Source organism: Musca vetustissima, unplaced genomic scaffold (assembly GCF_032173495.1).
Source record: "Musca vetustissima isolate MV318-11 ecotype Yass unplaced genomic scaffold, APGP_CSIRO_Mvet_v1 utg876, whole genome shotgun sequence".
Classification (NCBI taxonomy): Eukaryota; Metazoa; Arthropoda; class Insecta; order Diptera; family Muscidae; genus Musca; species Musca vetustissima.
This window is the reverse complement of record NW_026876954.1, coordinates 53588-125676: the sequence shown is the minus strand read 5'-3', so window position 1 is coordinate 125676 and position 72089 is coordinate 53588. Positions and strand designations below refer to the sequence as shown.

Sequence of the window (72089 nt, the reverse complement as noted above, 5' to 3'; positions counted from 1 at the left end):
CCTATTTTATTTTTCAGTTCTTTAGAAATAAAGGACGCTTGGGAAGCAGGATCTATTAAGGCTCTGACTGGATACGTAATACCCTTGTGCACGATGTGGACCATAGCCGTGCCTAACAAAATATCCTTACCCTGGGAGGTATGAAATACCTGTCTATTCGAAGTCCCAGTAAGCCCTGATATAGGAGGTCTATTAGCCTGATCTAAAATCCTATTAGAAGCCGTCGGAGACGTAACCGTAGGTGATACCAGCCTGTGTAACAGGGTGTGATGCCGTTTGTTGCATATGTTGCAGTTATAGACGCTATTGCAATTGGAAACTTCATGTCCGTGGGACAAACAATTAAGACAGCAAAATCCTTTTCTAACTATCCTAATTCTTTCAGATACTGAAAGTCGAAGAAATTTGTAGCAAACCCTTAGATGATGTCCTTGTCGTAAACAAAAAGCACATGATTTAGGCAAAGGTGCGTTAGAATACCTTGAAGAACGAGGCGTACTTTGGGGCGTGATAAAAGTCTTTGGAGTGCTAGCATTCGAAGAATGAGCATTTTTATAATTTAGAGGTTCGACGTAATCTACGCCCCTGATATCACGCAAGCAGGTCAGAGTTTGGATTCTTTCCGTAAGAAACATATCCAAATCCGACCACGAAGACAAAGCAGTTTTGTTTTTTATACTTTGTTCCCAAAGCACAACGGATTTTTTTGGTAATCTCTGAATACATAAGAAAACTAGTATAGGATCCCAATTTTCAGCCGACACGTCGTAATTAGATATAGACGAAATACACCCGTTTATGCCTCTTTGTAATTTCTTTAACCCTGCACTAGTTTCCTTATCTAAAACTGGAAGGTCAAAGAGAAGTTTGAGCTGGTGGTTCACCAAAATACGTGGATTATCGTAGGTATGCATTAGAGCATTCCACGCAAGACTAAAGTTTTTGTGGGTAAGAGAAAACCTAGCCACAATCTCATGAGCATCACCACTGGTCTTTTTATTTAAGTGACACAAACGTTCAATATCACTTATGCCGGTGTTGTTAATATAAACGGCAGAGAATAGGTCTCTAAAAGTTGGCCAGGAGAGAAAATCGCCATTGAATACCTCTATGTCACATGGTGGCAAATTAATCCTATGGCCGGAATTGTCATCTTCACAGATTGTGAAGGTTGAATTATTGGGTCGATGCGAAACATTCGAGCCCACGTTCGCATCCTTGGAACGAAGTATTGATTGATTATCTATATGAGATTCAACGGAAGTTGTGACAGATGATTTAGAAGGAGACCGAAGTTCACCTAGTTTTCTGTTGATGGACGCTAAAACATTTAAATAACAATTGTATGCAACATCAAATTTGATCTCGGCTGCAGAAATATCGTCCCCATTAGAATATTTATCATCATATAGATAATGGATGTAATTGTCAAATTGGACTTGGGCTTTTTCCCATAATGTTATTACCTCAGCTCTGTGCAATTCTAAAATATAAACATCGAGCTCTTCGTCCCGTGGGGAACCGAATTTGGCCTCAAATTTCACCAATGCATCAGTAGCTCGGATGAATAAATCTAGAGGAGTGACTGGCATTTTGAATAAAAATCAGAAAAAACGACTTTTAGACACGTAATGTCTTGTTTTTAAAACAAAAAGAGTTGTAGTCGGAGACTAATGGCACGAAAATTATTTAAATGGCACGTAAGGTTAATGAATGCAATCGGAAATATTGATAAAGCACGTGATGCTTGAAAATAAAAGGGTTGAAATACACTGAATGTATTAAAAAGTCGTGAACTTTTTCGATTCGTATCGTGGATACAATAAAAAATTGATTTAACGTAATTAAACCACTAAAAAATTAGAAGTTTCAACAAAAAATTCGCTAAAATTTATCTCACTGTATTTTATTATTCACAAAGTATTTGCAGTGTATCGTATATATCTATTAAACGTAATTTAATAAATATATAAAATGTATATGTTTTTATTATTTACTAAATATATACCAAATGTAGGGCGTATTATGTCAATGACACAAGCACAATTTATTATCAGTTGATTTCCGAAGGAATCATCATTAATTTTACCCAAGAACTGCACTTCAGTATTTTAATAAATAAAATTACTATAAATGATCCGGAACACACCTTATGTATATGATCGGATATCAATTATCAGTGAGTGTCAAATATAGCAATGTGCCAGTATAGGCAAACAATTATTATCAGCTGTTCGTAGGAAGGATAGATTATCTTCTATATCATATGTTTGAGTGTTTTAACCAAATAAGAAGAAGAATCTTATAAGAAAATAGCACAAAACAAAAAAGGAATGATAAATGATTGAGAAATGTGGCAAAATGAAATAAATAATGAGTATCACTGTGAAAGTGTTTGTGATTTTTTTTTTTTTTTTTGTTGTAAACAAAGAGAAGAAAAAATGCAGTATGACACTTTTTTATTTTGTTTTTGTAAATAATTAATAACCGACGGCAAACTCGTAGGAGACTGACGGACATGCAATATTTTTTGTAAAATGACCGACGGTACTAGTGTTTATTAAAAAAAGACAACATTAACAAATCGCGGTATGTCACTTTTGGAAGTATTCACTGAGTGTACATACCTTTGTTGTAATGGTTTAAATGTAAAATATTGTTGAATCGATTTGATGGTGGGTGATCGTATATCTTTGTGTGTTGCTGCGACGCAGGCGTTGTAGGTTTTCCTTGTAAAGGTTAGGAAGTTGATTGTAAAATCCGGCTCGAAGGACCAATGTTTGCGTTGATGCAATGAAATTAGAGGAGAGTTGGAGAAAAATAAAAACACAATATTATTAATATTTTTTCCAAAACAAATTAGTGGACTGTATTTATTTGTTCGAAGAACATTTACCTTTGTACAAAGGGTGTGTGTGTAGGATGTAATCCTTAGCTAGCGTCGAAAAACGAACTAGTAACTTTTAGTAATGTTTGGATGCTGAAAGGCCGCAATTCTCAAACGTCATTCATTACAATATGTCATTACCATTGACATTATGTACGAAATACATAGTAGTTTCAAAAGGTAGTAGACACAATGTAATGAGAAGCCAATCATCAAATGACAAAAACTCAATTGAAATTAAACACACTTTAATAAGTCTCTCTAAGTCACTAGACCTGATGTTTTCTTTTAGTATAGGGTATTTAATATTATGGTAACGTGTGTAAAAAAATTTATGAAAATAGTTTCTCAATGTTGGTTTTGGTCCTTCGACTTGAAATATCAGTACAAATAATGTTTTGCTTGGCTAAGGTCATGGTATAATTATGGAAGGTAGTTTCATTTATGAAATTGATGATGGCAAACCTTTTTTAATTTCTAACTCTTTTATCAATTTCAAATAAAATTAAAGATCCATAATATTCATTTATGCAAAAAATTTTAAATTTATATGTTCACTGTTCTATAAGCTGCATTCTATAAGCTGCATATTGTTCTCACGATTTACCTATTATGGAAGTTGCAATTTACATTTATAGGTTTTAGAGGCAGGGAATTTAAAAATATCAACAAATATAAAAATATCAACAAATATTTGTTCATATTTAAAAATTTTTTAGTTAAATATGAACAAATTGGAAACAAATAGAACATATGAAGAAATTGGAAACATTTCTATTTAAAATATGTTTACTACTACTACACATCCTAAAACTATGCACCACACTTTGGAGTTTTAATTTTGTTTTATATCGGCCTTTTTGCAGTAAATCGATAATATGGTCTAAAAATTTTAATTTTCTTTATTGGAATGTGTTTTTCATAATGGGTACAGTGTTTGGTGATTAACCTCTTCAAAAACAATCCGATTTTTTATTTCGTTCTACATATTTGAATTTTTATAGTTTGACCATAAGGTATCCTAAAACTATGCACCACACCACACATTTTACATTTCAAAGACTATAAAGTAGTCAAATTTAATAAACATGTTATAACCTATTTATTTCTATTTCACATTCCTCAAATACCACTGTTCCAAACTGTTCGGTTCGTTTTGCTCCGTTGAATGCCCCTGTACGCTTGAAAGCTTACAACAACAAAACAGAAAATATGATTTGGTATTTGTGTTGTGTCGAGCTGTGCTGTGTGTACTCCACTCACCCATAATGATGGCCTGAAAATGGTTACGCTTTGGCGCACACCCTTCGTTGCGATTTTTGAATTGGAAAAGGTTTACTTCTGTATTTTGTTTTTTCTTTCTTTCTTCCTTTTTGACATTGTTTGTGTAAGTGTTATTAGTTGTAAAACTAAATAACGGTAACATGTTACCATAAAACATTTTTATATTACACGTTTATTTTTTATGCAGCTATGTTTGTTTGACCGGCTTTTTTATTTAAAATGTCGCATGACATGGAGTTGTGAGTTTGAAGGTGAGAGGGTGGATTTTATGGTAACAAAATCTCAATTAAAATAACAGTTATTTTCTTCATTGGCCGGGGGGTATGTTTTGGGGAACCACCATATGTTCAGACCACCAACATTTGTTCGGTACTGCCTATTAAAAGTGTTTTTGGGCGATTTGATTTCGATGATATATTTATTTTTTGTTTGTTTGCCCAAATTGGACGCTGTGATAAATATCACTACATACATTTATTTTTTTAATTGGGAGAGAGATAGTAGAGGGTTGTTTAAGAAAAATTGTGTGTATCAGTAATTACATCCTACGTTCGTATAAAATGCTCCTGCGTTCGCATAAAGTCCCTTTATAAAATCGTGAATTTTTAAAAATTATTTTTTAATGTCGCACCTTAGGTCCCACATATATTCGTGGATTTAGAAACAAAAAAAGTAAAAAAGGCGTTACTTGGATCCTTCCTGGATGCCCTCCACCATAGATATACTGACAGACACTTGAAATGAAAATATAGGGAAAATACAAAAAGTGAACCTACCAATATTGATTACATAGTGTAGGAATTAGCGACCGATATATGCCAATTTCGAACCCAATATTTTAGTTATGTATCTCAATTCTTCCCTTCAGGAATTATCATTATATGGAGGAGATGACTGAATCCTGCCGATATATATGAAATACATATATCAGAAATGTTTATGGAGATTTTTCAAAAGGTGACCGATATTGACGAAGCATGGTAGGATGGAACATCCCCAAAATACTACACTTTATATGTTACATAAGGACATCACAACAGTTTTTATATAGTTCATTTTCGAACCTCACGTTCTAATTTTTTATCTCGATATCCTCCGCAGGTAGAATGATTACAACAAAGTCTTAGAACCCAACCCAAAACGCGGAACAAGCCAGATAACTATTTTAATATAAAAAAGGGGGTTATATGGGGAATATCTCTAAAAGGTGGCGAATATTAATAATTTTTGGGAGGGAAATTTGTTACCACAAACGACTACAAAAAAAAGCCAAATTACAAAGAATTTGGTTGAAAACACGTTCAAGAACCCCAAAATACCGAAAATAGAGGAGTACCCTTATATGGGGGCTCCCCGAAAAAATTTATCTATATTTGTAATTTTTAGTAGGGAGATTTGCTACCCAATAAGAACTAGAAGTACTAAATTTCAGCCAATTCGGTCGAAAAATACAATGAGAACCCCCAAAATACCGAAAATTAGGGGGTACCGTTATATGGGGACTACCAGAAAAAGTGGACCTATATTTATAATTTTTAGTAGACTAATTTAGTACCCACTAAAAACCCAATGTACCAAATTTCAGTGAATTCAGTTATAACACGCACCCAAGAACCCCAAAATACCGAAAATTGAGGAGTACCCTTATATGGGTGCTATCCCAAAAAATTGACCTATATTTATAATTTTTAGTAGGGAGATTTGCTACCCAATATGAACTCAATTTCAGCGAATTCGGTCGAAAAATGCGATCAAAACCTTAAAAATACCGCAAACTTGGGGGTACCCTTAAACGGTATTTACATTATAACTTTTTATCGGGTTAACCGACTTAATGGGGATTTATTTGACATATGTACAATGGAATTGACAATTTATATCCACTGGGTTAACGAAATCCGGTACAATGTAAACGTACTACTATATGGGGGTATCCGAAAAAATGGACCCATATTTATAATTTTTAGTGTAGGGATTTGCTACCCAATAAGAACTTAAAGTACCAAATTTTAGCGAATTCAGTCGAAAAACGCGCTCAACAATCTTCAAAATACCGAAATTGGCGTGTACCCATATATGGGAGCTATGCCTAAACGTGGGCCGATGTAGGCCATCTTCGAACTTGACCTGCCTGCAGACAAAATATGACTCTATTCAAAATGTTGGCGGTCTATCTCAATTCATTTAGACGCTAGAGTGATTACAACAGACAGACGGACATGCTTAAATCGTCATAGATTTTTACGCTGATCAAGAATATATATTCTTTATAGGGTCGGAAATGATTATTTCGATACGTTACAAACAGAAAAAAACTAATATACCCTCCATACTATGGTGGAGGGTATAACAATGTTTCAAGGTCCCTCATATAAGTGTGGATTTTTTAAAATATATTTTATACTCCCACATAAAAGCATGGATTTTTTAAATATGTTAAAGGGTGGATTTTTTTTAAAAATTACTTTTAAATGACGTACATATAGGTGAGGATTCATAATTATTTATTTTACTTTTACCCACTGTTCTGCCTTATGTATATGTTTAAAACATCCTTGAAAGTGTAAATATATAATTTCATAGAATAGCAAACACAAAACACAAGCATCATTATGTGTTAAGCATAAACAAATGGAGAAAAGAAAAAAAAATAAACTCTTGCTCTACTCTCCAACTCCAACTTCATCTCTTGAAACATAAAACAAACTCTATTTTTTTGCAACATCACTTGAGACATGCATTATTATTTGATTCAAGTAGATGTCTGTCGTCCTGGCTTATACCACCTCCACCATGCACCACCTATACATGTTTATATTTTGCGACTGTCAACCAAAACATTGCTGTGTGACCAAGCTACGGCCATTTATCTATTTGTCATGTAACATGTTTGTCATCTATTGGTATGACGCGAAATGGGGAGGGGGTGGCATGGAGGTATGTGTTTCTGCCTGACTAGCTGTTTGGCCTGTCAAGTCAGCAGCCAGCCAGCCAGTCAGTGAATTTTGAAACAAACTTATACATAATTTTTTGCAAAGATAACAAAATAACCGACTATGGTGGGAGGAGAGAGAGAGAGAGAGAGAGGGGACAAACAGCAAAGAACCAAAAAGCAAAGGATGCTGTTGTATATGGCAAAATTTTTTTTCTGCCACATATTTTTTTAACAGGAATTTACAAATTCACATCACATTCTGTCTCTATGCTGCTGGTTTTTGATCACGGTAAAGACTCTCTCCCTCTCCTCGCTTCGGCCGCCAACCGTTAAAATCGTTGGAAAAATTTATGCAACACCGTTCCCAAACCATTTGTTTGTTATTTTTTTTTACTTCTCACTTTTTTTTATAATTTTTTGTTTTTAACTTTTATTTTTTTGATGTCTGCGCTTTGTGATTTCTGTACATGTGTGTGAGTGTGTGTGTATGTTTGTTCAGCACACTTTCCACAACTCATTCGTTTTGTGAAATTTAATTGCTTTTGCCATACTCCACCAGCACCACCACTACGTTGTTGTGTTTTGTTTATTCGCCGTTGATGGTTTTTATTTATCTTTTTTTCATATATTTTGTGCAACCATAATTTTTACATCACTCTGCTCCTCATATTTTTTGTATACAACTCCCATTTTCTAGCTGAATTTTTAGTAAATATTAAAAAAGTAGAAGAGGAATTTCAGTGTTAAAAAAATATTAGGATGATTTGAATAAAAAATATATATTTTTCTAAGGTCCCTCATATAGGCGTGGGATTTAAAAAAATTATTTTTGTAAGGTCCCTCATATAGGCGTGGAATTAAAAAAAAAATTCTAAGGTCCCTCATATAGGGATGGATTTTTATACCCTACACAACTATGTTGTCAGGGTATTATAGCTTTGTGAAGCCCCAAGTGTTTGTAACACCGCGAAATTTTGGTCCTAGACCCACTATTAAATATACCGATCGTCATATCTCGCCAGCTGAGTGGATCTAGACATGTGTGTCCGTCCGTCCGTCTCTCCATTATAATTTGTAAACACGATACACGACACAGTTATGGACCAATCTTCACAAAGTTGTGCATGTAGAATGGGTTCTGGCCAATGAAGACCCCTATTGTTTTTGATAAAGATCGGTTATTATTTAGGGGATGAAATGGACCAAATACTTAATTTTTGTCTGCTTTTCTGGTCGCTCCAGAGGCCGCAATTATGACCCCAAACACCGGGATCGGGCCAATGAAAAAGCATGCCTGTTTTGATAAAGACCGATCAATATTTAGCGGGCATTAGAAGGACTGTTTTTGATAAAGATCGGTTAATATTTAGGGGATGAAATGGACCAAATACTTATTTTTTGTCTGATTTTCTGGTCGCTCCAGAGCCCGCAATTATGGCCCAAACACCGGGATCGGGCCAATGAAAAAGCATGCCTGTTTTGATAAAGATCGGTCAATATTTAGCGGGCATTAGAAGGACTGTTTTTGATAAAGATCGGTTAATATTTAGGGGATGAAATGGACCAAATACTTAATTTTTGTCTGCTTTTCTGGTCGCTCCAGAGGTCGCAATTATGGCCCAAACAACAGGATCGGACCAAAGAATAAGCATGCCTGTTTTTGATAAAGATCGATCAATATTTAGTGGGTCAAATGGACCCATACTTTTGTGTGAAAAATGACAAAATGTGTATACTATAGCGTATATATTTACCCCTGAAGGACATAGATCCAAGAAGTTGATAGTATATCCAAGAGCAGTGGTTGCTTTTTAAACAGATACCAATTATATTGTCGTATTTACTCGGATGTTGAAGTTATACTTAAATATTTACAGGTGCTTACGTATTCAGATATTATTTAGTTTATCCATTACCATACTAGAGGGCCGATATATAGCCCTAATCGCTTTGAAATTTTACATGAGGATCCAGGTGTGCTCAAGGACAACGCCTATCATTTTCGGTGATGATCAGATAATATTCTTGGGATAAAGTGGACCGAAATCTTTTTTTTTTTTTTTTTTTTCGAGTCGATTTGTAGACCACAATTATAAGCCGAACATCACCATACCACCCACAGTGAAGGGAATCTGGACAAGTAATTAGAAGGAATGTACTGAATATTAGTTATATTCGGAAGATATGTCAGTGCAAGGAAGAGCTGCTGTTGACTTCTTATCGGTCAAGAGGGTGCAATTATCACGGAATAAACATACGCAGAATGTTAGAACTCCGTGGTAGTTGTGTAGGTTATCGTATGGTCGGCCCCGTCCGACTATACTGCTCTGCTCACTGGTTTAAAAATATTTTTCTAAGGTCCCTCATATAGGCGTGGATTTTTAAACATAATTTTCAAAGGTCCCTCATATAGACGTGGATTTTTTAACATATTTTTCTAAGGTCCTTTATATAGGGGTGGATTTTTTAACATATTTTTCTAAGGTCCTTTATATAGGCGTGGATTTTTTAAAAATATTTTTCTAAGTTCCCTCATATAGACGTGGATTTTTAAACATATTTTTTAAGGTCCCTCATATAGGCGTGGATTTTTTAAAAAAATATTTCAAAGGTTTTAAAAAATGTTTAAAGGCCCCTCCTATAAAAATTATAGAAAAAACATGCGATTTTCCGCCTTTGAAATATTTTTTAAGTTTTAAAAATTATAGAAAGAACATGCGATTTTCTGCCTTTGAAAATTCCTCATCTTTTAATCAAAAAGATTGCCTCTTCTTTGTAAATTTCGTTGTTTTGTTTTTCGACTCTCTTGCAATTTTAGCAAGTGTTTAGTTTCCCTCCGACCAAAATAGCAATTTAATTAATTTTCATGTCAAAATCAAATAGTGAAAAACCCCAGCCAGAAGTAATCTATAGACAGGCAGGCAGTGGTAGTTCGTTTTTTTTCCTAAAGGTTTTGTCTTTGTTAATTTGGATTTCATTTCATTTCGTTTGCCTATCCGTTGTCGTCGTAAATGCCTCTAGGATTTCAATACTTCAATTTCATTTGAAAAATCTACGTATACCTCTATGTCTTCGTCTCTACATCAGTAGAAGAAGAAACAGACACAAAACCATTAGAAATAATGAAACTTTCCAAAAGGAGTACCTACTACCAACAACAGACTTCAAATAAATAAACAAAAAAACATTCGTGTGTGTATGTGCTGAAATTGTATTGAAGTTGAAGCCAGCCACCAGCAAAATAGGATTACATACTACACAAAACAAAAACAAGTGAAGAAAAACTACTGCATCCATTCAAATGTTACTAATGGATGTAAATTTAAGTAACTATTCTGTGAAGAGGATTTTAATGTAATTTACATGATGAATGCTGGCTGCTAACATTATTATCTTTTGTTCGAAAAAAGTAATTAAATATTTAGTCCATTATCTTATTTTTAATTCAATTTTTTTAAATGCAAATGTTTATAAAGTAATAATTTTTATTTTTTTTCTCTTCCCCTCTCTTTGCAGGTAAGATGGTGTTCCGGAAATAATGTTTTTTTTTTTTAAATTTTTATTTGTAAAACCCAGTTGTGAGTAAATATTTATTTTTTTTTTTCAATTAAAATTTAATCAACATCCTTAGGCGTGATTTTTTTAAAAATATTTTTTTTTTTTTGTATATTTTGAAGTCCCTTATAAAGGCGTGGGTTAAAAAAAAATTAAGGTCCTTCATATAGCCGTGAATTTTTTTTAAATATATATTTTTATATATTTAATCAAAATGTTCCTTCCAGATCCTCAACACGCTGTCTGTATCTGTCGCCAGGTTTCCTTCTTCATCTCTACATGAGGATGTGCCTGCACCAAAGCTTTTGGTTTGGTGTTTTAACCAGTTGGTAAAATTTTCGGACTTCATTCTGACTCCTGTACATCTCGATTTGCTCACGCTTAAGTTTTTCTTGTTCTTTCTTCTTCTTTTTTCTGAAAACACGTTTCTCCCGATAATTCTCCATCACATTACGTGTTGCTACTGTCTGCAGGGTTGCCCTATACTCTGCGTTTTTCACATCGGTAGCATTACGACACTCCTGATCGTACCATGGGTTTCTTGGTGGTGGTTTTTGGTATTGCTTTTGCTGCAGTTTGTAGGGAGCGGGCAATTCTTTGTCATTGTGTTTCTATACTATTATCGGGACAAGAAGTGATTTCGTCAAGCAGGTGGGTAAGTTGAGCGGAGTAGGGCTCGGCTACCTGTTGTGTTTGCAGCTTTTCGACGTCGAGTTTCCGTGTTGCGTTAGATCGCACCCTTAACATTAAGACGAGTGCGAACCTTGACTGCTACAAGGTAGTGGTCCGAATCGATATTTGCTCCTCGGATCGATCGAACGTCTAATACACTGGACGAATGCCTTCCGCCTATCACAACATGATCAATTTGATTTCTCGTTGCTTGATCAGGAGAAATCCAGGTGGCTTTTGAGATGCTTGAATCTGGTGCTGCTAACTACCATGTTTTTTTTGCTGCCGCGAAGTCAATCAAACTCATGCCGTTGTCGGATGTTTCTTCATGAAGGCTGAATTTTCCGATGGAGGAAGGGAAATGATATTTTTCCTTCCGATTTTTGCATTAAAATCTCCTAGCAGAATCTTAATTTCATGGCCAAGGCAACGATCATATGTTGTTTCTAGGTGCTCGTAAAATATGTCTTTGGTCTGCTCATCTTCATCTTCGGTCAGAGCACATGGGCGCAAAGATGTCTTATGTAGAAGAACTTCGCTTTTATGGATTTTATGGATTATAGAAATTCGCTCATCTACTGGAGTGAATCTGGAGACAAGGTCTTTTATTCTCCTGTTGACCATAAAACCACAGCCAAATTCATGTCTCCTTTCATGACAGCTATAATACAGTGCGTAATCGTCTGATTTACTTACGCCTGTCCCTTTCCATCGCATTTCCTGTAAGGCAATAATATCGGCTTTTTACTTCTTAAGTATATCCGCCAAAGCGAGAACTGCGCCTGTTCTGAACAACGTGCGCACATTCCAAGTGCAGATTCGCAGATCGCAGTAGGGGGGTTTGGTTTTCTTTTTCTTTGTTTTTTTATAGTAGAAGGGGTTTTCCGAGTGTGGGCAACTAACCCGACGCATGAACCGATTTTGTACAGTTGGGATGATGAAAATAGCTACCCCTGGTAACTCCGCGGGGAGGTCAGTGTCCACAATTAAGATTAAAGAGGGACCAAGATAAGCCTGGACTTCGCCATGTTAAAGAAAATCAGAGCCGTTGCTTGTGTCTATCATCCCCTACGCGCCACCCATATTGAATTTAATAGTTCATACCTCCCTCCCTCAAAATCCTCCCCAACTCTAACAAAACAAATATCCTTTGTTTTATGTCTTTCATTTGATGATGCTACGAAATTCATCCTAGCAGAAAAAACGAGACAATATAAAACTACAAAAGAATCGACACATCTGTACCCTGATGGGTAATGCGGAACACAATTGAAAGAGTTTTGTGTTTTTTTTTTGCATAGTTTTGAACACGCCGTTGCCACAATTGATGTTGTTGCAGTTGTTGGCGTTGTTGTTGTTGCTGTTGTTATTCCATCTTGTTACGAGCATTTGTGTGGAAGGCTTACTCACATTGACGATGACTACGACGAGTTTAGAATGCTATTAAGCAATGATTTTTCCTCCTTTTGTTGCTGTTATTGTTTTTGGTAGATGGTTGTAGTCTTCTTCTTCGCTAGAGATTTGCAAAAAGCATCCATGATGCGCATATGTGATGTTTAGTTGTTTGCTTCCTTTTTTCTTCTTCGTTTGTCTACACAAAGGACCTAACATCGTTGTCTAGCTGTGGCAGCAGATCCTAGCTTCAGCGAAAATAAGCAACATTCTGTGTGACTAGTTTTATTTATTTATTGTTGTTGTTGTTTATTGTCAAGTTTTATTTCGTTTATTTCAGAAGTAGTTGGTACTGTGGCAGCCAGCAGAACAAGAAGCTAAATTTATGTCTATATACGCTTCATATTGTTATGAAGTTCGCTGGTGTTGGCAGGAACGAAAGAGGTTGTTTGGGAAGATGAAGGGCCTTTAGTATTGAATAGTGTGGAAGTTATTTCCACAAATTTCCGGATTTTTTTTTCTAACAATGAAATTTATAAACACTATTTTAAAGGGGGAGTTTTTTAGGGAACCGGATCCAAATCCAACCCCAAGTAAAGAAAATTCCGAATCTCTTTTTATTTTAAAGGCCCTCCAACAGGAAGTATTCGTTCTTTTGTTTGCAGAATATGAACTTGGGTATTCCACATGTCATTTGCAACTTGACAACTAGAAATAAAGTAAAAGAAAATGTGTCAGACATAACGAGGAAAAACTTTCCATGGAGACATTGAGGGTATAGGCTTAAGAAGCAGTAGAATGAGGAAGAGATAGCAAAAAAAGTCACACACATAAGGTCTCACATATAGACCTGGACTTAAAAAAATATTTTTAAAGGTTACGCATTTAGACGTGGAGTTTTTAAAAATTACTTTTTAAGGTCCCTTATATAGGCGTGGTTTTTTAAAAATGATGTTTTATTGTCCCTTATATAGGCGTGGTTTTTTAAAAATTATGTTTTATTGTTTTATAGAGGCGTGGTTTTTTAAATATTATTGTTTTATATAGGCGTGGTTTTTTAAATATTATTTTTTTATATAGGCGTGGTTTTTTAAATATTATTTTTTTATATAGGCGTGGTTTTTTAAAAATTATTTTTTAAGGTCCCTTGTATAGGTGTGGTTTTTTAAAAATTATGTTTCAAGGCCCCTTATATAGGCGTGGTTTTTTAAAAATTATGTTTCAAGGCCCCTTATATAGGCGTGATTGTTTAAAAATTATGTTTTAAGGTCTCTTATATAGTCGTGGTTTTTTAATAATTTTGTTTTAAGGTCCCTTATATAGGCGTGGTTTTTTAAAAATTATGTTTTAACTTCCCTTATATAGGCGTGGTTTTTTAAAAATTATGTTTTAAGGGCCCTTATATAGGCGTGGTTTTTTAAAAATTTTGTTTTAAAGGCCCTTGTATATAGGCGTGGTTTTTTAAAAATTGTGTTTCAAGGTCCCTTATATAGGCGTGATTGTTGAAAAATTATGTTTTAAGGCCCCCTATATAGGCGTGGTTTTTTAAAAATTATGTTTTAAGGTCCCTTATATAGGCGTGGTTTTTTTAATATTATTTTTTTTATATATGCGTGGTTTTTTTTAAAAATTATGTTTTAAGGTCCCTTATATAGGCGTGATTGTTTAAAAATTGTGTTTTAAGGCCCCCTATATAGGCGTGGTTTTTTAAAAATTATGTTTTAACTTCCCTTATATAGGCGTGGTTTTTTAAAAATTATGTTTTAAGGGCCCTTATATAGGCGTGGTTTTTTAAAAATTATGTTTTAAGGGCCCTTATATAGGCGTGGTTTTTTAAAAATTATGTTTCAAGGTCCCTTATATAGGCGTGGTTTTTTAAAAATTATGTTTTAAGGTCCCTTATATAGGGTTGGTTTTTTAAATATTATGTTTTAAGGCCGCTTATATAGTCGTGTATTTTTAAATGTCCCAAATTTTTTAAAAATATTTTAAGATGTGGATTTTTTTAAATTATTTAAAATTATTATTTTTTATTTTTAGTATCGAATTAATTGCTGGGTTTCTCCGGCAATAGAGATATCCTATTATTTTCAGTCCCTCTATTTTTTAGCGGTTTCTCTTAACTATATCTACTACAACAACATCAACAAAAACCACATATTTGCAACGCAAATTGAAGTACAGAAAAAATGAGATTTATGGGACAACGACAACAAACAAAGAATCAACGACAATACTATGAACAAGATGACAAAAAACAAAAACGAAGCTGTCAGGACAAAAGAAAAAATGTGTATAACCCGTACCACAACAACAATAGGGAGTGAAGCAGGAATTTATAAAAAAATAACACAAGGCTTATCAATGCCAATCGAATACATTTTTTTATGTTGCCAACATTAAACCGAGTCGTCAGCATTTATTGTTTGAAAATAGAAAACCTAGGAGATTTATTTGTTTAGAACTGTCAAGGATATTCAGCACAAGCACACGCACACAAAAGGACTCGAATGTTAGTGAACAAGATTTATTTTAAATTTAAGCCCAAAAATATTTTTAAATAAATATAAATATATATTTTAAATAAAAAAAAATATTAGTTGGACTTAAATTGATTTCATACACCTTGTACTCCTTTGTAAGGGAATGTTGCTCCTTCCTTTTTTGTTTTTTTGAAGATAATTGTACACATTTCTTCAAAATTCTAGACATATCCACGCATATGTTTTATAACTTTTATATCATAAAATTTACACTTCGTTAACACAAACGTCATTATTCAAATGCAGAAAATAAAAAAATTGAAATGAAAATGCGAACATCAACTTGAAGAAAATATAATTTGCCATATGTCGTATGCCAATGTTGTTGTTGTTGCAGGCCATTATTTCGTTTTATGTGATGTTGGTTGAAAGTACAGACAATCGACCAAGGCATAACCTAACCATTTCACACAACACCCCCACCTCTACAACCATCACCCCATTGCAATGCCTAGCAGCAGACACCATGACTTGATGATGCTGTTCTCTGTCGTCGTTCTTCAAAACCTCCTCACCAACAAATTTTGTAGGTTTTCTCTCCTCGTCATCCTTTAACGAACATTAACAATTCTCAGAATCGCTCAGAATATTTTTTTCCAACTACTTCTTATCCGTGTGCATTCATATTCATTCCGCTCTGTTTAAGCTATAACAACGGCAACAACAACAACAACCACAGCAATAATAATGGCTAGGAGGAGAAGGACGAAAACGACAACGACATTTTCCTTTGACTGGATAAACAATAAAACATCATTCTTTTTGTAAATTAAGCAAACGAGTAATACATACACACAAACACATGCACACTCACACCGAGATAACTTTGTAGCAAGTAGCATTACCAAACAACAACATCAATTGTATATTAAGAGGCAGCAACAACAACAGTCATAGCAAAAAACCATGGCAATCGATGTGGCAGCATTAACAACCAGGCAACGTGATTCGACAAAAGGAGGAGATGCTGGTTGGTTGAGGATGCTCGTGTTCGGTCTTAACTTAAAAAAAAATCAAATGACAAACAGAAATGTACAACCTTCTCCTTTGTTCTCTGTTTGATACATTTGTGGCTGAAGTAGTTGTGAGAAAGGATTTTCTTTTTTTGACAATTATCAACAATCCCATTGTTATGTGTGCAGTTTTCCATTGATTCTACCTGTTTTTCCTGATTTGTCACCACATCTTCCTTTAAGAAATTGCAAGTGTTTCGGCATCCCTAATCTATATAATCTCCTTCTTTTGTTTCCTATCTTTGGTATTTCTTAGAATGTTCTTTTTAGTGTATCCTGGGAAAGAGTTTAGTTACACATAGATCCTTCAAATATGTTGAACATTTATGGACAGGTGGCTTATATCCCTCATTTTTTCATTTAAATATATTGTTCAGAAATCTACACAGCATTCTCTAATTTCGAAGAGAGGAGAGAGAAAACAAATGGCTTCTAAGGACGATTGATGATCACTATGATCCTAAAATTCAAAGGTATGACAGTATAACAGATTGACGTAAGGATAGATAATTTTGTGTCATTTAAAGGTATCAGAAAATAGGAATGGATTTTTTTTTATATTTATAAGTCCCAAATATAGGCGTAGATAAAAAAATAAAAGGTTCTTATGGGTAACCTTTTAATTGTGGATTTTTAATAATATTTTGGAAGGTGTGAATTTGTTAAAAATAATTTTAATATAAGATTCCATATATTGGCGTGGGTTTTTAAAAATATATTTCTATGCTCCTTCATATAGGCGTGGATTTTCTAAAAAATATTTTTCTAAGGTCCCTTATATAGGCGTGGATTTTTAAACAATATTTTTCTAAGGTCCCTTATATAGCCGTGGATTTATTAAACAATATTTTTCTAAGGTCCCTTATATAGGCGTGGATTTACAAATATTTTTTTCTGAGGTTCCTTATATAGGCGTGGATTTTTTACAAATATTTTTTCTAAAGTTCCTTTTATAGGCGTGAATTTTTTACAAATATTTTTCTAAGGTTCCTTATATAGGCGTGGATTTTTTTAAACATATTTTTCGAAGGTCCATTCATAGGCGTGGATTTTTTACAAATATTTTTTGTAAGGTTCCTTATATAGGCGTGGATTTTTTTAAACATATTTTTCTAAAGTCCTTTTATAGGCGTGGATTTTTTACAAATATTTTTCTAAGGTCCTTTTATAGGCGTGGATTTTTCAAAAATATTTTTCTAACGTTCCTTATATAGGCGTAGATTTTTTACAAATATTTTTCTAAGGTCCTTTTATAGGCGTGGATTTTTCAAAAATATTTTTATAACGTTCCTTATATAGGCGTAGATTTTTTACAAATTTTTTTCTAAGGTCCTTTTATAGGCGTGGATTTTTCAAAAATATTTTTCTAAGGTCCCTGATATAAGCGTGGATTTTTATACACTACACAACTATGTTATCAGGATATTATAGTATTGTGCAGCCCCAAAAGTTTGTTACGCCGCGAAATATTGGTCCTACACCCACCTCTAAGTATACCGATCGTCATATCTCGACTAGCTGAGTCGATCTAGACATGTGTGTCCATCCATCCGTTTGTCCATTATAATTTGTAAACACGATACAAGCCACAGTTATGGACCAATCTTCACGAAATTTTGCATGTAGAATGGGTTCTGCCCAATGAAGTTCCCTATTGTTTTTGGTAAAGATCGGTTAATTTTTAGGGGATGAAATTGACCAAATTCTTATTTTTGGTCGCTCCAGAGGCCGCAATTATGGCCCAAACATCGAGAATTTTTACAAGGAGTAGAGGATCGGGCATAAGAATAAGCATGCCAGATTTGATAAAGATCAGTCAATATTTAGCTGGTCAAATGGACCCTGACTTTTGTGTGAAAAATTACAAAATTTGTATGTCGGAGTTACACTTAAATATTTACATGTGCTTACTTATTTAGATATTATTTAGTAACCCATTACCACACTAGATTGCGGAAAAAAAGCGCTGATCGCTTTGAAATTTTCCATGTGGTTCCAGTAATGGTCAAGGACAACGCCTATAATTTTCGGTGATGATGAGATAACAATATTGGAATGAAGTGGACCGAAAACTTAATATTTTTTTTTTCAAGTCGATCTACAGGCCACAATTGAAAGCCGAACATCACAACACAACCCACGTGAAGAGAATCTGGACAAGTAATTAGAAGGGCTGTACTGAATATTTGTTGACATGTAGTTGGTCAAAGGCTTCCAACATCGAATTTTTAAAATAGTTTTTTTTTAAGATCCCTAATATAGTGAATTTAAATTATAATTGTTTTTAAGGATTCCTAATATAGGCATGGATTTTTTAACAAATTTTTTTAAAGGTCCAACACGTAGGGCGGACATCAACATAAGCACGATTTTTTAAATAGTTACAAGGTCCGGTTTCTTTAATTTTCCGATCCGGACTCTAAGAGGATTAAAGCATCTTCGCAGAAAATATTGTGTTTCTAATAGATTGGACAATATTTGCCGATCCGACATCTAAATTGGTTAAATATATTTTCGCACAAAATTTTCAATATAAGACAATTTTTTGACATGATTCCCATATAAAAATCTTACAAAAGTTCCATCCCAATTTTCCAAACAATGTAGACCATTTGATCCTCTAAAAAATATTATTTGGCCGTCTATGTAAACAAAATGTGATTTTCTATAAAATGAGAAGGCATTCTTTCTTTTTTAAAGAAAGTTATATTTTCTTCAATAAGGAGATAAGATGGGTTCTATATACAAATTTCATTGTGTCCCTACAGGAAGAAGACGTTTTCATTCTCGCAATGAATACATTTTCATCTTCTTACAACCTTCTTATAGTCTAAAAAAATACATTTTAGGTGTTTAGAAAAAAAACTATTATTTGATAAAGACGATTTGGTCCTTTGCCATAATATGACCCTGAAGTTTCCAAAATTAGACCTTATGGTCTTAAATAAACCGATTTTTAATACTCTATTAGGCGATCTTTTATTTTCCGTAAAATGATTTTTTGGTCTATGGATCTTCTATAAAAATACTTCTTCTTCTTTTACAAGGACTTCGTATACCAGGGATCCTGTTCAACTTGTTTGAATCCTATAACAAAATTCCCTTTATTCAATTCCTCATGAATACAATTTCCACTATATCTGCAGAACATATTTACACCACAATTTCTCTCTATTTTTTTATTTCAATATAAATACTCCCAACACTTGAAATTTGTATATATTTCGTACGAAAAGAAAAAGTAGAAGAAATTCATAGAAAATAAAACGAGCGCACTTATATTACACACATCGATTAACACATAACATCAGCAGCAGCAGCATCCGTAACAATCCGCAAAATACACTCATGCACGTCGTTGTCGTCGTCACCGTGGTTTCCTCCCCCATCATGCCTACACACAAACAAAACGATCCAACGATTTTATTACAGCAATTGTGATGTACTCAGCTTGGCGTAACACAATTTCCAGGTCGTTGAGTATTCCTTTTTCGTTCGTAACGTCGGACAAGCCAGCAACAGAAAATGGAAAAAGTGGAGAAGACAAACAAAAAATAAAAAAAAAAAGAAAACTAAACGACATAACGAAAAAATTGCAGTCGCACATTTTAAAAAGGGTTGTTGCAATTGTACGTTCTTCGTCTCGTCGTAGTTATGAAAGGATAACGAGGAGGAGGAGGCTGACGATGACTTTGCCTGTTGTGCGAAAAGCAAACATTTTAATATAGTTATGGTGGATATTTGCATTTGCTCGCTCTATACTTTCTTTTTTGTATTTTCTTTTTAAAGATTTTCTCTTGATTTTTTGGGTGGAGAAAGTGATGCTAATAGAAGTATATCTGATACACCATAAAAATAAAAAAATGAAATAGTATATTTGAAACTATAATTTCCGATTATGGAAATATCATAAAAGTTTTAAAACATGTATGATATTGAATTTACTATTTAAAATTTTTCAATATTAAAAACTCCATATTTAAAACTAAATTCTATGTAATTTTCCTATTTATTGGCGAAATTTTCCTACATATCGTAGAACTTAGTCCTACCCCAACATTGTTGCACCTGAATTTCTTTGAGAGTATTTCCGTATGTTGCAGTGGAAAGCTTCAAATTTTCCACCCTTTGTTAGATACATTACAAAACTTCCCACGACAAGAGGCATAGAGTACGAACTCTTCTTTTTTTCTTTTTTTCCTGGATCTTCATGAAAAATTTCAATGCGATCAGCGCTATATTTCCGCATGGATTACTAAATAATATCTGAATACGTAAGCACTTGTAAATATTTCAGTGTAACTCCCACATCCGAGTACATACGACAATATAATTGGTATCAATTTAAAGGTCAAGCACTCCTCTTGGATATATTACGAACTTCTCGGGTCTATGTCCTTCATGGGTAAATATATACGCTATAGAACACAAATTTTTATAATTTTCACACAAAAACCAGGGTCCATTTGAGCCGCTAAATATTAAACGATCTTTATCAAAACCGGCATATTTATTCTTTGGCCTTACCCCCTTCTCCATTTAAAATTTCGCGATGTTCGGATCATAATTGAAGTCTTTGGAGCCACCAGAAAAAACGACAAAAATTAAATATTTGGTCCATTTCATCCTCTAAATATTACCTAAATATTTACAAAAAACAATAGGGACTTCATTGGCCAGAACCCATCCTACATGCAAAATTTCGTGAAGATTGGTGTTTACATATAATAATGGACAGACGGACGGACAGAAACACATGTCTAGATCAACTCAGCTAGTCGAGATATGACGATCGGTATGACTTAAAGGTGGGTCTAGGAACAATATTTCCCGACGTTACACACTCTTGGGGCTGCATAGAGCTATAATAGCCTGACAACATATTTGTGTAGGGTATAAAAAGCAACCCTCGTTTTGGGCATTAATTTGATTTTTTTTCTTGATTTTTTTTTTTTCAAATCCACGCCTTGTTTTGGGCTTTAAAAAATCTACGCATTTTATTGGTCCCTTAAATGTTTTTATATAAAAATTCACGCTTAGTTTTGGGCCTGAAAATTGATCCTTTAAAATTTTTGTATTGTCTTGGTTCTTTAAACATTTTTATTTAAAAAATCCACGCCTTGTATTGGTCCTTGAAGAAGTATTCTTTAAAAAAATTGGTCCTTAAAAACTATTCTGTAAAGAAATCACTCCTTGTATTGATCCTTGAAAAATATTCTTTTAAAAAATTGCTCCTTGTATTGATCCTAAAAATATATTCTTTAAAAAATTCACTCTTAAGTAGGTTCTTTAAAAAATATTCTTTAAATAAAAAATGACTCCTTGTATTGATACTAGAAAAAAATGGAAATGGAAAATGGAATGGAATGGAATGGAATAGAAAACATGGCTCCTTGAAATGGTCATAGAAAAATATTTTTTAAGAATTCACTCCTTGTATTGGTCCTATAAAAAATGTTCCTATTTCCTATTAAATATCAAAAGGTCCTATAGTTGACCAAATAACCATCTTATAGAAGGCCAAAAGGTATGGCTATAGAAAATCAAAAATTATTATTTTAGATGACCAAAAAGACCGACACGGTCTTCTTATATAAAGGCTCTTCTTATAGAGGACTAAGTACTACAAATGTTGGTATTATGGAAGTCTATGGAAACATCTGATAGGAAACAAAAATACATTCTGAAAGTAGAACAAAATCCGTCATCAAAGAATGGCCAATAGATCTGCCGGAAAATTGAAAATTAAAATCTTCACATCCTGTACAAATTCATTTCACCGGATATACCCATCAGCAAACTAACCTCATGTTGATATTCTGAATTTATCATGCGTTTTGAAAATGAAATTTGCTTTCGAATTACACATTTCTTTTGCCATAAGCCTTATTTCGACTTTACATAAGAATGAAAAACAGAACGTACAGCATCATAGTGAACTGCAAAAAATATTATTTTAATGCAATTTGAAAGAAGAGCTGTGACATGGCCACAAAAGTAGAAAATTATAAAACACACATCCACAGTCAACATACATACATATATTCCATGCTCACAAAAGGCTATATGCCTTTTGGGCAATAGACAAAAACAACAGAAACAACTCTTCATGCGGCAGACTAACAATAGTCAAAATACAAGAAGACAGAGGCCAGAGCCCAACAGAATCACAAAAAAAGAAAAGCGAGTGAAAATTACCATCAACGAGAATACAAACGAGTAGTAGTAGTAGTTGATGCCTCAGATGTTTGTTCCGTTGAATGGAAATGGAAAATTGTGCAACAGAATTGAAAAAAAATACAACTCTCTTCAAAGTCGACTCTGCTGTTGCTATTTTCCTTCCCTATAGGGAAGAAAATGTTCATAACTCTAAAAGAATAGCAAAGGCGACCATCGGAAAAAATTAACAAAATACACAGCTGGTTGGACGTTCGACTTCTTCCGACCACCTTCATTCTGCATAAAATTGAAATAAACAAAACTATGAATTTTGTTTTCCATTTTCTTCCTCTTAGTTTCACCCAATGATGATAATGATAACTGTGGCTTGGTGTTGTGCTAAAATGTTCCGGGATTTTTTTGCACTTCTTGTGTTTTTGTTTGCACACTCCTGTGACCATTCACTTGAAAAAGAGTTTGCAAGAGTCGTTTCTTTTTCATTCCCTTACGGCACAAGAGGATACACTTCATTCAAATACAGAAAAATGTTACAAATCTACTGCCGCGTGGTCCAAGAAAAGTCATTATGTCGGTTTGAATTAAGGAAAAGATCTATGTGAAATGATTCGATTTCGAAATGAAAGAACATTGAATGGGTGAACGAATGAATGCATTTGAAAGTGATGTAATGAGTCGTCTATGGCAAATTACTTTTGTGGGGACTTTAAAAATTAATTAAAATTAAAGATTTAGGAGTTATTGTGGGATCTTCAATTTCGGAAGGAATTTTAAAGTTTGAAGACTTTTTATAGGGGTATTCTATAGATAAGCTTGGAATATATTTTATGCTGAGAAATAACTTCTCGTTGATGAACAGATTTTGAAAGGATATATTTTAAGAGAAATCACTCAAGGGGGAAACACTCCAAAGGGTTTCTCTATACAAAAAAATTTCTTATAGAAGGCCAAAAGGACTTCCAAAGGATATTCTTAAAGAAGGTATTCTTTTAGAAGAACAAAATTCTTTCTGTGAGAAGACTGAAGGGACTCCTTATAGATGACTAAAAGTTCTTTTGGAAGACCAAACTGACTTCCAAAGGATCTTCTTATGGAGCACTAAAATGTCTTATTTTAGAAGGCCAAAAATACTTTCTAAGGATCTCATAAAAGGTATTCTTTTAGAAGACCAAAAGTCCTCCAAATTTTCTGTTAGAAGACCAAAGGTCTTTCAAAGGATCTTCTTATAGAAGACCAAAAGGCCTTCATTTAGAATACCAAGAGTTATTCTTATAGAACACCAAAATGTCTTTTTATAGAAGGCCAAACGGTATTTTTAAAGAATACCAAAAGGTCTTCTTATAGAAGAACAAATGGTATTCTTATAGAAGAACAAAAGTTTTCTTATAGAAGACTAAAAGGGCTTCTTATAGAAAACGCCTTGTATTGGTCTTTGAAAAAAATTGAAAAAAAAAATCTTTTAAAAATGCACGACTTGTATTGGTCCTGCAAAACATTCTTTTAAATATGGACGCGTTGTATTGGTCCTGCAAAATATTATTTTAAATATGGACGCGTTGTATTGGTCCTGCAAAACATTCTTTTAAATATGGACGCCTTGTATTGGTCCTGCAAAACATTCTTTTAAATATGGACGCCTTGTATTGGCGCTGAAAAAATATTATTTAAAAAATCCACGCCTTGTATTGGCCCCGAAAAATATTATTTAAAAAATCCACGCCTTGTATTGTAAATATTCTCTATAAAATCCATGCCTTTTATTGGTTTTGAAAAAAACATTCTATAAAAAATCCACGCCTTGTATTGTAAATATTCTTTAAAAAATCCACGCCTTGTATTGTAAATATTCTTTAAAAAAGCCACGACTTGTATTGGTCCTGAGAATAATATTCTCTAAAAAATCCACGCCTTGTATTGGTCCTTGAAAAAAATATTCTTTAAAAATCCATGCCTTTTATTGGTCCTGAAAAAACATTCTATAAAAAAGCCACGACTTGTATTGGTCCTGAAAGAAACATTCTATAAAAAAGCCACGTCTTGTGTTGGTCCTGAAAATGTTTTCTTTAAAAAATCCACGCCTTGTATTGGTCCTGAAAAAAATTTCTTTAAAATATCCACGCCTTTTATTGGTCCAGAAAAAAAATTTCTATAAAAAACTACGCCTTGTATTGGTCCTGAAAATTTTTTCCTTAAAATATCCACGCCTTGTATAGCCCCTGAAAAAATATTCTTTAAAATATCCACGCCTTGTATTGATCTTGAAAAAATATTCTTTAAAAAAATCCAAGCCTTGGGTGGTCTTAAAAAATATTTATTAGAATATCCACACCTTCTATTGGTCGTTGGAAATTTCAAATAATATTAAACCGAACCACATCAATTATAGGTCCTTGAAAAGCTATTCTTAAAAAACCCTCATTTAAAGATCACGAAGAAAAATATTCCTAGATTTTAAGGCAATTTAGAAGAGCCTCTGAATCTTCTACAGATAGTATGCCCTTTAATTGTGATCTACAGAATTAATACCTTCATAAAATTATAAATGAAATATTATCACACCAAAAACAAAACCTCCTTTTTGATTACCCCCAATAAACTCATTACCTGGCTCATTTGTAAAATTAGTATCTGTTTAAGGTAAATTAAATGTTATTTCACAATTATAACATCTCCTCCTTGTCTAAACAGATAATAGTGCTTTGGTCCTTTTGGCATAAAGTCTCTTATAGCCTTTGCCAACGTTCTAAAAGGATTCACTTGAATCTCTACGCTCTTTATAATGCACACATCAAAAGATCATAAAAGCTTGCATATACAAACACCAGCATCGTGCAAATGCTGACATGCATCAAGAGCTTTTATTCATATCATCAGTCTAGTTGTATACAACAGCAGCAGCACGGTAACTATTCTTTATGTATTCATTTAGCCAACTAGTCAGCCAGCCAGCCATCCAGTCAGTCACTCATTCATTTAGAAGTCCCATCATCAGCATCATGCTGGATTTGAAGAGACTCCTTTTTTGTTTTTATTTTTTGAAAACAGTACCTTTGCACTTTTCTTGTCTATCCACCCACCCTCTACAAAACACAAAAATCCTCAATCCTCCCTCTATAAAAAAAATCCTCAACTTTTGGTACCTCTCTACCACATTGGCTTTCACAGAGTTGTTTTTTTTTATATTTTTGGTCAGACAAACTTTGTGTTTTTTGTTTTGTTCTCATGGTGTGGGGCTTCGTCGTCCTTTGTTATGTGCGTTTTATTTGAAGAAGTCCGTTAAGGCCAGGGGAAGCATATGATTTTTGCACCTCACCTGTTTTCCCCTCTCAGTTTTGTTTTAAGTGCAATAACATCCTTTCTCCTTACTTTAGTTGAATGGGGCGCATAATACTTTGTTTGTGCTGAAAAAAGTTTTTTGCATGTTTCACAAAAATGTTGCGTTTTTTGCCAAGAATAACTTTAAACATTAGATCTAAATACATTATATTTTACACTTTATGTTGTTGTTTTCCTTTTTTGTTTGTAAAAAGTTGTTGAAAGTGTAATTTAGAAGATAATGCAGGTATTTTAGATGGGAATACAGTCAGTTAACGACATCGTTTTAAATGGCATATCCAAAAATTCCACAAAATTTTCCATCCTTTATTTGATATCGCTTATAATAACTAAGCGACAATTATTTTCGCTGGTTCCTTGACCATCATTATAAGTGATTTCGACTGTATATAATTTTAATTCAGTTTTCAAAATACTTTCAGTGCCCAAAATAATGTTGACTTTTTAAAAAATTTTATATTATAAAAGAAACAGATTAAAACGAATTTGGAAATTTCCCATTATGTACTTGTATTATAAAAGATTCCACCATCTTGTGCTCACTATTTTTATAGAACACAAAAGGTGGTGACTTTTGAAAATTTTTTATATTTTCCCCCATTACATAAAACGCATATGGATAGCCAATATTGCGAAAAAAATACATTTGCATAATCCATTCTTTGCTCTACTACATATATGATAAATTAATAATAAAAGCCAAACATATCCTTGGCATTGTTGATATTTCCTGTCAGCATGGGAATTCATGTTTCCATTCTTCCTCTTTTTTTGTTTAGGGTTGGAAAAAAATAGAAAAATGGGAAAAGAGAGGCGATATAGAGGCATAACTTCTTAAGAAAAGTTAAGTATATAGATTGGTTTTTGCTTTTGTTCCTTCTTTTGGAAGATTACTTACGTTCCATAAGCCGACCTTAAAAAAATTTCCAGGCGGGTCGTTCTTGTACGCATCTCATCTAATTTACCATTTTCCGAGATGTTGTCTTCTACTTGATCTTTTCATCGGATTCATGGCCTTCCCCTTCTGCGTGAACTATCACTTGGCTCGCTTTTATATGCTTTTTGAGCAGGAGCGTCTTCATCCATTCTCACAAGATGGCCTAGCCAACGTAGTCGCTGCAGCTCCATCCGTCTTTCGGAAAATTTTTCTCTCAAACCCCTTAAGGTTTGCCTTGCTTTTGAGTTGCTTGGTCAGACCATTGTAGCATCTGTTGGCCAACACTATCCTTCCCCGAATTTTCAACTGATGCCATTAGTGTTATTTATGTTGGTACCAAGGTATATAAAATCGTTGACTACCTCGAAGCTGCAGTTTCAAGTTCTACAGTTGGTCCGAGCCTACTGGACGTTTTGCGCGTTGACCTTTTCCAGAAGGATGTTAAAAAAGTCACACGACAAACTGTCGCCTTGTCTAAATCCTCGTTCGGTATTAAAGGGCTCCGAGAGGTCCTTTCGAACTTTTACTGCTGATCTTGTGTCAGTACCTCGAAGCTGCAGTTTCAAGTTCTACAGTTGGTCCGAGCCTACTGGACGTTTTGCGCGTTGACCTTTTCCAGAAGGATGTTAAAAAAGTCACACGACAAACTGTCGCCTTGTCTAAATCCTCGTTCGGTATTAAAGGGCTCCGAGAGGTCCTTTCGAACTTTTACTGCTGATCTTGTGTCAGTTAAAGTTATCCTGCAGACATGGCTTTACATGGGGTGTCGAATTCGGCTTTATAGTCGACGAATAGGTGGGTTATGTCGATGTGTTTTTCGTGGGTTTTTCCAGGATTTGGCGCAGAGTGAAGTTCAGGCCTGAAGCCGAATTGTTCACACAGCACACTTGATTAGTACAATTAAAACATATTTTTACATTTCCTTATCGGGGTTTCTATCGATTCTAATACTTTCCATTATAAATTTTCACAAAAATATGTTTTTTTTTTTCTTAGACACAAGTACTGATATACAGGCCTGGACGATGTGTTTTCTTTGGTATTATTCCCCCAACAGAAAATTTTTCTTCTTTGACATAGATACACCTATACTGGTATTTATCACAATACCGTGAACATTTTGTCAAGTATCATTACCATCCAGCCGCCACCATTCCAACACTATATCACATTTAAAACGGCTTAGCCCCACCAAACAAACCACCCAACGATTTTGTGTCAGACTGCCTGTCTATCTCTCTAGAAATGTTGATATGCTTATGTCTCTATCGTTGTGTGTATGTGTTTGGTGTACAAAAACACTTTATACAATATACATAATTAATGTTTCTGCAAGGCAAAACATCGTTATCATCAACATCATCTAGTAGCAACACCAACGACTACGACAACAACAACAGCAGCAGCAGCAAACCAACAAACAGTTACCAAAGCAAAAGCCTTTTTATTATAAAATAAATTACATATTCCAAGAATTCGTTTGCTCTTTGAGTTATTAGTATAGGATGTCATAGCAACAAAAACCGAAATGAATACATAATTATATTTTCAAAAGGATATGTGTATGTACACATCTACTAACATATGCATGTGTGCACCCACACATATACATTACATAACCTTACTTTTACTTTATTTTATCAAATGGAGAATTTCTTAATTGGAATTTGTGTTATGTTTTAATTCTTAAAAGTATATTTGGACTATTTGTAAATGTGTTTTTCTTTGTCTTTTTTCAGGAATATTGTCACCTCCGGGTCCGTTTCTAACGCCCAGTCCATCACCATCGATTTCAGCTAGTCCACGTTTACAACCGTCACCATCGTTATCACCATTTCCTCAAGATGTACTTCTAGTAACGGGTAATCCGTTAACAAATGCCAATGCACATGAACAGGTAAGATGCACATAACAGGACTTTGGGAATCACATTGGTCCCTTTTAACTATATAAACTTGTTTCGAAAAATTCAATTTGAATTTAGAAACATTTTAGATTTTTGATTATCATACCAAACTATTTTTATTTTTTTCTTCTCTCAGGAACGTAAAGCTGTTACACCCGGTCGGCGACAATCCATACATCAATTTACGAATGGTAGTCCAAATGCTGGCACCGTGGTCTTCCAACCCAGTCCATCACAATCGCCTGCCGCCGCAACCAGTGTCATTGGCATAACGGCCAATGCCGCTGGTGGTCTCAATTTAGTGGGTAATTTTCAAAATGTGGCCACAACAACAGCAACAACGACGGGAAACGATTTGAATGCCACGCTGGTCGGTTCCAATAACATACAATTAAATAAGGTACATGAAACTATCCAATAATTTGATTAAAATACTTGAATCACCTTTCCTTTTCATTTTTCTGTATTACAGAAGGGCAACAAACGCCAACAACAACAGCATCAGCAGCAGCAACAACAACAACATCACCAAATATTCAGTTCCTCCAATAGCCACTATACAAACAGTAACGCTACCACCACAACTAACCCACATCCACCGCATCCTTCATCATCGTCGATCGCCGCAGCAGCATCATCTGTTACATCGGCTTCATCGACAACTGCGACTATAGCTGGCGGCTATGGGCAATCACATGCAACAACGATCAACAATACACCGAATACGTTTGCGCCAACAAATGTGGCTTGTACGCCAAAAAATCAAACGAAAAAAGGTGTTAACGCAACAAATCAACAATCGAACAACACAACCGCATCATCGTCGTCTGCAGTTTTGCCCATAAGTCAACAACAACACCAGCAATTTCAACAATACCATAGCGGTAGTCCTCTAATTGCCGATAGTCCCTCACCGAGTCCAAGCGGTACAACAATAACCGCTGCCTCTATTAAACCACCCACACCCCAACCACAGCAACCACCGACAATGCAAATGTTACAGCAACAATTCACAATAGCCAGCAATGGCAATGGTGGTACCGGTCCCCAACAAACATTTCAACTTATTCAGGGTCCTCAGGGACAAATTATTGCTGCGGCCACATCAGCGCCCCAACACCAGCAGCAAGCCAGATTTACGACAACGCCCACGGGGAACTTGACAACGACAACAACGGGAGGTATAACATCGGCGACGATGTTAGGTAATGCAAAAGGCAACAAATTGCCACAACAGATACTGCCAAAACCCCAACAACAACAACAGCAGCAGCAACAAATTTTAATTGATACCCAAAAACATAAACAGGGAAATTCTGCCGGACCCAATCCCACACCTCCACCATCACATCAAACCGTTACCTCCAATGCTACATCATCCAGTAATTTGTCTCAACAGCACCAGCAGCAACAACAAGCATCATTAACACAGATCTCACAATCAGCTCAACCGGGCCAACAACAAATAATCTTACCCTCCGGTGCCACAGCTAGTCTTACAACCACCGCCGGCCAGCAACCGCAACTGCTTTTAAATCAGGTACCTATGTTGGTGCAACAAAATGCACCCCAGGGCGTACAGTTGATATTGAGGCCACCAACACCTCAACTGACCGCCACACCGTCATTGGTCATACAGAATGCCAGGCCTCAACCCCAGCTGCAGCAGCAACAGCCCCAGCAGGTGTTACGAATCTTGGGTCATAATGGTGCTACAATGCAATTGGCGGCAGCAACACCAACTTTTATTGTTTCATCTCAGGCAAATCTCATCCAACAGGCCAACCACTTGCAGGCCATTAAAACTCAGCCTCAGAACTCGGCCATTACACAATTGAGCGGTCTGCATGCAGCCCTTTCAGCAGCGGCTGCGGCTAACCAACAGCCCAGATCTCAACAATTCACCACAACGGCGGCCACTATCAACGGCCATTTGTTGGGTCCATCGATGGCAGCTCAATTACAAAATCTTCAATTGGCGGCTGCAGCAGCGGCCAATGGTAACAGTTTAACTGCTCAAATTCAAATGCCAAATGGTTTGAGTGCCAGTGGGGCGCCCACATTACTCTCCCAGTTGCCTGCAAGTACTGGAACGACTCAGTTTCAGCAGAATTCTGCCCAGGGACTTATAAATCTCAATCAACTTAGCAATGCCAATATACAACAAATTGCGGCCGCTGCTGCAGCGGCGGCAGCAGCTGGCGCAACAACCTTTCAAGCTCCAGGTGCACCACCCTCCAACAATACTGGAGGACAACAGGGGACACAAAACGTCACAGGAAATACAAATGCAAATCAAACAACTACCAATGATCTCTACACAACTAGCCTAACACAATCCTCACCGGCCCATGTGCCAGTTTCAGTGACTCCGGAACCCCTAAGTCGGCAGCCAACACCTGTGTTACAGACTATGCAGCCAGCTCCAAGTCCACAACAACATCAACACCAACAGCAGCATCAACAGACTGTGGGTGGTAATGGTCAAATACATTTGCAATTTAATGCAGCTGCCACAATACAAATGCAGCAACAACAACAGCAGCAGCAACAGCAACAAATTCAACAATTGCAACAACAAATACAACAGACCCAGAACCAAGTTCAGCAGGCGCAACAGCAAGCTCAGGCTTTACAACAACAACAGCAACAGATGCAGCAGCAGCAACAACAACCACCACCGCCTGAAACTAAAAAGAAAGCCAAACCGAGAAGACGAAAACCGCCCGCAACATCAGCTGCAGCTAACGCTAACACAGCAGGCGCAGCCAGTTCGACAGCATCACCCGCCAATGTGAAACCGTTAACTACCACCGCTAATAAGACACTGAATACCGCCACCTCAACTACATCGGTACTGGTGCCAGCCATTAGTACTAGCAACACAACTACAAAAATTGTTCCTATGTTAAGTCAGCAAAATTCGGGTAACTTAACCACCGTTCAAACAACTGCAACAGTTCAACAGCAGCAAATACAACAAAATGTGGTTGATAATCAACAACAACAACATCAGCAGCAACAAAGAACTAAATCTCCTTCACCTCCACCACAAATAACAAGGGCCAGTAATGGTAAATTGGATTTGGGTAATGTTATGAAACTTTGTGGCATAACCGAGGATGATGATGAGGACTTTATGGATACCACACCCATAGAGGAAACCAACCCCTCAAGCTCAAATCAAATGTCAAATCCCTCAACAGATTATACTATATCCATACCACAAGCAAATGTTAGTGGCGGGGATGCACCGCCACCATCATACACACTATCTATACCAGGAGTAACAAATGACCAAATGGATCATTCGGGCACAGAAACCGCAGCTGCTAATATTGTCATTAAAATTGATCCATCTACCGAATTGTTGGGATCTGCTAGCGGAACAACATCTGGACCACCAGGACACCATCCTCCATATTCTATAACTATACCACGTTTGCCGTCTCAGGAGGAGATACAAAAACAGGCTCAACAACATTTGCAACAGGCTCAAAATGAGGCTCAGCAAATCAAAACATCGATGTCCGGGGGACCAACAGCAAATATTACATTTACATTACCATTGGCAACGGCAGGGCCCACTAGTATAGCATTAGGTTCTTCAGTAGCTTCCTCATCTACGGTAACAACTTCAGCCACATCCACAACGAATACGACCACAACAACTGCCACTGTGAAACCACGTCGCAAACCAGCAGCGAAACGAAATACCAAAAAGACAGATAATACAGCTAGCACAGCCACAACGGTACCGGCAAATAATTCCACTGTCACAGTGTCTTCATCTACGACGACCACTTCCTTTGGAAACACTTTGCCAACTAGCAGTGCATCAATAGTAACTTTGCCAAGCAGTCAAAACTCAGTTCAACCTAATATTAATATTACAACGAGTTCAATATCCACACCCCTGCCTACACCCTCACTGGTACCCAGTCAAATTGGAAATATACAAATATCACAGATCGATAATCGTCTGGCAGGCCAACATGGCGCAACAACTATGGTTTCTACAACTCCAATGGGTTCTTTGGTCGAAAATAAAATACAAATTATGCCCATTTTAGATAAATCGGCGGCGACTAGCCATCAGCCACAACAAACACAAATTGTTTTCCAGCCTCCCAGTTTGGTTCAAAATCATCAGGGTATAGGCGGCGCAAATATTTCCGCTCCTCTTACAACGAATCTAAATGAAAACAACCAACAGCCTCGTCAGATGCACTTGGTCTCATTGCCGCAATTGTCAAATTCGTCGGTGGCATCGAATTCTTCTTCAGTTAATCTGAACCTGCAGTCACAACCTACGCTGACAGTGACTCAACCTACATTTAATGCTGCACTAACGTCTCAGGGTTCAACGACGACCAATATGGTGGTAACACCGCAGCCACCAGTACAACAGCAACAACAACAACCCCAGACGCAAACTGCCCCGCCAACAAATTCTGTTCTACCAGGTCTTACAGGAAATGTTTCCATATCAGTGGGTACACCAAATACCATTACTTCGTTAATACCTCAGTTAACTGGTAGCCTGACATTAGCAGTTTCGGAACAATGTGAACGTTTAATATTGCGTCATGATCCCAATAAGCCTCAGGATCAACAATCACAATTGATATTGCAGGCTTTGCTTAAGGGAGCATTGCCAAATGTGACCATTATTAATGAACCACTGAAACCAGTGGAGCCACAACAACAACAACAACAACAGCAGCAACATTCACAGGTAGTTACAAATGTCATACAACAACAGCAGCAGCAGCAACAACAACAATCGGCTACTCCTACCACAGTTTCTACTGGTCCACCCAGTGGTAATGCAAAGGGTTCTAAGAAGAAGCAACAACAACAACAGCAACAACATGTTGCACCTGAAGCATCTAAAACAACTGGTAGTGGTGGTGGGGTTACTAAAGCTCAAGAACCCACTACCAATACAACTACTGCAGTACAACCCCAATCTAATATGAATGTACAAACAAATATCAATAACAATCCTGCTCCTGTTCCACAGCAAGACACTATTTCCCAGCAACGATATTTGTCATTGCCAAAAATCGACCCTACCACCCAACAGCTATTCTGTTTGAATAGTCTGAACAATCAAATAACTCCGATTGGAGCAAATCAGACTACCACTTCCATTGGACCCACAGAACGCATACTTATTGCCCCGGCTGGCATAAATGCACAACAATTGGCCCAGTGTTTGCAACTGGGACAAATACATTTCAATGATGCCAATCCACTACCGCCCTCATCACAAATACTACAAAATAATCCGCCACCAAGTTTGACAAATACTTCCACCACTTTACCGGTACATCCCATGAATAATGCAGGATCAATTCTTAACAATTCCAACACAATGTCTGGACCTCAACAACCACCAAAGCAACAAATTGTATATCCCATGACATCAGGATCATCAACCTGTGCAACAGTCCAGTCTTCTTCGTCCACCATTACCACAACTACGATTACCACCACCACTACTACCACAAAACAGGTGGCAAATGTAGCTCCTATTATAGATCAGTCCAAGGCTGCTAAGCAGGAAAATAAGTTGAATTCTTCGACAACTACTACCACCACAACAACAAGCTCAACGGGTGCTGTACCCAAAAAGAAACCAGTAAGGAAGCCCAAGGCCTCCACAACAACAGCAGCCGATGTGGCTTTAATGAAAAATGCCTCAGTGGTGAAACCTCTGCCCAAGTTAGATCCTCTATCACAAAAACCCCACAACAATCCAGTGCAAATTGTTCAACCGAATACGGCCAGTGGAAAGCCAGTCGTATCGACGTCTACGACAAGTACCACAACCTCCACATCAAATGTGGTAAGCATACAACCCTTTCAGACACAAACATCAACGGGTACAAAATTGGTTGGCATTACCGCGCCGATGCAACAGCAACCACAGTTGCAACAACAACAACAGCAGCAGCAATTACAACAAAACCGAACGCTTACATCGGGTGTGGTACCCACATTACCTCAGCTGAATAATAATTTCTCTATCAACTTTTCATTGGCCTCCTTAACGTCGTCTTCTAGTCAATTAACATCTGGAATCAGTACATATGCCACAGCAAATCATGCAACCAGTATCGCCAATAACACCACCTCATCCACGGGCCTACAAATGTCCCTGCCAACAATACAACCAATTGTATCGACAGGGCAAAATTTGCAGCAGCAGCAGCCTCAACATACGGTTTCACGGGTCCAAACCATACAATTGACCCAACAACAGGAACAAATGTTGCGTCAGGTTCAAATGCAAATTCAATATTTGACAGTTAAAATGCAGCACAAAAATTTGATATCTTCAATGCCGTTACCTGCCGATTTGGATCCAAGTGTGGTGGCTGCCTTCAATAAACCCATGAGTGATATAGAAATCAATCAGTCTCTGCAAAGGTTATTTATGGAACAACATCGAATATTGTCTTCAGGCAAAGAAATATCCACATCAGATCAATTTATCACCAATTCTATACCACCGAACTCCTCTTACAACCTTGGAACATTTAATCTAATGTCCAACACAAACCAGTCACAATCGGCAAGCAATGATAATAAGGGTTTAAGTGGCGGAGGAGGTATACCAGCAAATGTGGTACAGCCTAATAACCATTCGGCCAATACAAGTGGGGTGGGTGGATCAACAACCACCACGCCGGCATTAATGTCACCAGCGGGAAATATGCAACAACAGCAGCAGCAATCGACTCAAAAGATACATATTTATCCCATACAACATCAGCAGCAGCAACAACAACAGGCGTCTGGAAATAATAAAAATTCGAAGACCCAAAAACAAAACCACCAACAAATGCAACAACAGCAGCAACAGCAACAAACAGTCATTCTGAACAATAGCTCCAAAACAAATAACAGTACAACTGTTACAAGTACCACAACAACATCGGTGGCGGGAACTGTGTTGACCAGTGGCAACAACAAATCAAAACAGCAAGTTTGTTCTTCGACCTCCCTTTCAACAGCAGCAGCAACAACAACAACTTCAAATATAACTACCTCGATTGCAACAAATATCATTGGCAGCAATTCCAACTTAAGTTCCATTCCAGGGGGTTCTGTGATCTTACAACAACAACAACAATCTGCCAATCTAACAAGCTCTCTATTAAGTAGCCCTCAATTGCCGCAATTATCATCCCTTTCATCCACTTCCAATTTATCCAGTTTGCCGTTCGCCTCGCTGCCGCAACCTCACATGATTAATATCACAAATATGCCGGCCGTATTGCAACAAAAACATTTCACACAACATTTACAAATGCAACAGCAACAATTGTTGCAGCAGCAAAAAATACAAATTGCCAAAGTGAATACATCATCACCTGCCTTTGCTAGTTTTCATAGTGTCAACACGTCGGGGAGTTTGTCAGCTCACGTGTCGGGTGGAGGACCTCCACCGCTTATATTTCCCTGCAGTTCAACCGTGAGCTCAACAATGACGACAACAATAACCCCACAACTGACATCGTTGTCACAGCAACATCAATTCTCTACTGCCTCATCTTTGGCCTCGAACGCATTTACCATAAACAGCCTAAGTGGTATTGGAACGGGATTAACAAATCAAAAATCCTTCATACTATCAACATCAATGGGAGGTGCACCATCCCTGGTGCCAACTGCAACATTATCCTCTCCCATTGTTTCAGCTACAACTTCAACAACAAATGTTGTTGCTGCCGCTCCCACCTTTGTCATTAACAATCAACAACCCACCATCACCTCCAGTTCTGCGAACAGCTGTAGTACTGCAAATGTTCTGACTACAGTCGGTAGTAGTATGCCAACATCTTTGACCATCTCAATGTCTATGCCATCGATGTCAACAACGACGCCGACATTGTCATTACCTCAACTGGTAATGGCCACAACTGCTGTAACAGTACCGCCACTAATAACAACAGCTACTGCAACAACATCGTTAGTATCTTCAACCACTTCCGCTATGCATCCTATTGCTGCCGCTGGTATTCAGCAACAACAACACCAACAACTGTCTGCCTCTGGATCTTTCACAACTACGGCAACAGCGCCCATTTGCTCAACACTGGCGAATAGCAATAACATAATGATTGCCCATCCGCCAACAACAAATCCAATCATTAACGCTGGTCTAAATATTGTTGGTAATCCCATTAGTCAAATTGCATCGTTTATTAAGACCGAGGATAAGGTCCCATCAAAAGCAAAACTTGCTCGTCTCTCCTTGTGAGTAGTTGGTTGATATTAATCCTTTATTTATTGTCTATAAGAGAATGCAACAGGGGAAACGTAAATGGTATAAGAAATCGGATATATTACGTATTGGTTTGTAGACATATCTGAAATAACCTCAACAATTCTGTGACTAATATAGGGGATTAAAAATTATTTATAAGTATTTCAAATTAGATTTAGATGCGAAAGAGAGTAAAAAACAACATACCTAGTTGTTATACCCTCCACCAATCCATATTCGTCGGATATCCCATAACATGCCATTGTTCCTGATCAGATAGGTTAGGTTACAGAAGATAGGTTAGGTACTCGGAGACGTATTGTCCATTCTGATCATACTAAAGGTCATGATGAAGTAGAGAGCTGAAAAAATAAAAGACAATGGACAAGAAAATATTATGAATTTCCTAGCAAAGCTGTAAATGATTTCGGAATCTATTTTGGGGGAAAAAGGTTAGCGTTTCTATCCCGAATCTGCCAAAATGTTTATACCTTCTGCATCGAAGCATGGGTCATCGACATAGATGTTCTACTTCCTCTTCATCCTCCCATAGATGGCAATAATCCACCTTATTAAACTTCCATTTAAAAAAGAGATCTGATTCGGCCTATAAATGTTTCTGCCAACAATACAACCAATAGTATAGACAGGGCAATATTTGCAGCAGCCTCAACAGCAACAGCTCCAACATACGGTTTTCAAGAACAAGTTTAGCGTATCTATCTAGAAATTCCCAACATGTTTATACCGTTTGCATCGAAGCATGGGGTATAGACAATTTAGATGCTCTACTTCCTCTTCATCCACCCTTCATAGACGGCAATAATCCACCTCATTAATCTCCCATTAAAAAAAGGAGATCTGATTTTGCAGGTCCTATACCTAACAGTCTAAAAATCACCACCTCTAAAATATCACCACATCTAACCAAATGTCGTATATCCCGCAGAGTTAATTTACGCTTTCAGTAATGATCCCGTCCTATTTTAGGAATTTACTCATTTTTTAGTCGCACTTTCCAACCGAGAAAACCGAAATTTGGTGTTCCAGGATCTTAAAGGATAAAAAACATCTATGAATCTCTTGGGGGTTAAAAAACTTTTTCGAAATCTAACCAAATCCGTATATCCCGCAGAGTTAATTTTCAATTATAAACTAGATTTTATGGTCCACGACCTAATTGATCAGAAGTAAATTGTATGTATTCTGTCTGTTGCAATTAGGATAATCCTAGGATGCTATATAGTTGCATTTTTCAACCGAGAAAGCAGAAATTTGATGTTCCAGGATCTTAAAGGATAAAACAATATCTCTGTATCTCTTGAGGTTTAAAAAACTTGTTTATTTTTTGAAAAGTTCACAATATTGACTGGTGAAGAAAGATCCCTTCGAAAAAATATTTGGGTATATAACTTTTATATCGTAAGACAGATATATCGGCTGAGTTTCTATACATATATAAAAATATAACACTATCGAGTCCAAATAACTTTACCTTAATGTGAGATGAACTATGAACACAAAGGGATATCGATATTAAGATTAACTAATTTTCAAAATCTACAGAGAACATAGTATAAAATACTTTTAAAAACAACTGTTTCCATTTTTTATTCATATTAATTTATCATTGTAAATAATTCTTTTTCACAGATTCCTACAACAATTGGAAGCCGATCAGCAAAATTGTGTAAAACCTGATTACAAAAATCCATTCCAAAACAAAGAGGAAGCTGTTAAACGTTTGATAAGGTAAACTAACGTAACCTCAACTATCAACACCCCTACAATTTACTAACATTTATTTTTTTCATTTCAGATATCATTGTATGTACCAGAACGACGAGGATATACCCAGTGAAGAAGAGGAGGAATTTGAGAAGACCGCCATACGCTTTCAGGATAAATTTCGTAAATTATCTGGCAAATTCCAACAAATTCTCTTGCAAGAGTCAATGGTGAGAAGAGTAATTGACAATTGGTTTTTTTTATGCCATCTACAAAAACTTCGAACCCCCGATCCAATTATTAACTAATTTTATTATTTCCTTTACAGTTACAACATCGTACCTCCGAAATATGTCAAATGGAAAAGTTATTGATTGATGATTTGCGCCAAGAAATTGCCGATTCAAAGAAATTGGAACAGGATTTGTTCAAATATGAACAAGAATGCCAAAATCAACAACAACAACAGCCGCGACAACAATCACAACCACAACAATTCGATGTTAAAGAATCCCTCTTCGATCAATTGAAAAATGAAATTAAAACCGAAACTCAAGACTCGAAACCAAATTTAATGGATATGCAATCGAATAATGATAGTAATTCAAATTTCTGTACAAATACCCAAAATGCTACATCATCATTTGATTCCATTAAGAATGAAATAAAAACAGAATCTATGGAAAATTCCTCAATGGCTGGTGGTAAGAGTTCAAATAGTTCTATTGATTCATTTGATTTGTTGAAACAAAGTCCCGTAAATAACAATATGAGTGGTGCTGGTAATATGCAAACGAAAACCAACGATGCGAAAGAGCCAAAGAAGGAAGAATGTTCCAACCAGTGGAGTGGTGAAACACAAACCTATTTAGATTCCAAGAATCAGAATACCTTCTACAGTCAACAACAGCAGCAATCGCAACACCAACAACAAATGCAGCATACACAACAAAAAGTATCAAACAGTGTATTTAATGGTGGTTTGAAAAAATCTACGGCAGCGACATCATCTTCTATGGTTCAAAACAGCGAAGAGAAAGCGAAGGATAGTTTTGAAAATTTCGATATCGAATCGGAGATAACACCAACATTTATAATGAAAAAAGTCGAACACAAGGAACTGCCGCCGCAACCACACATCAATATTACTTCAGCGGGTGTAACTGGTTCCAGTAACACTACTATTTCCGCAATTACCTCTTCCTCAAATACTACCACTACACCGGCTGTAAACTCTTTAGCGTCGAACAAGAATAAATCAAAAATTCAGAAATTTAATCATGTTGTGGAAACTACACCCCAGCCAACAGATTCCATGCAACCGACGCAATCAAGCGGACATCAACATCAGCAGCTCCAGCAGCCGCAACAACACCCTATTCAGAATTCATCATCTAACCTCAATGCCGACAGCATACTCTCCAATAATTTTGATTTCTCCCATCTGCAAACCAATCATGCTGTAAATAAACAACAAGAAGACGATTGGTTGTGTATTCAAAAGGAATTGAATTTAATTAATACCGCCTCCAGCACCAACACCACCACCACCACTAATGACAATATCAATCATGATCAAAAACATGATAACGATAATAATCAAAATAAATCATTGGATTTTCTTGCTCAGGAATCATCACAAGGTATCTTTCAACAACAACAGCAACCGCATCAAACACAAGTTACCACCAATACTACAACAAATTGCAATGTTCCTTCTGTATTAGCCAATGCTAACAATACAACCACCACGCCCACAACTAGTAGTTGCAGTCAACAAAATCAACAACCTGCCGAACTCTCACTTAATAATCATGGCGAAGAAAGTCATCAAGCCGATTTGAATGAATTCTTTAGTGGCTCAGAAGACAGTGAGGTGCATAAGGCTGTTGAAACTCGTTTGGAGTCTATGTTTGGTGAATCACCAGTTCATTTGTCTGGTTCCAAAGATCATACAGACTCACCGTATAATTTGGAAATTATGGGTTATGGCGAATCTGCAAAATCCTCAACGGCCAAATTGTTTGGAGATTCTCCGGTGCATTTGGGGGGAACTGGTGCGCAAAAGGATCGCATTGATTCACCCTATAATATGTCTATGTTGTTTGGTGAAGCTGTTAAATCCCCAGCCAGCGGCGCTGCCGTTAACAAGACAACTGGTAAATCAACTTGGGAATCTGATTTTACAGATAATTCATTTCTCTCTACGGGACAAGCTGTTGCTTCGAGTTTTGCCAATAATACACCAAATAACATGACACATCACATTCAGTTAGGTTCTGCCAATAATCCACGATGGATGCAAAATATGGAGGCACAATTTCCAGTTTTCTCGAACACCAACAACACCAATTCGTCGATGGGTGATTGTTTGGGTAATAGGAAACGTCAGTGGAATGGCCATATGGTTGATGAAACCAATACACCACACCAGCAACAACAGCAGCAGCAACATTGTGAAAGTAGTCCACAAAAGAAGATATGCGGTAATATCAACGATTCACCTACCTCAGCCCATTCACCATTAAATTCACATCAGCAGCAACAAAAGCAAGATTCGTCCCAGCAGCAACATCATCATAATTTAGTACCCAATGATACCGCACATGCTCAAGATCTTATGGATGCTGCATTATTATCGCTACACGATGGTTTGGGTGTGGATAATGCAACTCCTGCCAACCAAACCAATGGCTATAATCACCATATGATAATGACCCCAACTGGATTTGATAATTTCAATCACATGGATGGCCAGCAGCAGCAACAAAATCTACATCAAAATCATTTTATGAATGTCAATCAAACACAACAGCAGCAACAACAAATGATGATGAATCATCACAGCAACACTGGTGGTGGTCACCAGCATAACCAACATCATCAACAACAAAACACTGCGGCGACTTCTGGAGGAGGAGGAGAATATGATGATGATATCACCAGACATGTTCAAAATGCCATAGAAAGCATATTAAATTTACAATCATCTGAAGCTGATTCCTTATCATTTTCCCTAGATCATTCAATGGGCGTTCTATTGGGTAATTCAATGATGCAAGATCAACCAGCGACAAATAATGCGGGACATGATGCTAATAAACGTCAACAGTTGGTTGATGAGCTGGGTGATTGTATAATGGGCGGTGGTAGTGGAGCCGGAGGTAGTAATTCTTCCACCGATGCAGTCAATCTGACCGACAACCACTTAATAATGAATCATAATCCGCATTCACATCACACACAATTGATGCAACAGCAGCAACATCCTTTGAGTGGAGCCGGTAATCACCAACAACATTCACAACATCATCAACATTTGGTTTCAGCCACAACAGCTGGCAATCCGAATCAGCAACAGACGCAATTAAATGATTTTAATTGTGTGATCGGTGGTAATAGTAATATAAGTTCGTGACAGCAGCCACAACACCAACAAACGACGGCAGCTTCATCAGTAGTAACAGCTTTATCTAGTACAACTATGCAAAATCATCAAATGCAATCCTCGGCGCATATTAATAATATACATCAGCATAATCTGCAGCAGCATCAGTCACATCAAACAGGTGGTGGTGGCGTCAGCGGCATCATTGCCCATTCTTCGGTCAATGGTAATAGTAACATCAGCAACAACAATAATACTACACATCTCACAACCAATGGTCATGGCAATAGCAATAGTTTAATTTTAGAATTTAATACAGCAGCATTATGAGATCTTTTACATGTTATACCACCATTGGCAGTTTAATTTTGTTTAACACAAAAACAACAACAGCTACAACAATAAAAAGGTAAATATATATACACACACATATATGTATGTTGAGCATATTGCAAGAATAATGCTTTAAATGAAATACATCCCCCCTCAATGTGAAAACGACGATGCTTTAAATTGGGTTTCCTTGTATTTCGGTATTCGAACTGACTTTTTACTATCTCATCGCGCTCTGTATGGTCCTGGGATCATTGGAACATATTTTAAATGTACTTATTTTTTTATAATTTATATATAGTTTTATTTTTTAATATTTAAGCAGTTAAAGTTTATTTTGTTTTCAGGAATTATTCTTGATCATTTGTAGTTGTAAATTTTGGTATTTAAGAATTGAATGCGGGGAAAATTCTATGATGAATTAAAACTGTTTATTCCTTGATGGTATATCCAGTAATCTAAAACAAAAAAAGGTTATTGTGATTTTCTATAACAATTACAAAAAATCCCAGTGATAGTTAATCCCCATATTTTTGTATATGATTCTGTATAATTTCTTCAACTTAAATTGTTACAAATCGTATAAAAGGATTAACCGATGAAATAAAAATGTTGCGGATCAGTCCCATAAATTATTATCACACATGCTATAAAATATTGAAAAAAAAACAATTGTATATTTATATATTTGATCAACGTTAAGGTCACGAATGAGGCTTAATTCTGCCATGTGTTTTCAGCTATGAATATAGTGAATATTTCAATTAAAAAATGTCTTCGGTTGTCAAAATCTAACCGCAATTTCTATTTTGAATACAAATCAGAATAGGTTAAAATAGACAAAGTTAAAAAAAGCCCAGATAAATTTATTATCAAGAACTTTTGAAATGCTATTATCAAGAAAGAAAAGGTAATGGCGATAGAAAAATGGGCAGTTGGTTAAATATGTCAATTCCAACAGGTCAATTTCCTAGCAAAGCTGTAAATGATTTTGGGATCTATTTTTGAGAAAAAGTATTTATACCTTCCGCATCGACAAAGTCGATGTTTTACTTCCTCTTCATCCTTCCAAAGGCAGCAATAATCCACCTCATTAATTTCGCATTAAAAAAGAGATCTGATTCTGCAGTGACCTTTCTCGCCAGATAGATTTCGAGGATTTTTCCTCGTAAAACATTCAGATTTTGCCAACAAAGTAGCAGAGTGGATGTCTAACTGTTTAAAGGCTCCTCAGTTACTTCATTTCCATTAATATCACTATGACCTGGTACCTGGTACCTAAAGTTTATAGATCACGACCTGATTAATATGAAGTACATTCTATGTATTCTGTCGGTTGCAATTAGAATGATCTTAGGATGCTAGGTTTGTATATCTCTCACATAACTGTTCCGGTCTATTATTTTTTATTTTGTTTGACATTTTGGGTTCTTGAGAGGATGAAAAACATCTGTGTAGAAATGTTCAATAGCGACCAGTGTAGCAATGTAGCACATGCAATAATTCCGTCCTATTTTAGGAAATATGGAATTTTTTTAGTCCCACTTTCCAACCGAAAGGGCCGAAAAATGGTGTTTCAGAATCTTGAAGGATAACAAAACATCTATGTATCTCTTGTAGGATAAAAAATAATATTCGAAGAATATAGCTCCCATATAGATGTCATGCGCAATTTTTAGAATAAAAAAACCTTTAAAACAGATATTCAAATATATCTATAAGATGTTTAAATCTATTTAATTGTAGAACAATATCTATATACATATTCAAAATCAAGGGAATTCGTATTATTCTTTTAATAAAATTATATTTTTTATAAGAATCCAATAATATTGTTTAATAATAAAAAAATTGATTTCAAATGGCAATTCCGTTCCATGTAATAAAATTTTTAAATTTCTAATGGTATCTTCAAAATGTTTAAATCAAGAAATTCCCAAAGGTAATAAAATCTTTTTTAAAACTCAAATTTAAACAATTTGATGGAATATCTCAAGAGTCATATATATTTTCATAGATAAGCATGGCAATAACCTTTTTAATTTTCTAATGTTATCTTCAAAATTTCGAAATCAAGGAATTCCAAAAGATAATAAAATCTTTTTTAAATTTCAAATTTAAAACTTCTCAAAAAGACATACACATTTTCAAAAACAATGTAGATTATAGCTTTAACTGCCTAAATTTTAAAAATCATAAAATAAAAGACCGAAAAGATGACCGATTGACCCATAGCCACTATGACACTGAACCCGGCTTTGACATTTACAATACTATATAAATGGCACGCATTTAATTTCTATACTTATCAACTAAATTAAATTAATAAAATAAAATATATATGAATTTTAGACCAATTAAAATACAACAAACACAAAATTAAACTATTTTTAGTTTTCATCTTTAAAAAAACAACAAAAACACAACTAATATATAAGACAAATATTAAGAGTAAACAGTAACAAAACAAAAAAATCTTTTGTTGTATATATATAATTTAGCATAATTGTTTTAAACTATTTAAGAACAACATTCTTTAGAACTATAAATTAATTCTTCACATACAATTTAGTTTAGTTTAATTTTCGTTTAAATAATGTTTGTTTATTTATTACAAATAATAATATAAAAAAATAATAAAAACAAAAATAAGCAAATCAACGACACCATAGAAAATACAACAGTATTGTACAACAAAACAAAAGAAAAAAAAGAGAAAACAAACAAAATAAAATAACAACAAAAGACAAATTTCTTTAAAAAATATAAAATAATAAACACATTGGAAATAAAAATCGATTTGAAACTTAAAATTGTCACAAAGATACTTAGTTTTGTGAATTATGTTTAATTTAAAAAAAATTAAAAAAAAAAATATAAAAACTAAAATAATACCTTAAACTAATAATAGTATAAATTATAGTAAATTTTAACAACAACAAAAAAGAGAACGGTGTTGTTTTTAGAACAAATAATAATTATGAATAAAAAAAACAAAACACAATAAATAAAGCAATTTATTTTTAGGCAACAAACAAATTAAGCAAAAAACAACTTCCTCTTTTCCAATTGGTGTTATTTCTTTCTCTATTTATTTTCATATTAAATTTTTAATTATTATTTTTTTAATTATTATTGCTTTGTTTTAATTTTAGAACAAAAACACAAAATTATCTTATTCCTTCCTTTCTCTCGATTAATTAAATTAAAATTAAACAAAACAAAACTATTATGTGGTCGTACATTAAAAAATTTATTTTGTATATATTTATTATTTTAATTTTTAATTTGGACTGTGTTTTTTCGAAAACTTTTATAAATAAATTGTTTTATATTTAAATTGAAAATGAAAAAATGATTTTTTTGTTTTATTTTATTTCTTATAAAAATTTTTACTTTTTTTATTTATTTAAAAGTAAAATTTGAATGAATTAAAGTAGACTGAGTTGAGGTAAGTTCTCGAAATTGCATTAGTCTTACAGTGGTCCAAATTTCCAATTAATTTTACCAATATTAAACTAAATAAAAGGAATAACAAGAAATCTGTAAAGTATTACAAAATTCACTATATTTTTTCTAAGAATTTCGGTAGAACATGTCATTGTAACTATAGAGGGCCTATTCAATTTTTATAAGAAATCATTTTCCTAACCCGGGAATAAACGGAATATGTCATTGAAAGAAGGAACTGAATAGAAAGTCGCGTATAAAGAATCTGCTAAGAATTACAATGTTTTACTGTTGCTATAGTTTTGGTAAAGAAGATATATCTTTCTTATATACGTATATCTATAAAAGTCATTTTGAAATTATTCAAACTGTACAATTATGAAAACCCACTTACAAGGTTTCCTTGAAAAGTGAAAACACCTTTAATCAGCCCAATCGCCAAAATGTGGGAGATGCATTTCTCTCGAGAGAAAAATCCTCCAATCTAGGAAATATAGGAGTAAAATTTTTGGAATCAGAAGGAACTGAATAGAAAGTCGCGTATAAAGAATCTGCTAAGAATTACAATGTTTTACTGTTGCTATAGTTTTGGTAAAGAAGATATATCTTTCTTATATACGTATATCTATAAAAGTCATTTTGAAATTATTCAAACTGTACAATGCCTATGAAAACCCACTTACAAGGTTTCCTTGAAACCAGTGAAAACACCTTATAATCAGCCCAATCGCCAAAATGTGGGAGAAATTCTATTCCCACGGAAAGCATTTCTCTCGAGAGAAAAATCCTCCAATCGTGGAAATATAGGAGTAATTTTTTTGGAATATGGGATCTCTTTTTAATCAACTGTGGGTCTTTTTCATACTTTGTGTACCCTTATTTGTTTGCGATGCTCATTTGATTCTGTTTCTTCACAGGCAGTACTTAAATATTCGTTAAATATTCGCTGCGTCTGCTCATAATCGTCAAGACCAAAAGAATTTACTGCAACACCCTCTATAGACGATTTCATTTCAATAAGATTATATATAGCTTCTTCGGTGCTTGATAATTATTGCTCCCTGTTTGGGCCGCCTCCTGTTCCTGTTTTGTATTTTAAAAAAATTAGTACTAAACCTTTTTCCATTCGGCGATGCCCTTATTTGGTGGTCCTATCGAAATGAGCTCATTTTTTTCAAAACCGGGTAAGACACTCATTGCTCCCTTTATAGAATCCACGTGCAATGTCAGGATGTAATTCCATCACTGACACTAAATGCTGCAATTGGGTTTTATTTGTCTTCGACCTACAAATAATTATTTTATTTATTTCTATTTCGATTTATATTTGAAAAACCATCGGTTACATCTATAAATATAAATCTTTTATTTTCAATATTTGTTTTTTTTTTCTAAACATTTTTCCTTTTTTGGAAGTTGAACAGATTGATTGATTGCCTTGAGATATCGTAATAAAATTAAATAATAATATAAAAAATAAATTAAAAACCCTCTTAAGTATTACATTCTTTTTCAATTTATTTGTTTTATTAAATATCGTCGTCGTCGCCATCAAGCAATATTTACATCTTCCATCAACAACACAAAACCCGCTAATATTTCTTCTTCCCAATGTAAAGAAGAAAATAAAACTAATCACCATCATTGAATACACAAAAATGAAAGGAAATTAAGAAACAACAAATAAATGAAATCACAACAACTAAAAGACTTTAAGGTATCCACTATATTAAAAAAAAATCTTAAACGAAAGCAATAAAATTGAAACGTAAAAAAACATACAAATTAACAAATAAAATTTCTTACCAACGAATTGGTTGTAAACACAAAAAAAAAACACACACATAAAATAAAATGAAAATGTGAAAATTTCGTCTATGGCCAAGAAAGATAAAAACACTAAACTATAATATTAAATGTTATACAAAAAAATACTGAAGTCCCCTAAGAAAACAATATCAACATTAATATATACATACAAAAAAATATATAAAATTTTAAATTTGTTTCATTTACAATAGACTATAGAAATAAAGGATGCAAATGCAATATTTTGTATTTTTTCTGGCTATATTGTAAATACTAATCATGTAAGATAGCCAAAATTATAAGAACATCATTATTCATTTTTTGTTGTTATTTTTAAATTCTGGAATGTTTTGAAACTATTTTTGTGTTTATAGCAAAATTTTGGATTATATTTCATTTATATATAATTTTTAATAAGAAGTATCGGAAGCGACACATTACTTTTTCGTTAAGACAGCTCGAACTCGTTATTGTGGTCACTTTTTCTGATGTGCTCCATAATATTCTGAGAAATTTTCATACCTTGGAATAACCCTATGAACTTTCCTGTAAAATGTGAAATAAATCGGATGGAAAATCGATTTCTATACAATTTTCAAAATTGTAGGCCGGTTTTGAACTGGATTTGTTCATTACAATTTCAATTCCCCTCATTATATTCCATTGCTCTCAATAATGATAGGGGATTTCACTTTTTATATGACATTCATTCAACGTAATTAATTAATGCCGGAGTTATGAATGATTCAAGACTTTTCATAATCAATAAAGATTTGACCTTTAAAGTGATATATTTTAAAAAATATCAGCACAAATTTGTTAAAAAGTGGTCCATCATTCACAAAGTATTGGAAATTGTAATATCCACAATTTCAGCAATTTTATTATATTAATAGAAATTTTTGAGCATAGTCTAATTATTTGTTTCCACATTGTTCATATAATGGGATCGTACAGAATGTGTACCCGAAATGGTCGGTGAAAATTTCGCCCAGATACCTTTACTCATTCCGGAGATATAAGCATTTAAAGTTCATCATGTGTCAAAATATAGCTGCTGTGCAATGCTGTTCTCCTGGTATTTCAAATTGGCAATAACGACATTTCGATTGTAGATGACACCGAAACTTCGGGTATTCTGAAATAGGACATTTCTTTGGTAGACAATTTTGAGGTAATAGGAGCCCATAATTGTGTAGCAGCTACATTATGTATCAAGGTAAACTTAAAATGTTTGTATCTCTGCGATCTGTAGAGCTATTCCCGCGATTCTTTCACTGGTAGTTAAGGTGAAGGCTTTACTTTTCATACGTCATACTAAGTTATAATTCCTCTTAACGTTAGTTAAGTTATAATACCTCTTAACTGAATAACAATAACGCAAACTATTTCAGTTTTTACAACTAATATTGAAAAATTAATAAAAATATCTTCATTCGTTGCTTAGATACAGACATTTGAATTTTATCGTGTGTCGTGGTATATCTGCTATGCATTACTGGTCGCCTGATACCTTAAATCGATTTTAAAGTAATTTTTGTTCCAGCAAAATTGTCCTGCAAATTGTAGTTGTGCGACATACGAAATTTCTTTGTTGTGTAATTTTGAGGTAATAGGCGACCAGCATTGAGTAGCAGCTATATTAGAATTCAAGGTAAATATCAAATGGTTATTTCTCGGCGATGTGTCGAGCTATTTTCGCGATTCTTTCACTGTTAGTTAATGTGAAAGCTTTAGTTTAATATTCCATAATTGTTTATAGAATGGAATATTTTTAATTCAGAACTATTTGTACATTCAGAAGTTTTACAAAAAATAAAATACTTCATGTCGCAATTAATGATTTTTTGTCGATTTCAAATATAAAAAATATCTTCATTTGTTGCTGAGATACCGACATTTGTATTTTATCGTGTGTCGTGGTATATCTGCTACGCAGTGCTGGTCGCCTGGTACCTCAAACTGATTTTGAAGACATTTCCCATTGCAACCAAATTGCCCCGCAAATTCAGCTTTTGCGACATACGAAATTTCGTTGGTAAGTAATTTTGAGGTAATAGGCGAACAGAATTGCGTAGCAGCTACTATTATATTCAAATGGTTATTTCTCGACAATGAATTGAGCAATTTTTATGAGATTGTCATTGAAATTATAGGAAAAAGATCTTGAATTAAAGCTTTGAGGTCGATGTATACCACAGAAGAAAAAGTACACGTGTTTTATTCTTCACATCACCAACTTGTTCCAACCGCTCTATTTATTCGACCGAATTATGTAGAGTTTCGCGACGACCTAATATACATAAATATTGTGAAATGTGACAGCAAGGTTCAAAGAATAACATCTTCAAAAGTGACAGCTTATAACATTAAATTTATTTTTTTACTCATTTTCTATGAAATGTAGTTTTCAACAATGTTTTTTTATATATATATTTTTTTAATTTTTATACAATATTTTATATACATAATATATTAAAAAACATTTGCTCCATACAAATACAAATCAAATATCATATATATACAAATAAAGTTGTACATATAAAAATCCATACAATTTTATCATTTTTTTAAACATAGCAAAACCGAACAAATGCAAACAAAATACGTACGAAAATCCTTTAATGGATAAGACAAACATACCAATTTTAATAGTATAGAAAACCAAAAACAAACAAAACAAAAAATATAAATACAAATTAAATTTATATATTTCCTTAATATGTGTGGGTTAAACAAACAAAAAAAAAAACAGACAAATGTAATTTTTTCAATTTATTTCAAAAATTAAATATTGATATGCAAGAAAATAAAAATTAAAACTAATTTAAGAAAATACAATTTAACATAAAATTTATGTATAATTAAGCACAATAATTAATAACAGATACTGATGAAATGACCTTATACTAGTATAAAATATCAGAAAAAATACAACAAAACATATAAATAAAAGAAATTAAATATAAATACGATGTATGTTTGAAAATAAATAAAAAAAACATCAATAACAATAAATTGAAACAAATGATCTCAAAGTGTTTTTTCTTTTTCACAGGAATATTATTATTAACAATAAGGAATTACATTTTAATATTCAGAATTTAATTTGAAAGCAAAAAAATATAGAATATAAAAAAACTGATATATAAGCATTACTTCAGTGAAAGTCCCAAAACAAAATAAAAAAACTCTACAATCTATAAACTAAAACAATATATTGAGTAATACACACGCACACTTTCAAATTCCATAAAATATATACATAACAAATAAAAAAAAATATGATGATGTGCTATTTTAAATTTATTACAATAAAAGTGTCGTTGTTGTATTTATTCATTAGAAAAAATTAACAAAACAAAAAAAGAAAATAAAACAAAACAAAAAATGAATCATATTTAATAAAAATATACTATAATAAATATCAAAACATAATTTGGTTACTTTTTGGAAAATGTAAATATCACAGTAAGTATATTTTAAAAGGAGGTAGATTTATCGGGCATGTTCTGGCATTCACTTCAACGACAGAAGTGTATCGAACACACGCCGAGGTGTTCTGTAACACACTTTACACCCATTTGAGGTGCATTCTTTACACTTACATTTTCATAGTGATAAAATCTTTTTTGAAATAAAAAAGGAACATGATGATAGATTGATACGTTGTTATTGCGTATAATTTGTTTAAAATCACAAAATAAACATGAAACGCCATTAAAAACAAATTTTAAATAGATGCTAAGGTTTGTCTTGAATTTTCATCAACTGAATTTCTTGCTTGACACAAACAGCTGATTTGAAGTAAGGCCGAAGAAGATAGGGTTACCAAATGTTCCCCTTAAATCAATCAACAAATTAATGATATTACTGAGTCTTTCATACATATATTTTATGTTGCGAATAATAAAATATTAAAAAATAATAGCAAAATTATCGTTAGAATTAACGAAATTACTAAAAAATTACAGAAACAATGTTAAAAACGAATACAGTTTATATTGTATGGCAACACTACTTCTGCAAAGTACCATGTCGACGTTTATTTTTGTCGCAGTTCAAAATTTCAATTCACGTGAGAAACAGAACAGGAGGTAGCTTCTGAGGTGAAGTGTATGTGTGAAGTGAAAAGAACACGCCGTGAGTTCCAGAACATACCCGTATGATACTAAAAGTTTTTATATAGGATAACAGGTCATGTGGACAATTTTCTTTCACATTTCATACTAATTGAATATCCTATCGATTTTAAAATATTTTTGGTAGTCATAATGTAACAAAATCGAATACCATGCCATATTCTATTTGTGAAATCAGTTTCAATACTAACTAATACTGAAAAATTCATAAAAATATCTTTATTCATTGCTGAGATACAGACATTTGAATTTAATAGTGTGTCATAGTATAGCTGCTACGCATTGCTGGTCGCCTGGTACCACAAATTGATTTTGAAGGCATTTTCGATTGTAACCAAACTGCCCTGTAAATTCAGCTTTTGCGACATTAAACATTTCTTTGGTAGGAAATTTTGAGGTAATAGGCGATCAGCATTGCGTAGCAGCTTTATTATAAATCAAAGTAAATTTCAAATGGTTATTTCTCGGCCATGGTTTGAGCTATTTTCATAATTCTTTCACTCTTAGTTAATGTGAAAGGTTTATTTTAATATTCCATACTTATTTATGCAACTTTTAAATTCGGAACTATTTTTGCATTCGGAATTTCAACAAAAACGAAAAACATTCACAGTTTTATTTGGAGAATGTGCCTCTATTCCGCTTAAACATAAATTAGAAAATTTTTTCTAACCAATATTGAAAGATTCATAAAAATATCTTCATTCATTGCCGAGATACAAATGTTTGAATTTTATCGTGTGTCGTGGTATATCTGCTACGCAATGCTGTTCGCCTGGTACCACAAATTCATTTTGAAGACATTTTCGACTGCGTTGCAAATTCAGCATTTGCGAAATTTAAAATTTCTTTGGTATTTGAGGTAATAGGCGACCAGAATTGCGTAGCAACTATATCATTACTCGAGGTAAATTTCAAATGGTTGGTTTATTTTTGCATTAAAATGTTTTACAAAAACAAAAAATATTCCGAGATCCATATGAGGAATTTGAATCGAACTCGTATCGACTCGAATTTCCAAAAACCCAGCCTTATCTGGCACCTTTGGACCAAGAGTGACCCTCGCCAAAAATTTCAAGATTCTAGCTTCAGCCGTTTCGTCTGGGCGTTGATGAATCGTTAAATCAGTCAGTCAATCACTTTACTCTTTTATTAGTATAGATTATTTAAGGCCTATATATATTTTTAATTTGTCTTTTATTTTTCATTGCAGGATTTTATAAATTATCGCCCATGTGCTGCATTTCGAGTTTGCTCGAATGTGAAACATTTTCCCAAATTTGGTGTGCCCCATTCCGAATTCCCAAAAAAATATTGGGAATATAATTCGAGCACATATAGCTTTGCGGATTGAAAACGAAATGAGATCGTACGTTTTTTTCTGAGCACGTATAAGTTGGAAAAGAACGCTGAAGTAATATTTAACGTGTTTTTACAATATTTATTTAAAAAATACAGTATTTACATTATTTTTTATAGTAAAATTAAAGAAAATAAAAAAGGGCTCCTCCTGGTCTGCAGCTGTCCACAGATTACACACACTTTTTCTTCCCGGACGTTCATTACTCTCCGAAATATTTTACACATTGTTGTGCGATCAACACTTAATTTTAAATCATTTGCCACTACCCTCTGAAACCCCCCAACAGGCAGAAATCTTAAGGTAGCTGCTAACTGCAGGCTTTCGGGAATGGTACCCTTGTGTATGAAAGGACCAACTTCTCTCAAAATATCCATAAATGCTTATTTTAACACGTTCCAGTATCATTAGACTTTTTCTAATAGAAACCAGGGCAATTAATAAGCCAGCAGGCATATTTTTTCTTAATTTTGTTGTTAAACAAATTACAAATTCTAATAAAACATATGTTTTTTTATTGAACACATTTCGTAACATATTGAACACAGCTATGCTTTCGAGTGCACTTTCGCTCGGAATTGAGCACACCATTTTGCACAGCATGGGAATTTAAAAAAGTATGGGAATTCAAAAACTCTCGAAACATGTCACATGGGCGTATATGTGCTCGAATTTCCGTATGATGGCAATCGAAAACGATACACAAATTATGGCAGGGCCCCCGATAACGATCAATATATATTTTGGAATTTATCCTCATCTCTCAATCATAAAATTCCAGAATTACAATAGAATATAGTTCAAATAGCCTTAAAATTTTTATTTAATATATTCTTTAAATGTATGTCTATATTTTTTACAAAGAATATTAAATAAAAAATAATGAATTTTCCAAAAAAAAAACTATTTGTTTTTATTTACGGATACAACAAATATGGTAAGTATATATGCCCCTACGCATGCGACATAATTTCTGTGATGACGTCACAATTTTTCATTCACCTGGTATTATGCATTTTTTGTGCAAATTTCACAAAAATACCAGGCGCCCAGAAGAAAATAGAAAGTAGCCCGCCAAAAAAAATAAAAATTTAAAAAATTGCATCTGGCAATGCCGTACTAAGAAATTACAAAATTTGTAGCATACTTTTAGGCGCTCGAATTTTTTTTGCTGGTTGGGTGTTGCCAGACCAAAATATTTCGAACATTTATTATTTTTGGCGGGCAACGTGCTACTTCATTCTGGGCGCCTGGTATTTTTGTAAATTTGGGCAAAATTTTTGGGATTTTTTGCCCTTATTGTGACATTGGACTAAGAAACTAATATTGTGAACCCCCACTAAGAGATTTTTAGACGTCCATAAATAGAAACACATATTTAGTATTTTTTTAAATCTGTTTATTTGCTTTATTTCAATAAACGAAGAAGGTACATAAAATAACACTATTTACTTATAGTACTTAATTCAATGGTAGTGTAAAAGAACAAATTGATGAACGACGTCAGGGGCTCAGCTGGATTTTTTCTTTCAGAAATTGTCAATCAGTCATCCAGAACAGGTAGATAGCAAATTAAAATTTAATTGGCAAACTTCGGGCTTTTAGCTCCGTATCATGTATTAAGTTTGATATTCGGAACAATATTTTTGATCTCATATCAGGAAATGGATTTCAAAAAATTCAACATAACTGATTTGGTAGTCCTTAACCCTTTGAGCCCCGAATTTTTTCCGTAATCATAGAACAATTTTCTGTTCACAGATTTAATGCAACTATCCTAGATAGGATATGGACAAAATTTTACATCGCTACATCCTTGCATTCGGGAGATACAGTACATTCTTTCTGAAAAATAAAAGCCCAATATCAAGAAACCCAAATGAAAAATCGACGAAAAAATCATTTTAAATTATTCTCTATATTACGTTTTACAAGAATCAAAAATAATTCTCAAAGCAGAATTCGAACATTTCGAATACGAAGCGATTTAAATAATTTGGACTGTATACACAAATTAGTACTGTACACATTTTTGCCCTCTTCTCTATATTGAGAAGCTCATAACTTTAACAAAAAATTGAATTTTTTAGATTTTTCTTTTGCTATGTGTCGTCCATAATTAGGTCTTGACGTTTGAAATCCAAAGAAAGTATATCTACTAGCTACATATTTAATATAAGCTCTAAAACATTTTGTTGCCTGTGGGCAACATTGGGCCACAAAGGGTTAAATATAGTTGCCTCCTAAAAAATTACACAAAGACTGATTATTTAATATTTAAAGAAATGTTAATATAAAAAACGGTGATGGTTCCCATTTTTGTATAAGCTCTAAAACATTTTGTTGCCTGTGGGCAACATTGGGCCACAAAGGGTTAAATATAGTTGCATCCTAAAAAATTACACAAAGACTGATTATTTAATATTTAAAGAAATGTTAATATAAAAAACGGTGATGGTTCCCATTTTTGTCGATAATCTTACCTCGGTTCCATGTTTATTGAAATAGCCGCATGAAACAAATATATTAAAAAATCCACAATTATATATTAAAATTAAAAAAAAAAAAAATTAGGAAGCTTTCAAAAGACTGATTTTGTTAAAAATTTTTTTTTTTTTTTGGTATTACATTTAGAGTTTAGATAAAAATATATTTTCTGTAGTGGGTGGTCGGGGTGGGCTTGGATTCATTAAAAATACCAGGGACCACAAATGTAAGTGGCCTGTCTTTCCTGAAAAAATTGGTCATGGGTAGGGAAACGGCAAATTTTATTTCGAAAACTTAGTTAAGGTTCTAAAAAATTTTTCACATAAAACATTTCATTTTTTTTTTAAATTTTAATTATAATTAAATCACGAAATAGTCAGACTTCCTACATTTCTTATGGCACAAATTTTTTTGTCGATTGGGTCGATTATACAGCCATAACATTGACGAAACGGGCTGTGAACCATTTTAACAGAGCACACATTTTTATAAAAAGATTATAGCCCGAACTGAAAATGTTTGGCAGTGAAACAATACATGAAATATATGTAAACTGTTAAAAACAGTGTTTCCAAAAATATAATAGCTAAAATATCACCCTTTATAATTGTAAAAATCTGGAATGGCAGTGTGTAACAAAACTTCAGAATTTCCTCTAACCATATCTGGAAACTTTATAAAAATCGGTTTAGTAGTTGCCGAGATATTTGTATTTGAATTCAACGATGGTCCGAAATACACCTCCTGTTCGATTCTGGTCGCCTATTACCTGAAAATAAAAAACCACACAAAAATCGGTCTTTTAAAAAAGGCAAAAATTGTTTTCATAATGTCTGCTGTTGTATGAAAATTATAGCATACTTGTAGGGGCAATGGGCAGTTCGAGGTGCAATTTCTTGTTGCTTAATATGTAGGTGTGATTGCATGTGATTTATGCACATATGCAATGTAAAATATATTCACATACACATGCACACACTGTAGCTGTTGTATGAAGAAAAAAATTCCATTTTTGCAAGATCGATTTTTGTGGTGTTTTTAATTTTTTGGTAATAGGCGCCCAGCATCGAACAGAAAGTGTATTTCGGACCATGGTAGAATTGAAATTCGAATAACTCCGGAAATACTTAACCGATTTTTATGAATTTTGCAGCAATGGTTAGAGGGAATTCTGCACCTATAAAGTTTATTTTTTAGCTATTATCTTTTTGACAACACTGTTTTTAACAGTTACACACATCTCGTGTTTAGTTTTTCTGGCATACATCTTCAGCTTGGTCCATAATTTAACGATGAATCTCATACAAACGATCAACGCTTTCAAATCATTGAATTTCATAACTAGAATGCGTGTTTTGTTAAGAAAGTTCATTGCGCGTTTCTTTAATTTTAATTTTTATTTATAATCGATCCATTGAAGCTGCTATTTTTACTCCATTTCATATACCGCTATATATACCGATTTCAGTTTCCTTTACGACCATACAATTTTGCGAACGGAGCGCCATATATTGATAAGAATATGTCATATCATTTCGGATTTACTCTCTTTGAGTTTATATATCGGTTTCATAAAGCAGCTTATTCGATAACGTTTATCAAACATGAGAAATTTTCTAATTTGCATTAAAAGAACTTGTTTTAAATCAACTCTAGGGAAAACTAGAAAAATTCTTCGAACTAATAACGAAAGTTTCACGAAAATACCTCCATTTATTGCGAAGATATAAGTATTTGAATTTTATCTTGTGTCAAATTATGGTGCCTCAAAGTGATTTTGATGAAATTTTGGTTGCCGAAAAATCGCCCTGAAAATTCAGATTTTACGGAAAGTAAAATTTCTTTGGTAGGTAATTTTGATGTAATAGGCGACCAGCATTGCGTAGCAGCTGTATTATGATTCATGGACTTAAAAAAATACTACGCCGTCTCCTCTAACTAATACTGAAAAATTCTTAAAAATATCTCCACTCTCTGCCGATATATAGACATTTAAATTTTAACCTATGTGGTGGTATACCTGCTACGAAGTACTGGTCGCCTGGTACCTCAAATTCATTCTGAAGGCATTTTCTAGTGCATCCAAATTGACCAGCAACTTCAGCTTTTGCGACATAAAAAAAAATCGTTGGCAAGCTATTTTGAGGTAATAGGCGACCAGCATTGCATAGCAGCTATATTATAATGATTTGAGCTATTTCCATGATTCTTTCACTGTTAGTCAATGTCAAGTGTTAAGTTTTTATATTTTATAACTATTTTAACACTTTCGAAATCATAACTAATTAGCCTACATACATATGTACAAAAACAAGAAAAAATTTTCAAATTTAATTTGATACATATGATACAAACTTGATACATATACAAAATAAATGCATAAAACCCTGTTTTAAATACAACTTACCTTATATAATACATCCGTATTTTTTATTTGCTTTAATTTATTATAGATGCCCAGAAAAAGAAAATATATACTCGTTGATTTATTAAGAAAAATCTATTGTATATGTGATTTATTCGGCAAATAATAGAACACAAATTACTTTTAAACCAAAAAAAAAAAAAAAAGTTTAGAAATATTCTTTCTATTGTTTCCATTTACGTTTGATTGTTTATTTTGAGGTGTATTTTTATTCTTCTTAAACACAAAATGTAGAGACACTGTGAAAGGAAATAAACCCATAATAAAATATAAATACATCAAAAAGATATTGATTTTATAAATAATATTGCTTTGCATTTGTTGTGATGATTTAAATAAGATTGCCATAAATGAGATTTAAATATGAGCGAATATATGTATAATAATTGTGGTTGTGTGTTTGATTAGATTTCTTATTACTCTTTACTATTTGGTATTAAAGATACATTGCTGTTCATATTGATTTTTGTTTTTGTTTAAGTAATTTAGTGCTATTTTAGCTACGAATACACACTACACAATTACTAAATTGTACATAGAGTTGAATATGTCTCGTGTACAATATTTGATAGAGAGCACAGATATATAGTTGGTTTACCATTAGAGATTCATTATTATTATTATTAACATAAATAAATTATATATATAGTTATGATGTTTACTTGTAATGAGGATCTAAGTTGTTTCATTACATTAGTATTTTTTATGCACAGCACATATTTAGTACAAAACATCTTAGACAAAAAAGATGATACGTACTTAAATAAAAAAATAATAATTATTCATATTTTTGAACTGAATGTATGGTAAAGTATTTACAAATTCATTAATATTCAGACTTCAGATACTTGCTATGTGTTAATTACTTATGTTAGTATTCCATTTCTACGCGTTTTTTTGTTAATATTGTTAAATTAATTTTCTCTTATGGGCAGGGGATGAGCCTCCGTATTAAATACCCATTTTTCTAAATCTATTTCTTTGGGATTATTACTAAAGAGTAGATAGAAATACTTTAAGGTTTCGCCCAACCAAAAACTTTCCATCATATCACGTGGTCGTGTATTAAATATATTCTTAACATTACCAATCGATGAATAGCCATGAGCTACTTTAGTATATTTCTCGAAAGCCTGGAATATATTCCAACCCATATCCTGATATGTACGATTCCCAGTCAATGCATAGAAATAATACAGACTTTCGACAAATTCTGGCCTTAGTAGATTGTGGGCATCATTTGGCTTAACATAAATGTCGAGTTCTTCACTTTCGGTCAAAGCAAAATAGGAAATTTCTGGAGCTAATTGTGTTGGCTGTTTCATATAGGTTTGATAGCAAGTCTCCAATAGATCCTTAGCGAGTAATAAATGTGAATCAGGCATACCATAATGATGACCCAGCAGCAATGTACCGGGTAGATAACATGTTAAGTGGTCCATTTTTGGTTTAAATTCTTTGCCATTAATTAATTCACCTATATAGACATGATTTTCTTTTGGAGTTCGTTTTAGCAATTGCGAGAATACACCATCGATGGCTTGTATATAGTCCGAAACCAAGCTGTGTGTGAGAAGAAAGAGAAATTTTGTGAGTAAAATAAGACATTATTTGTCATTAAAAGAATCTTACAAATCATTTCCTTTGTGGCCAGTTTGTATCCATTGTTTTACCAGATATTCATAGTATGAATCCCCTCTGGCACCCAGCGAAATGGTGGCATAATTTCTAAATGTTCCAGTATTGGCATTTATGAATATCGGAACCAAACCATTATTCTTTTCGAGGGCATGTACCTTTTCGTTAACGCGATGTGCAACCTACAAAGAATAATACAAACTATTTATTAATATATTCTAATTACAAAATAAACGTGTTTTTAGTAGATTTTTTTAGGTAATTTTAATATTCTTTAATAAATTTAATTTGAACAATTTTTCACATATATTAAAAATCTTTACTTACACTTTCATAGAGGGTAACATTGGTGAGGCGACTTAAATCTCTAAATTCCAATTGGATTGTGGTTACTTCACTGGTCGAACTATCTGGTGACCATTTAGGAGCGTGAGCTGATAATGCTGCTAAATTCACATCGGAGTATGGTATACCAGATGGCGATAGAAAACAAGGCAATAAACGATTACCCAACTCAATCTAATCAAGGATAAAAATACAATTGTAAATGAAAACCTAAACAACTTTTTTCATAGATAGCTTAAAAAAATAAATGTAATTTAAATTTCTTTCTGTAAATCCAGCAGGGAAGGATTTTGTATTTTAAAATATTTTTATATAAGACATACCGATTTTTTAAGAAAAACTTTGTCGGCACTTAAGTGATATGCAGATAATAATCCTCCCAGGATACGGATTGTAACTTCAAATAAGTTTACATCACGATTAACATCGAAATTTAAAAATTCATTGACCCAATTACGAGCTTCCACAAATTCTGAAAAATAAAAATTATAAATAAATCTAAAATATTAAATAATTATCTTTACCATCTTCCAATCCCATAATATACATGGTATCCAATGAATCGATAATTGTTAGTCCCAAACCAAACCAATCATACGATGATTCAGATATGGGTTTCAAATTATCATGACCCCATGCATATTTTTTATAACCTTCCCATGAGTGACGGAATGCATTGACCACAGCTTCTTGTCGTTCATTATTCGGTCCGTGAAAATGTTGCTTTTGCGGCAAATGTTTCAAATCTATACGACCCAAAAATTCTTCAATTGTTACACCATTCGATGCTGGCAGTGCCGTGGGATCTTGTAGGGCAGCCTCTATGGAGGTACGATCTTCATCGGGATTATTTGAATGTTTGGGATTTATATTATTTTCGTTGTTCAAATCATTATTAAGTATACTGGCAAGTTGTGCTGTTTCTATGGGCTTAATATTTAAATGTTCTTGTTGTGGCTGTTGTGGTTCTCTTTGGGTTTGCGGAATATTGACAACATTTTCAATATCTGATTGCGGTTGTGGTTCTTGTTTTTGCGGTGCTGGTGCCGGTAAAATATTCTGCTGTGAATGAATTTTAAAAAGACAATTGTATTACGTATCGAATTGAATGAATAGAAATAAGCCTATATAGAGTAATGTTGCATAATTAGAGACGTCGGAAGCCAAGCTGTTTTCGATTAAATAATAATTTGTGTTTGAAATTTGCTTTCCTAATGCAAGAAGCGGAAATTATTATGTGAGATTTATTATTTTCCAAATTTGTTTATTAAAAAAATAAATAAAAAACTTAGTATTATACAATTTTTAATGCTTAAAATTTATTTTTGGTATTTATTTCAAGCGAATATGAGAAAAGTGAGAAATAACAAACTCGTCTACTTTCGCCAGAAGTCTTTCTTCCCAAAACATATTTCCCACACCGATATTTTGCTTTATAGTGTTTGAAGCAAGTCGTAAAACTATACAAGGCTATTAGTGATAACATTTTTGGAAAAGATTTTTAAAAACAGAATCATTGTTTTCATTCATGAGATTGTTATCTTTTATATTATTGTAAGTACCAAATGTGGACAATAAGTTTTGATATTTTGTCGCCGTTTTGAAATAATGTGTTTTCATTATCTTCCGACATTTATATTGTTACTTAGATGCTTTAGATATAAATAAAGTTATCAATACTACCTATCGGATATTTAAAATGGGAGTCTATTTTTTGAAATAACTAATCCATTTGAACTATATTTAAAATTTAATAAGAACGTTTGTACCTGCTATCGATTCTAGGGTCAGTGGAAAGTTTAACGTTTTTTATAAAAGATATATATTTTTACATAAGGCTAAACATAACTCTTATTCTTAAGGGATAATGTAAACTTGGAGTATATACAAGAAATGAGATAAACGATCGGAACGATCGATCCATAAGCCGAGCTTAAAAATGATTTCCAGGCGCGTCGGTCTTTTGCACAGTTTTTCCAATTTCAAAGATCATATTCGGCAATGTTGTCTTCCTCTTGATCTTTCCATCTTATTCGTGACCTTCCCCTTCTGGGTGAACCTTCAGCTGGTTCGCTTTTATATGCCTTTTGGGCTGGGGCATCTTCATCTATTCTCACAACATGACCTAGTCAACGTAGTCGCTGCAAGCTCAATACGTCTAACAGATACTTCAGATTCATATAACAGCACGGGTAGTATCAGCGTCATGTAGAGTGTGAGTTTGGTCTGGCGGGAGGTGTCCTTGCTTTTGAGTTGCTTACTTAGTGGTCTAAGTAGGATCTGTTGGTCAACACTATCCTTCTCCGAATTTCAAAACTGATGTCATTAGTTTTATTTATGGCGGTACCAAGTTATATAAAATCTTTGACTACCTCGAAGCTGCAATTCTCAAGTTCCACAGATCCACTTTGGCAGACTCCTTCTCAATTTGTTCAAAGGTGGCTGTTACCTCTAACGATGTTCGACCCATTATATCGATATCATCGTCGAATGCGAGTAACATGTGTTGTTTGGTGTACAGAGTGCCATTTCTGTTCACATTTGCGTCTCGTATGACCGTTTCCAGAAGATGTTAAAAAGATCACACGACAAACTATTTAAATCCTCGTTTTGGTATTGAAGGCCTCCGATAGGTCCTTTCCGACTTTAACTTTTGGCCTTGTGCTACTTAAAGTTATACTGCAGAGTGGTATTAATTTTGCAGGAATGCCGAACGCAGACATGGCTTTAATAACGGATAAGGCTGTCGAATGCGGCTTTATAGTCGACAAATAGGTGCAATGTGTCGATGTTGATGTGTCAATGGTTGATTTGCCAGGTCTGAAGCCGCAATAGTATGGTCCAATAATGTCATTGACCATTTGCTTCAGTCGTTCACACAGTACACTGGATAACATTTTCTATGCGATGGGAAGGAGACAAATTCCTCTATAGTTGACACATATCATCATCGTGTCTCCTTTTTTTGTGCACGGGACACAGGAAGCTGAGGTTTCAATCATTGGGCATACATTCCTTTAGCGAAATTGTACTAACCAGCTGGTACATGCTCCTGACCAGCATCTGATCACCAGTCTAGTTTGGCTAGTAACCCAGCGGCTCCTGCTGCTTTATTGTTCTTCAACCGATTAATTGCTTTTCTGACCTCACTCTATACCGTCATAAAGTTGAATGTGTGTAATTAATACTAAACACAATATCAACAGCATAAAATGCTTTTCATGAAATTGTTATAACTAAATCGTAAAGCGACTGCAAAATATCCCTGATAGCCCAATGACTTTTTTATATTTGAAGTCTTGAGTCGTAGTTGTCAGGTCCAATATGGATAAAAAGCTTGTCAACCATACATATTGAGTGTATCGAACTTCATATGATGCAATTTAGGGCATAAGTCTAGTTTAGGGCCCCCTCACAGATCATTTTGAAATTTTTACCATATGTAGTTCTTGGAGCCCTGAATACAGGAGTATACTTTTTTTCTTGCCGAAATCGGTATTTCCGGAGATATGGACCTCCAATGTTCTGTTGGGACCCTTGTATTTTCTCATAATTTAATACAATGTTTATTAAGAGAAAATTTTGTCGCGTAGCCAGATTAGCTATCTGCCCATAGGAGAAAGTTTTAAATCCCCGGCCGAAGGCCCGCTACCCACAAACACTATTCTAATTAAAAGGAGGTTCTATCGCGTAGCCGGTGTTGCCATCTGTCCATAGGAGAAAGTCTTAAATCCCCGGCCGAAGGCCGTTCACCCACAAACACTATTCTAATTAAAAGGAGATTCTGTCGCGTAGCCGTAGTTACATTTTTGCAACTTGTGTTCCAGCCGCATTTAATACACATATACATATTGTTTTTCTGAAGGATCGCGCGGAATTTTTGAGACCCATATCTCAGAAAGTATGAACTTATTTGATATGAATATTATATTTTTGTAATCAGGGCATTAAATGCTTTAAAATGATATCCATATTGCCTTAGTGGATTTTAAAAATTTATGAGAAAATACAAGGGACCACACGGAACTTTGGAGGCCCATATCTCCGGAAATACCGATTTCCACAAGAAAAAAATATACTGTTATAATCAGGGCCCCAAAGACTACATGTGGTAAAAATTTTCAAAACTATCCGGGAGGGGGTCCTACACTAGACTTGTTCCCAATTTAGCTTGTTGACAAAGACATTGAGACGAAAATGCTCGTCGTCATCCAAGATGATTATTTTATTGGAAGTTTGGATAATGTTGATTCAAACAATTAAATAATGACGTTATTCGATTTCAGTCACTGTGTTAAGGCCCAAACCTATCTGCGTAGTATCATCCAATATGCTTCTTTGATAGAATTCTGGAATTCGTGGATTTCAAAGAATCAGCGAATATAGAATGTTGAGTTCTTCAGGTCTTTAAAGTATATGAGACACAAGTAAAATATCAAGTAATGATATTTGGAGAATACCCAATTCGAAAGTATGACGTGTAGTGAAGAAACCTGGTTATTTCTCAACACTTTCAACAAAAATGTCTTGCGCGACGGGTTTCATTATACACATCACGAATTTCCTTAAGAGCTCCAATTTTTTAACAAGTTTTGCATTAAAATGATTAAGTTTTGCGAACTGTGACTCCAAGATGTTCACAACTTTTGTATTAATATTAATCAAATAGGTAGTTTCTACTTATAAAAAACCTACATTACGGCTAGACAAATCGATCTAGCTCTTTATGCGCGTCCTTCTCTCCAAGGTCGCCAACTGGATTTTTTAAATGCTGACCAAAAACATCTGTATTTGCTTATAGCGGTTTTAATATTTCCATGCGTAAGAATAGTTAACATGTAGAAATGATATGTTCCCTGAATCAGGTTAATGTTTTAGAGCTTGAGCATGACACACATTATTCTTCGAGGGTTAAGGTGTCAATAACTTCCCTACCACAACAATTTACAAGTAATCTTATCAACTAGAAAACATATATTAAACCAAATACTTAACAAATCAAAGCACCCTCTTATCATAACTAGACATGGTTATAGATTTAACTAATGTCACGGTATTTATCGGTTTATTGGAACCAAGCAAAGCAAACACATAAGCGTGCCCAAGATAACGAAAATACTGTGAAACAATCATTTATTTACACTTACCTCCAAATTAGTGTGCGATAAATCACCTGCATTGCCTTGTGAAGAAATTACTTTATCGTCGCTGTGACCCTCTCCTAAATTATTTCGTCTAACGGCAGCTTGGCCTGTGAAGGGTAAACCATTTGTATCCAAATTTACACCATTCTTTGCTACTAAATCTGATGGCAGTAGGAATACAAAACTTATACACATGGCCGCAATAATTAAAATGATTAGATTTCGTTGACATCGTGGCAATTGATTCCATGACTATACAAATTTTGAAATACGAAATTAGGGGAAAATAAAAAGGGTTTAATTAGTACAACAACAACACAGAAAATAACATCAAAAAAACTTACACGCCTGAGACTTTTGTTACGACTTCCGGAAAGCCCAGCTGATGACGATGATGAGGACGATTCATTGAGTGTCAATGTTATGTGATCCGATTTTTCCGACATTTTTTGATATTTTGGCAACTAGCAGCAAACACTGGGCCCTACAGTGTCTACTGTGCAAAAGATTGATTTGTGTTAGCAAGCAGCAAAGTGGCTATTTTCAGATGCATTGATTGGTGTTGTTGGTGGTGATATTTTTTTTCACTTGCTGCTATTCAATGCCCTACAAAAAGGGATTTTTCACCTCTAAAATATCGACGATACAAACAATCTAATACACTTTGGGATTTGGAAATAGGAAATATATATCACTTTATTTCATATTTTATTCATTTTTCAAGTATTTGATGTTTTATTATATTATTTTTCTATTATATTTATCATCATCTATAAGAGCTGTGTCGTTCGTATGGACCTAATTCAATTGAACTGTTCATTGGAGGGAACTGTGTGAGTTAGCTTCAAATATTTTGTTCGTGTTCAATGGGTGATATGGTTCAACTGTTGCCAAAGCAACAATGGTAAAAGATTAATAAATTTATGATGGACTATGGAAATACGTCATTAGTACCTCTTTAATTTTGTAAACAATTATATTTTTTATATTTGCTATTAAAAAATATATAAATATGAAAAAATGTTTTCATTCTTCTCGGTAAAGTAGGGATTTATCAATCGATATTTACTTCCGTTTATTAGATTGTTCCGCACACAAAATCTTTTTGAATTTATGAAGGCCACATAATCCCTTTTAGATTGGCTTTGAAATTAATAATAAATATAATAGTAATAATAATAATAGAATATACTTTCCGACTTTGGAACAGAGCTAAATCATTTAAATTTATAAATAATTAGATTATTATTAAAATGCTATTCGTTAAGATTGATGCAACCATAATGGACTTTATAAATCCAAATGTAAGTGGAAGTGTCTTTATAAATCCAATTGAAAATGCATGGGCTATAATGAAAAGGAGGTTATGAAATAAATCTCAAATAGTGAAGTATGGAATTCTATCACACTAAATGACTGTGAAACATTATACGATGAAACGATGAATAATAAAATAAATTCATTAATTAATGGAAAATGTAATACCATTCAATGCTAAATTAAGTTTAATATTGCCGTACTAACCTTTTATGCTCAAAAATAAAAATCTTTATTTTTAAGTATCTCAATTCTTTTTATTTTTATTGAAAAAAAGGATTTGTACCTCCTGAGGTATCACAGGAGGAAAATAGGTTAGGTTACATCATTAGATTTGATCCAATCTTATTAAAAGTACTAAGATGAGGAAATTCGGATTGTCAAGTACATTAATATATTTACAATTAATTTACAAATGTTAGAAATGTTGACCACCAGTGATGGAGGTACCAAAAGAAGTAGTATTATTATTGTGAATTCTGAATATATCTAATGAGTGTAGGTTATCATATAGTTATAAGGTTATTATATAGTCATTACAGTTTCAATAAGCCGAGCTTAAAAAATATTTCCAGGCGCGTCGGTCTTTTGCGCAGTTTTTCCAATTCGTCTTTCACTTAATTTTTCCATTTTATTCGTGGCCTTCCCCTTCTTGGTGAGCCATCTGGTGTTTCGCTTTTATATGCCTTTTGGTCTGGGGCATCTTCATCCATTCTCACAACATGACCTAACCAACGTAGTCGCTGCACCTCAATACGTCTAACAATGCCGATGTCCGAGAATAGCTGGTACAACTCATGGTTTATTCGAATCAAAAATAAATTTGTAATTTAAAATTAAATACAAGTCAAAACGACGTTGAGTTCGGCCGGGGAAACTACAGACTAACCTGAGTGTCTTTGACCTTGAACATACCGCAAATGAGGAATAAGGTTGGAACTATTTGCCTTCTCAAAATACTGAATAGAGGGGCTTACCAAAATATGGGGCGATACCATAACGGTTACCGACATTGATAATTTTTGTTAGTGAGATTTTATACCCAATTAGAATCCATACTTACGACAGGGAATTTTCCAAGACTTCCAAGAACCCTTAGATTGGAAACATCGGCCAAAATATCTGAAATATTACATGTGCTACAGTATTGAGTTTAGAAATTACTCCCAGCTAAACTACAACTCTTAATATACCCAATGTAGAGTAGTTCCGTTCCCTACACTAAAGAATATACTATTTTAACAAGTTTTGCAACTGATTCCACAAAACTGACAAACAATGAACAGACAAATAGTCTGTATGTCCGATTATAGTATTTTCATTATTGGTTTGAAAATATTTTTAAATATCAACTCTCTAAAATAGTTTCTGTACTATTATACATGGTTTTATTCAATACGTTGGGCAAGATGTATTAGTACAGTTGTGTCCAAAATGTCTAGTTGAGAATTAAATTCTAATGAAGATGCAAACATGTTCCCGTTACGTGGTCGGTGCGGCAGTAGAGGCTCGACCCCCGGAAAGTGACTGAAAGCATCCCGAAATCTGCGTCCGGCGTTATAAAGGGAAGAGACAAGTTAGAGTCCAGAGGAGTGAGCGAAGTACAGTAAACCTGCTAAGTATGCGACTGAGAACGTTACGATAAATATCGGAGAGTTATTCGCGAAAAAAGAGAAGAAAAGGTGAGTACACAAGTAGTTTAAAAAGTGATTTAAAAGTGTTTTTACCCGAATCGAAATAAAAAACCTTCGTGGATTTCATTTAAAAAGAGATCTCTATCGGAATAAAGAACCGTCATGAGACTTTATTCATAGAAGATTGGTTTTAACCAAACCTAAATAAAGAGCCGACGTGGATTTTATTTTAATGTGATTTCAATCGAAAGAAAAGTGATTATAACCGAATCGAAATCAAGAGCCGTTGTGGGCATTCATTTAACCCTACGGTCAATAATCAAAAAAGTATTCGTACATCAATAATCGTATCCAAATAACTGTATCCATTCAAATATGGCATTGTAATTCATTTACAAATGGGACTATTATACAGTTCTCTCCTTTAAATTAGTATATACGGATCTTATCTAGATTATATATATATATATATACATATATATTGAAAGAAAATATATTAAAATCCATATTTAAATGATAATCAATCTAAAACAGTTATATTAATTTCGTTATAGCTTTCGATTGGGTTTAGCCTTATTAATTTTTTATAGGGATATTATTAGAGCCCTCGTGAGCTCCTGATTCAAATCGTCACAACCAGCAATTTCTTTATTCAATGTTTTATTTGTAGTTGCACACACTAATATATCCTAACCCCGCGAGCATATCCCAGCAACCGGAGGAAAGTTGTAGCTCTAATAAAAATGCTCAATTAGTTTGGTAATACTTCTACCATTTTAATCAGTCAGTCCACTTTTGGTACATCCTCCGTTGAGACGATGTAGGTCTTGGCTTATATAAAGGCCTTTGACATAAGCCCATCTTAAAGGTCCGCCCTCGTTTTAGGTATGTACAAGGATTTTTTCAACCTGAAAAATTTTGTAATTTTTTATATAATCCTCCTGGCAGACGATCTAGAGCTAAATTTTATAGACATGTTAATCCACATCTAAAAAGTTCGATCTGGCCGAAATTAACGTTTTTTTACTTGTTTTTGTTGTAAAATTGCTGAGGACTGTATCTGTCTTATTACATACATATGTCTCCATTATAAATACAAGCCGTAGATACAAATCTCTCCACATTTATTTATATTAATCAATGCTCCTCAAACTATTTATGAAATGTATAATATTATAACAAAATGGTTTGTGCCTTTGCTAAATGTCGTAGGAGGTTAGTGACGGCGTGTAGTGGAGAGAGAATTGAAGAGCAATTTTATTCGTAAAGTGTTAAATGTTGACTGAAGGGTAAAATTTTCAAAATTAATTCCCCTTTTATTATTGGAATATCATTTTGACTAACTGTTGTTAACGTAGACAACCATAAAATAAGACTCGAAGAAAAATCTGTATAATATCTACATATTGACCATTAAAATAGTCAATTTTTGGAAAATGAAAGAATTTTCTTATTGACATCGTTTAAAAATCATACATAGTCATATTATAAGTTTTTCATCATTTTTTATAAATACTTGTTCTAGTTGCATACACATTTTCAAACTTTTCCTGAACGCTTAGAATATAAATATTAGCTTAGTGACCTACCACAGTGTAATTATCTTAAGTTACATTGACTATTTTCGTGCACTCCAAAGAAAAAATCCTACATTTGTTTTCGAAGAAATCACATTTATTTCAAGTATTTGCTATTTTTATCAAATCACATCATTTTTTTTATTTTTTTAGAGAACGATAATAACTACTTCAAAATTACATTTGAGTATAAAAACAATCGTTGCTGGTATCAAATGTAGCAATCGGTAAAAAGCCCGTGATTTAACCACAATGTCTAATATCGATTTGATAACGTTTACTTTTCTCGGTGTCTGTTCGCTATTCGCCATTAGTGTTGCAGAAAAATCACAAGTTGAATTAAATTTGTCTAATACAATATTGAGATCAACCTCCTCAATTCAATATGATCCTGCAAAAAGTGCACAATGTTTTGCGGTATATTTACCGAAATTAAATAATCTAACAGCTCAGTATGAAGAACAATATCAGGAATGTTTACACAATACTGAAGATGCCAAGGAGGCTGTACGCAAAGAAGTGGAACCGGCAGCGGCTGCTATAAATAGTACCCGTGAAGAAATTTGCAATGGATTTTCAGGATGTGTTTTCGATGCGGATCCCTATGGTTATTTTGAGTGCAGTAATGATGTGGTAAGTGTCGTTTAGTATACCCTATATTCGTCGGAGAATCCGATAATATATTTATATTCGATAATGTATATTATGTATTTATATTAATATTTACTAGTCAAATATTTGAATGTCGTTTTTAAATGTATATTTTTTATTTTATGTATCCCAAGGCTGGCAAGGCAATTTCCAAGGCGTATAGCATTCAGACACTCTCCCAGGATCGTATGCAGTATATAACATTGAAATACGAGACGATACAGTATACTCAAAACATTTGCACAGCTAAAGCTTCGGAAACATATGTAAGGGATTCAACAAAAGTTCACGCTGAACTAGAAGCTTGTTTGGCTGGCAAACAGCCGGAGGAGTCTTCATCATCGACATCTACTACGGAGTCCGTTCCCAATACAACTGCAGTGTTGTAAACTATTTTAATTGATGTAATAACGTTAACGTTTTAAAAACGAAAATTGTTGCTTTGGTGAATTGAAAAAAAAATCAATATTATAAAAACGTTTAGCGGATTCTTGTTTGAGTATATATTTTTATTTGGACGGAGCCTCAGCCGGAATTTAAGCAATGGGTCGGGATCCTTATATGAGGACTATGTCAAAATATGTACCAAACATTGTAAATTGCATATCAGAAGAAAAGAAACCAAAGAATACCAACATACAGACATTTAGGCTAGAACCGAAAATGGAGCGGCATCTAAGTATGGAAATCTCAAATCCTGCCAATACTAATAAGCGTTGGAATTTAATATCAATGTAGCTTAATGTTTCACGTTCCCCAAATATTCGAAATTTTGGGCACCCTATCTATAATCTTAGGAGCGGCATTTTTGTATAATATTTATTTGTTTAAGGGGACCCCCCCATTCTCGGGGTCAAAATTTTTGTTCATATAATTCGAATCTACACTGATTAAAGAATGTCTCTACAAAATTTCAAGTGAAAATCTCAAGAACTCTTGAAGATATAGCCGATTTATTGTGTCAGCATCGAGTGACGGCTGAAGGGCTTCTCAAACTTTAAACGCGTTTTTCTCTAAACATTTTTTTGCGAATGGCGGGTACGATAACTCAAACTTCCAAATTTTGCAACGTTTCTCTGGGAGTGTATAGCTCTCGTATGAACTAGGATAAAGCTAATCGGTGAAGATCTTCCTTATTTTTTAACTTGGTTTTTGGTAAAAAATCGGCGATTTTCCAAAAATATTTTTCCAAAGGTCCACCATTTTGTTAATTTTAGAGCAAAGTCAATAATCCTAGTTCATACGAGAGCCAGACATGTACTCTTTCTAACACCGTTGGAATTTTCGGATTCCGATGTTCCAGTGAGGAGTTATCATGCCCGCCATCAAAAATAAGGACTTTTCTTTAATTACAAAAAACAACAACAAAACAATAACAAAATTTTTTTGTATATTATTTTTCTTCTCTTTTAAATCTTCAATTATATATGTGCAAAGTTACAAACCTTAACAAGCATTTGTATTCATTTACCAGCCCATTGAAAATTTTGAAAAATTAAAATCGAGAATGGGGGGGTTCCCTTAAAAGGATATTAAGGATATTATGTCGCGTAGCACTAAGTAGGGACATTTTGTAACGTTGGAACCTCATATCTCAGGAAGTATACATTTTCCCCGAAGGTTACCTATGGATAAAAAATCCTCATTCCTAAAAAATTTATCTCTGGGTAATTTTTCCCTTTGGGTTCTTATTATACTTCTCAAGGTCTTTCACCCCCTAAAGAAATGTTCTCTTCCCCATAA

General features: G+C 34.2%; 2 protein-coding genes and 1 long non-coding RNA gene across 3 annotated transcripts; 2 read left to right on the top strand and 1 right to left on the bottom strand.

Moving 5' to 3' along the window:
• Positions 1-28054: 28054 nt before the first annotated feature.
• Positions 28055-42064, top strand: LOC133321493 (mucin-5AC-like). The gene is made up of 10 exons (XM_061530583.1): positions 28055-28154; positions 28471-28628; positions 28774-29037; positions 29110-32922; positions 33034-34654; positions 34757-35426; positions 35556-36908; positions 38572-38670; positions 38738-38876; positions 38975-42064. Exons 1-10 carry the CDS (start codon positions 28055-28057, stop codon positions 42062-42064), a joined length of 11307 nt encoding a protein of 3768 aa, XP_061386567.1.
• A 16876-nt stretch (positions 42065-58940) lies between these two features.
• LOC133321492 (endoplasmic reticulum mannosyl-oligosaccharide 1,2-alpha-mannosidase-like) lies at positions 58941-65613 on the bottom strand. The gene is made up of 7 exons (XM_061530582.1): positions 65512-65613; positions 65171-65419; positions 60548-61085; positions 60347-60495; positions 60006-60197; positions 59673-59860; positions 58941-59603 (listed from the first exon to the last, which is right to left on the bottom strand). Exons 1-7 carry the CDS (start codon positions 65611-65613, stop codon positions 58955-58957), a joined length of 2067 nt encoding a protein of 688 aa, XP_061386566.1. The 3' UTR covers positions 58941-58954.
• A 4631-nt stretch (positions 65614-70244) lies between these two features.
• Positions 70245-70560, top strand: LOC133321490 (uncharacterized). Its single transcript, XR_009754014.1, has 2 exons — positions 70245-70328; positions 70481-70560. It is a non-coding gene; the product is annotated as an uncharacterized LOC133321490 (long non-coding RNA).
• Positions 70561-72089: the final 1529 nt, after the last annotated feature.

Bases quoted from the DNA above. Each gene is read 5' to 3' on its own strand.
- LOC133321493 (XM_061530583.1), top strand. From the start codon at position 28,055: ATGTTTCTGCAAGGCAAAACATCGTTATCATCAACATCATCTAGTAGC. The intron at 32,923-33,033 runs GTTAATCTGAAC...GTAACACCGCAG, and splicing joins TGGCATCGAATTCTTCTTCA to CCACCAGTACAACAGCAACA. The intron at 38,877-38,974 runs GTGAGAAGAGTA...TTTCCTTTACAG, and splicing joins TTCTCTTGCAAGAGTCAATG to TTACAACATCGTACCTCCGA.
- LOC133321492 (XM_061530582.1), bottom strand. From the start codon at position 65,613: ATGTCGGAAAAATCGGATCACATAACATTGACACTCAATGAATCGTCC. The intron at 60,496-60,547 runs GTAAAGATAATT...TTTATTTTTCAG, and splicing joins TATTATGGGATTGGAAGATG to AATTTGTGGAAGCTCGTAAT. The intron at 59,861-60,005 runs GTAAGTAAAGAT...TATTCTTTGTAG, and splicing joins ATGTTACCCTCTATGAAAGT to GTTGCACATCGCGTTAACGA.